The following is a 72,089-nucleotide window of genomic DNA, read 5'->3' as shown; positions in this document are numbered from 1 at the left end:
TTGCACAAACTGAAAGTGGTCAGTGTGACCAAAGCTCAAGGGGATTACAAGGGCTGAAGCTTGAGAAGTAAGAAAATTCCTCATCATGAAGAGCCTCTCAGATAAGGCTGAGGAAAACAGATTTTGTCCTGTGCATGGAAAGCACACGAAAATTCTGGACACCCTGTTGATAAAAGGATTAGGGCAGGAAGGTGGACGGCAATAAAGAGAAACCATTTCAGAGTCTGAAGCATGAATCTAGGAGAGAAAATGCACAGAACTGAGGACAGGGGCAAGGAATGAACAGGAGATGGAATCTACAGGGCTTTGTGCTGAGAGCAAGGGAGCGAGAAATTCAAGATCACCAGATAGGAGAGGTGCACTCCTGGGACTGGGAGGATGTGAGGAAAAGTGAATTAGGTGGGGGAGAAGACAAGTTAAGTTTGGGACATATCAGTGCCTGGGGAACACCCAAAAGGAGATGGCAAGTTGGACATTCAGCTCAGGAGGGGTGTGGCCTCAGGGTCCCTAATTCGCATGAGCCCCTTCCAAAGCCTTGGACATAATTTTCTATTATTGATTTTGTATTGTTTTTCCTTAAAGAGGGATCCCAAAATTGGACCTCTTGTATGGGATCATCTCTCTCTAGCTTGTGATTCTGACCTTAAAAGAGACAACATATCATTCCTATAACTTCATCTGATAGTCCCATCTGTCCCACACTGAGGAAAACAGTAGTTGGATGTACTGGTAGATGGCCATGTAGGTACCCTATTTTATGTGTGGATTGAGGGAATTAAGGGGATTTTAGGGATTATTTTGATTACATGTGCCTTTGTGGAATGCACAGACTTTAGAATGTGATCCAGCCTAAGACAGGCAACTTGTACAGGTAGATGAGCTCATCGAACAGCTCATCTGTTCCTGAGTAGTAACACAATGTGGCTCCAGAGAACAGATGAAAAGGAGAATTGTGGATGGCGGGCAGGGGGTGGGTTCTGCTCATCCACATAGGGCAAGAATTAGAAGGAGGAGTGTGGTGAGAGAAAGATTTGGGAGAAGAGAATCAAAGTGGAAGAGAATCTCTTCTGATGACATCAGTAGTCTATGTGAAGTAGAGATCAGACCGTTCACCAATGGAGAGGGAACTAGGGAGTGAGGGGTTTGAGAAGACTGGTCAACCTCTGAGTGGGAGATGCTACTGTGAAGAGCTACACACAAGGGTTTCCGGGCCTCAGCTGGTATTTGCTGCTTTAAACCATGAGGTTGTGTGCTTTTTCCCAGGGGTGATTAGTAGCTCGAGTAGAGAATGAGTCATGACCACAGGAGAGCTCAGGGTTGAGCCTCAGTGATGGGGCACAGCACTGCCAAGGGAAGAAGAGAGTTGAGGATTTGGGCAGGGCACTCACTAGACTACATGTGTATTTACTTCCTCCCTTCACCCCTAAGGTTCAGTGTGTACATGTTAGGAATCGTGGTTTCAAGTGACAGAAAACCCTGGCTCATATAGAAAATTTATAGGCACATGCATCTGAAAAGTCTCTGGGGACTTCTGACAAAATATGTTAGATTGACCAAACCTTATTTTTAAAAATTACAATAAAAGAATTAAAAACTAACCTATAGAGGGAAGCAGATGTGGCTCAACTGATAGAGCATCCATCTACCATATGGAGGGTCCAGGGTTTGATCCCCAGGGCCTCCTGACCCATGTGGTAAGCTGGCCACATGCAGTGCTGCCATGTGCATGGAGTGCCATGCCACACAAGGAATGTGCCCCACAAGGAGAGCCGCCCCACATGAAAAAACACAGCCTGTCCAGGAGGGACGCCACACACATGGAGAGTTGATGCAGCAAGATGACGCAACAAAAAAGAGATGCAGTTTCCCAATGCCACCAGATAATGGAAGCAGACATAGAGAGAAGACAATGGGAGGGAAGGGGAGAGAAATAAATAAAATCAATCTTAAAAAAAAAATTAACCTATAAAGAGGACAACCAGCAAGATGGCAGCAGAGTAAGGAGCTCCTAGAGTCAGCTTCTGCTACAGGGCAGCTAGTAAACACCCAGACCTATCTGAAGCACCTGTTTGGGGACTCCATGAGACCAAAAGAGCATCTGTAACATCCTCGAGGGAATGGAAGGAGGAGACTGCTCATCTGCCGAGAAAATTCATAGGCAGAGCACCCCATGCCCTGGAGGCTGGTGCCCATCCTCCACTGGAGGCACAAGCCACCTCAGGAGCTGTTCTGCAGTGGGAATTGGAAGCTCCACTCCCCAGAAACATGGGAGGAAGAGACAGTAGGGCACCAATTTCAGCTACTGATTAGTAAATTCAGCAGGTTACAGTATAACCCTAAGAACAGTTAAAGTATGAACCTGTCCAGGTCGGAAAGAGGCCGGTAGCCACCATTATACTCCACCCCCAGCATGAAGAAAAGCCGGGCTTACTGAAAATCACAGTGACAGTACCAGCTTCTTTCACCCAGATCAGCCTGCAGCCCTAGGCTAGGCTTCAGCCTCACCTCTGGCAGGCAGGAAGCTGGCGGGCCCTGCATCAGCCTATCCAGTTAACTGCGGGTACCTTTAGCTGGCACAAACTGAATAACTGGAAGTCTACCAGGGCAACTGTGGTCATCTTGGACCCACATTGCATAGATTGCTGCCCATACCTGCAGCTCCATCCCCACCCCAGGGAGGGGAGAAAGGGGTGTGACCCTTCATCAATTTCTCTGGGCAACTACTGTGTAGGCCTGCACGACTTGGATTATTCCACACAGCTGTGACTCTGTCCCTGCCCCTGGCAAAGGAGAAAGTTGGGAGAAGCTTTATCCATCCCTGGGGCAATGAGGGCAGCTTGAGCCTCCACATCTTAGAGCACCAACTATATCCTTGCCTCCTACTACACAACAACAAGGGAGAAAGGGCAGGAAGCCCTAAACTAAAGAGTAAAACTGCACCCAGAATAAATACTCTAGTAAGTCAGGTGCCAAGACACCAACAAAAAATTGCAATCCACACCAAGAAACAGGAAGCTATGGCCCAGTTAAAGGAACAAGATAAGACTCCAGATGACATAAAGGAGTTGAGACAACTAATCAGAGATGTTCAAACAAATCTCCTTAATAAATTCAATGAGATGGCTGAAGAGATTAAAGATATTAAGAAGACACTGGATGAGCACAAAGAAGAATTTGAAAGCATACATAGAAAAATAGCAGATCTTGTGGGAATTAAAGGCACAATAATTGAAATGAAAAATATACTGGAGGGAAGCAGCTGTGGCTCAATCAGTTGGGCTCCCGTCTACCATATGGGAGACCCTGGGTTCACATCCCGGGCCCTCCTTGTGAAGGCAGGCTCGCCCACATGTTACGGAGCACCACCCGGCCCGCAAGCGCCGCAGAGTGCCACCCAGCATGCAAATGCCACAGAGCGCCACTTAACCCACAAGCACTGCAGAGAGCTGACTCAGCAAGGTGATGCAACAAAAAGGGAGACAAGCAAAAACATAGAAGAGCACACAGCAAATGGACACAGAGAGCAGACAGCATGCAAAAAGCCACAAGGAGGGGGATAAAAAAAATATGTTGGAATCATATAGCAGATTTGAGGAAGCAGAAAAAAGGCTTGCTGAGCTTGAAGAAATGACCTCTGAAAGTGAACATACAAAAGAACAGATGAAGAAAGGAATGGAAAAAATTGAACAAGATCTCAGGGAAATAAATGACAGCAAGAGACATGCAAACATATATGTCATGGGTGTCCCAGAAGGAGAAAAAAAGGGAAAAGGGGCAGAAGGAATATTTGAATAAATAATGGTAGAAAATTTCCCAAACCTATTAAAGGACATAGATATTCATGTCCAAGAAGCACAATGTACTCCCATCCAAAAAAATCCAAATAGACCAACTCTGAGACACATACTAATCAGAACGTCAAATGCCAAAGACAGAGAGCATTCTGATAACAGCAAGAGAAAAGCAATGCAAAACATATAAGGGATACCCAATGAGATTAAATGCTGATTTCTCACCAGAAACCATGGAGGTAAGAAGACATTCAAGCATTCAGGATGCTGCAAAAGAAAAACTTCTAGCCAAGAATCTTATATCCGGCAAGATCTTCTTTCGAAAATGAGGGCTTGTTTAGAATATTCACAGATAAACAGAAACTGAGAGAATTCCTAACCAAGAGACTGGATTTTCAGGAAATACTAAAAGATGTGCTAGAGTCTGAAGAGAAAAGACCAGAGAGACAGGCCTGGAAAAGAGTCTAGAAATGAAGATTATATCAATAAAAGTAACTAAAAGTGTCAAAAGAGTGGTGAAAATAAAACATGACAGATAAAACCCAAATAGGAATAAACTTAACCAATGACATAAAGCACTTGTATTCAGAAAACTACAACTCACTGTTAAAAGAAATTTTAAAAAGGCCTAAATAGTTGGAAGACCATTCTATGCTCATGGATTGGAAGGATAAATATCACTAAGATGTTAATCCTACTCAAGTTGACATACAGACTCAATGCTTTCCTGATAAAAATTCCACCACCTTTTTTTTTAAAGATTTATTTCTTATTTATTTCTCTCCCCTACCCCCCACCCCGCCCCACTGTCTGCTCTCTGTGTCCATTCACTGTGTTCTTCTGTGTCCGCTTGCATTATCTGGTGGCACTGGGAAACTGCGTCTCTTTTTTGTTGCGACATCTTGCTGCATCAGCTCTCCGTGTGGGCAGCGCCACTCCTGGGCAGGCTGTGCTTTTTTCACGTGGGGCGGCTCTCCTTGCAGGGCACACTCCTTGCACATGGGGCACGCCTACATGGGGATGCCCCTGTGTGGCACAGCACTCCTTGCGCAGCAGCACTGCACATGGGCCAGTTTACCACACGGGTCAGGAGGCCCTGGGGATCAAACCCTGGACCCTCCATATCGTAGATGGATGCTCTATCAGTTGAGCCATGTCTGCTTCCCCCACCACCGTTTTTAAAATTAAATGAAAGGGAAGCGGATTTGGCTCAGTGGATCGAGTATCCACCTGCCATATGGGAGGTCCAGGGTTCAAACCCAGGGCCTCCTGACCCATGTGATGAAGCTGGCCCACATGCAGCACTGATGTACACAAGGAGTGCTCTGTCACACAGGGGTGTCTCCCGCATAGGGAGCCCCACACTCAAGGAGTGCACCCCACAAGGAGAGCTGCTCTGCATGAAAAAAAGTGTAGCCTGCCCAGGAGTGGCACTGCACACACGGAGAGCTGATGCAGCAAGATGATGCAACAACAACAAAAAAGAGATACAGATTCCCAGTGCCACTGATAAGAATAAAACAGCAGACACAGAAGAACACACAGTGAATGGACACAGAGAGCAGACAACTGGGGGAGGGAAAGGGAGAGAAATAAATAAAAAAATAAACCTTAAAAAAATTAAATGAAAAACACAACTATTAAATTTATTTGGAAGGGTTAGGGGTCCTGAATAGCCAGAAACATCTTAAGAAAAAGCAAAGTTGGAGGACTCCCATCTTCAGACTTTAAAAAATCATATTGCCTCACCACAGTGGTAAAAACACCATGCTACTGGCATAAAGACAGATACATAGACCAATAGAACCAAACTGATGGTTCAGAAACAGACCCTCACATCTATGTTTAAGTGATTTTTGACTAGCCTGTCAAACCCACCCAGCTTAGGCAGAACAGTCCATTCAACAAATGGTGCTGAGAAAACTGTATATCCATAACCTAAAGAAGGAAAGAGGACCCCTAGCTCACACCTTATCCAAAAATTAACTCAAAATGAATTAAAAACCTAAAAATAAAAGCAAGAACCATACAGCTTCTAGAAGAAAGTGTAGGAAAATATACCTGGTGGTAGGTGGTGAATTCTTAAAGGACCTTAGAGGAGGACTGAGATGGACTTCTGATGTTTAATGCATGTAGATGTTTTAATTAACTTCACTGTAAAAGTGTGGAAATGTAGAGAGTTGATGGTAACACATAGTGAGTAACAGCTGGTTTATAAATGGGGATGTGGCTGAAAAAGGTAGGTTAGGGGTGTAAATGCCAATTGACAGAATTCTAGAAAATAATCTAGAAATTGTATAGCACAGTAAACCCAGAGGTGGATGAGAATTGTGGTTGATGGTACAAATGCAAGAGTGTTTTTTGTTAGAGCAAATGTACATCACCATTGCAAGGTGGTGGGAATGTGGAGAAGCATGGGAAAATACAACTGGAGTGACCTATGGACTGTGGTTAGCAGTAATAATACAATATTCTTGCATCTATGCCAAAGATGTACTGTGTTGATAATGGGTCAGAATAGAAAATCTGTACCAAATATACACTATGGATGTGGTAATAATCAGATGATATTATCTCATAATCTGTAACAAATGTTCCACCACAGTGTGGTTTGTTGATAGAGGGGAGTTGTTTGGGAATTCTGCACATGTGCGTGATTGTTTTGTAAGTATAAAATTTCTGTCATAAAAATATATTTTAGAAATAATAATAGGATGGGTTGGGGGAAAAATACACCAAATGTAAGTTAAGGTCTATAATTAGTAGTAAGAGTTTGATCATATTTTTTTCATAATTTATAACAAATACCTCATGACAATGCAAGGTGTTTGTGGAGGGTGGATGTATGGGACCCTGCGTGATGTTGTGCATGTTTGCTTTGTAAGTCCACGACTTTTACTATACACTTATTGTTAATTATGTTCATATGTAAATGATATAAAAATAATAATAGTGTGAGTTGGGGGAAAAATACTTTGGTTAGTAGTAATATATTGATGATGCTCTTTAATCATTAGTTAAAAATGTTTTAACAGAAATACAAGGCATTGCTGGTAAAGTGAGGTATGAAAGCCCTGTATGATACTATAGGTTTGTTTTGTAAGTTCACAACTATTACTATATACTTATTATTTGTGTATGTTTATGTATGAGTGATATACTTCAATAAATTTTTTTAAAAAATTAACCTCTAGAGACAAAGAGAACTGGTGAGAAACAACAGCAGAAGAAAGACTTCAAGAAAGTTTTGGAAGAGAGAAAGCAGATGGAGGAGAGTCACTGATAGGGCAGAGCTGAGCCAGCTGAAAGGCGCGTCCCTGCAAGGGGGAGGGATAAAGCTGAGAAAGAGCCAGTGTGCCCAGCAGAATCCCCAAGAGGCTCAGTCCCAGAAGTCACCACGTACTGCAGAAGGTGGGTGTATGGTGTGGGGTTGGAAACAGCAAGAGATACACACTGGAGATGCAGCACCATTGTTCAAAATGTTTAATAACAACTGGGCCAGCAGAGGCACTGACCCATGAACACTGAAGCAGGGTCCTGCCTGCCGGCTGTGGCAAGGATCAACCCTTCATTGCTGGATAGAGAAGGCCAGGAGATCCTGGGGAAGAGACCAGGGCAGCTGGGGTAGGAAACATTTGGGAAGCCCTGGCAGTGGAAGTATTTCAATATTTTGACAACTGGTATGACTGTACTGGTGTATAGTGGCTCTGGTCAGCTCTCCTAATCTCTTCTCTCACTCAGTGCAGCCAGGCACCCCTCTCTTCAGCCCCACAGAAGAAAGTAGGTTTCTTCTTTGAAGGAATGAAATCAGAGAGGCTCAAGACTCAGTAAAGATGGCACAGCAGAGATGAGGGGTAATTCTGGGTTGAGAGAAGAGGGAGGAGATGAGAAGGTACATGGTAAAATATGAAGGGTAACTTCAGTTGCCTGCCCCAGTCCCGTTCCCAGAACTCGGGCTGCCAGGCAAATGCTCCCAGGGCAGGAGACTGGGGGGTTCTTCTCCAGAGAAATTGAAAAGCCCCGGAGAAAATGCCTCCATATGTTGACATTTGCCAGGACCCAGCAATGGCCCCTCTAATTGGCTGCTGCTCAGGTTCCGTAGGGTGACACCAGGTAGGGCCAGACTCACATCATCTCAACACCTAGTCACATAGAGGAGAGCGATCTGCTAGCTCTCCAGACCTGGGGCCACTGCAGCCAGGGCGACGAGAAGGGCTGATGGGCTTAGGGCTGCGTGCTAGGCCCCTCCTCTGGGTCTTACACAACTGTGTATCCTGAAAGTAGGGGATGTCTGTTCCTGCAAAGCCAAGTGGGGGTGGTGTTATCAGAGAGAGAGGGAAGGGACACAGGGAAGCAGAAATAAGTGTCACAGTTGTCTACTCCCATGAATCTGCTTTGCCAACAGCTGCTGACCCTGCCCGAGTCAGCCACAGGCATCCCTCTGACCCTCCTTTGCTTCTAGGTGGGCTCCCCTCCTGGCAAGACAAGGCCCTGAAAGCACACAGACTTATCTGCCACCTGCATTTCCCAGATTACGCCAAGTTATGAAGTTGGCATCCTGGGACACACCAGTTTTGTGTTAGTTTGGGGAACAGCCAATTTCCTGGGTGTCCAGTCACCCCTGATTCAGTAATACGCTACTGTTTGCAAAGTGCTTTCACATATAAGATTTCTATTTATCTTCTTTATAGATGAAAAAACTGAGACTCAGACAGGGCAAGTGATTTGTGCCAGCTCACATGACTAAAAGGCAGCAAAACAGGACACTTTTCATTATACCATGGATAGTATGGAAAATATTTGTCCATAGACCGTCTCAGCTTCAAATTACTGAGATGTACTCGCAGTGGACATTACCACATTGAGAGTTGACAGATGACCATCCAGTCAATACAGGCAATAGTTTAATTTTAGACTTTGATCAAACATAGAAATACTGCTCCTTATTCATGTCTCGGTTGAGTGTTTATATTCCGTTGTCCACATCGTGGGCCACCTAGTTCAGCACAGCTGGCCCTGGGTGTGGTGCCCCTCCTGCCATTTCCGCTGAGCCAAGAGACCCCAAGGCTGTCCGTGCTGGCCACCTGGCACGCTCAGATTATCCCCGTCCTGTCCTCCTCCAGGCCCCATCTCTGCAAGACACCCCTAGGGTGTGCCTCTGTTCCCTGTCTTCTGAGCATTTGGCTCTTGGCTTTCCCTGACAAGCTTTGGTTTGTTCTTGCCTCATGGTACCAGAAAACTTGGGTAGATTATAATGGGTCTTTAGGTAAATTAATTACTGTTTGTAAAGTGCCTGGAACAGTAACTGGCACATAGTAAATACAGTGTTTGCTATTATTGTTATCATCATCATCACCATTATCATTCATTCACTCATTTACTGTGATGACTTGGAGCTAAATACCCCAGAAAAACCTGTTCTTAAACTTAATCCATTACTGTGGGTGTGGACCCATTGTAAATAAGATCTCTCTAAGATGTTTAAGCCCAAATGACTCAGGTTGGGATTTTTTTTTTATTCAATTTTTTATTTTTATTTTTATTTATTTCTCTCCCCCCCACCCCAGTTGTCTGTTCTCTGTGTCCACTTGAGGCATGTTCTTCTTTGTCCGTTTCTGTTGTTGTCAGCGGCACGGAAATCTGTGTCTCTTTTTGTTGCATCATCTTGAGTCAGTTCTCCGTGTGAGGGGCACCACTCCTCAGCAGGCTGCACTTTCTTTCGCTCTGGGAGGCTTTCCTTACAGGGCGCACTCCTTGTGCATGGGCTCTCCTACGTGGGGGACACCCTGCGTGACAGGGCACTCCTTGTCCACATCAGCACTGCACATGGGCCAGCTCCACACGGGTCAGGGAGGCCCGGGGTTTGAACCACGGACCTCCCGTGTGGTAGACGGATGCCCTAACCACTGGGCCAAGTCCGCTTCCCTCAGGTTGGCCTTTAATCTGGATTACTGGAGTCCTTTATAAGCAGAGTGGAAGTTAGAAAGAAAAAAAGTCATAGAGGGAGTAGCCAGAAGCTGAAAGTCAATGGAACCCAGAAGAGAAAGGAGAAACCAGAAGAGGCCACCATGTGCACTGACATGTGACAGAAAAGCCAGGGACCAAGGATCACAGGCAGCAGCCCAGAACACCACCATCTCCTGGGAGAAAGAATTTTCTTTCTTTTTTTTTTTTAAAGATTTATTTTATATTTATTTCTCTCCCCTTCTCCCCCCCACCCCGCCCCTGCCCCGGTTGTCTGTTCTCTGTGTCTATTTACTGCATCTCCTTTGTCCGCTTCTGTTGTTGTCAGTGGCACAGGAATCTGTGTTTCTTTTTGTTGCGTCATCTTGTTGTCAGCTCTCCGTGTGGGCAGCACCATTCTTAGGCAGGATGCACTCTCTTTCGCGCTGGGCGGCTCTCCTTATGGGGTGCACTCCTTGCACATGGAGTTCCCCTACGTGGGGGACACCCCTGCATGGCAGGGCACTCCTTGCGTGCATCAGCACTGCGCATGGGCCAGCTCCACACAGTCAAGGAGGCCCAGGGTTTGAACCATGGACCTCCCATGTGGCAGACGGACGCCCTAACCACTGGGCCAAGTCCGCTTCCCAAGAATTTTCTTGATGATACCTTCAAGATGTTGGACTGGCCTCAAAACTGTGACCCAATAAATTGTCATTGTTTAAACCAACCCATTGTACAATATTTGTTTTTGGCAGCCAGGAAATGGAAACATCTGCTTAGCATAACAAATCCCAACCACTTAATCCAGGCTTCCCAATCCTCTTGATAGAAAGTCTTGAATCCACAGTTCAGCTCTGGCTGGGCTCTCCTGGGCTATCCCCCATGGCTCTCTCCTTGTGCTGTAACCACCTGGCCTTCCTTCCAGCCCACAAACATGCCAAGATCTCTTACCTCCAGACCTTAACCCACGCTGCTTTTGCCTTGGAAATGGTCCTCATTTCCCATCTCCATCACCCACCCACCCTCAAAAAACCCACCTCATCCTTCAATTCTCAGCTCGACTCCTTCCCCAGGGAGGCCTTCCCTGGGCCCATTCCCCACCTAACCCTATCAGGGTGAGGTTGGGTCTTTCTGCTACACTTTCCTACAGCATCCTTTGTAATTATTATATACAGACATGTAATTACTTGTTTGATGTCTGTCCTCCTCACTAGACTGTAAGCTTCATGAGATCAGGAACCACATTTGAAGGCCCATTGCTGTGTATATTCTCAATGCCTAACATGATATCTGGAAACATGTTTTCAATGTTCATCCATGTTGAAGCATATATATATACATACATATATATATCAGTACTTCTTCATTCCTTTTTACTACTGAATAATATTTCATTGATGAATATACCACATTTTGTTTATCCATTCATCTGTTGATGGACATTTGCTTTTGTTTCCACCTTTTGGCTATTGTGAATAGTGCTACTATAAACATTCGTGTACAAGTTTTTATTTTAACACCTGTTATCAATTTTCCTGGGTATATACCTGAATGGAACTGCTAAATAATATGCCAATTTTATGTTTAACTCATTGAGAAATGACCAGTTTTCCACAGCAGCTCATCATTTTACATTCCCATCAACAATGTAGGAGGGTTCCAATTTCTTTACAACCTTACTAACACCTGCTATTTTCCTTTTTTAAAAAAGTATAGCCATTCAACTGGGTAGTGCCTCCAATGGCTTCTCTGCCCTCTGCTTCCTCTTCACTCCCCAACTTTTCCTTGATTCGGTCCAAAGTGGTGGTGCCAGGGGTTTCAGCCCCCAAATCTCCATCAGGCCACTCTGAAGCCACCTTGCATAAACAGTTCCCATAAAAAACAGTATGTTGGTTGCCTAAATGCAGCTTCAGACAATCCCTTAGCAACTCCCCTTTGAACCAGACTGTTCCTCTGATCCCCCTCTGGGGTGAAAGTCTGTTGCAGCTACCCCCTGGCTGAGTAATCCAATTGGATTCAGCAAAACTTGACTGAGCCTTGGAGTCACACAGGCCCAGGTCCCCACCCTGGCTCTACCACCTAACCCCCATGAGACTTGGGGCCAGTCCTTCACTTCGCTGAACCCCCGTGTCCTCATCAGTCAAATGGAAACAGCAGCACCTCCTCGCCTGGCTGCTGCCTGGATTTGAGATAACGTACTCCAGGTGCCCACCCAGCACTTGGCTCCACTGCAAATGCCCAGTAAATACTTGTAGAAAGAGTGGGTATTGAATGAAACAAGTGCCAGAACTTTTCTAGAGGGGATGGTAGAATTGTATAGGGAGAAGCCAGTGCTGCCTGTGGATAGAGGTTTTGAAAGCCTTTAAGGAGTGGGAATTTCCGCACGGTCTGGAAAGAGAGGTGAGGTGTTTGGGGGTGGACTAAGGGGAGGAGACTCCAGGCAGAGGCCACAGCATGAACAAAGGCTGGGATGGGAGCCTGAAGCAGCCACGCCCATTTGGGCAAGCAACACGGTGCAGCTGGAGCAGGTGGTGTGGGAGGGGTGGCAGCCAGGAAGGAGCTGGATGGGAAGGGCCTTGCCGGGTCTTTTTTTAAGTGGTAGGGGACGTGGTTTGGCCCACAACACAACCAGATTCCTGTCAGCAAGGGCCATGTCAGGATAAATTAATACAGTAGCAACTGGACAACAAAAAACGAAATACCCTATGCTGGAACTCCATAGTTTGGGAGCTCCTGAGCTGACAGAGACCTACGCACCACGTGTGGAGAAGTGGTTTCCTACCAGCGAAGATGGGAGTCCGTCAGGGAAACAATGCCGAGGTTGGTTTAAAAGAATTGAGTTCTCTGAGTCCTCCCAAATTGGTGTGCTAATGACGCTGGGAAATCCAGGTCCCTTCTGGCCATAGAGGCTTGGCTGGCAAGCCAGGTCTCAGAGGAAAATCACAAGTACTGAAAAACAATCCCAGAGACTCCCCCTAATCAACATTTATTGTGTCTTCCCATGCGCAGGACCTTGCTTTTGACCTTGAGGACAGAGATGAATTGGACACAGTCAGCCCTTGTTCCCAGAGCAACTAACAGTGCAGCTGGGGAGACCCACAGGTCACCCAGCCAGGCTGGGACCCCAGTGAGAGCCAAAGACGGCCAGGGGGCAGCTGCAGTTGGGCAGGGGAGGCTGGGCAGGGCTCACACTCTTGGGAGGGAGGGCAGGCATGTGCCTCCAAGGAATGCCTCATGGATTGCTCCCCACGTCAGGGAGGCTGTCTTTCAAAAACTAAATTTGAAATTTTTCCATTAAGGAATATATGACAAATTCAGAAAAAAGGAAGGAAAAAATTACCCATAATTTCACCTCCATTGTTCATATGTTGGTGGATCTCTCTTAATTTTCTTTTCCCTGCATCGGCAAGGTTTTTAATGAAATAATTGTCCTCACCCTGTACATACAATTTTGTGCACTACTTTTTTCCCAGGAGCATTGTACCCTAACCAGTTTTCTCATAATTATCATCCTGAAAAGCCACATGATATCTGATCAGGTGGTTATATCAGAATCAACATGATCAAATTTCCCTGCTGCCCTGTAGGCAGGACGTCGGTGATCAGCGGGCACAGCCTGGCAGGCAGCCAGACCTTGGTTGTGTGACTGTGAACAAATTACTTAATCTCTGAGCCTCACTTTCCTTGTCTATAAAATAAAGATAATCATAACCACTTTGCCTGGCTTTTATGAGGATCAGAGCTAACACATGTAAAGCAACAAATAAAGCAAGTTAGGTTCCTGGAGATGAGTGGTATGTTTGTTGAATTATTGAATAAATGAATGAATAGCAAAGATCCATAGGAAATAAAGGTACAAAGGATAATTAACATGCCAGATGACAGATCTGATTCCACATAATTACCATGCTGGACTTAGGGGTCAAAAATCAATAGGCCAAAATGCCATTGGGATCCAGGGCAAGTCCCTAAATTTAGGGTCAGATAATTCTACGTGCAATAGAAGGGAAAAGATTTGACTAAACCATAATTTAGAACAACAGTTTTCACACTTTCTAGTGTCAATCTATTTTACATTCTTAATGATTGAGAACCTCAAAGAGCTTTTGTTTATGTGGGTTTTATATATAAGGTGTAGCAGTTTGATATATTAATGAATTTCAAAAAGAAATATTGGATTATGTTTGTAAACTGGTTTATACCTGGGTGTGATTAAATTATGATTAGGGCTTTGACTGGGCCACATCAGTAGACAAATGACATGGCAAAGGACAGAGCTGGAATTTTGAAGTTGGAGTTTTGATGTTGGAGTTTTGATGCTAGAGTCTGAGCTGGAGCCCAGAAAGTAAGCACACAGAGGAGTTTGGTTGTGAGAAGAGAGAAGCAAGCCCCGGGAGAGAGGAACCCTGAGCCTGGAGAGAAGCAAGCCCTGGTAAGAGAGGATCCCAGGAAGCCTGCACCCTGGCAGACATTGGCAGCCATTTTGCTCCAACACATGGCAGAAGACTTTGGTGAGGGAAGTAACTTATGCTTTACGGTCTAGTAACTGTAAACTTCTACCCCAAATAAATACCCTTAATAAAAACCAACTGATTTCTGGTATTTTGCCTCAGCACCCCTTTGGCTAACTAATACATATGGATACTTTTTGCATTAGAAATTAAAGCTGAGAACTTTAAAAATGCTTAATTCCTTTTTAAGAAACAATAATAAATTCATTGCAGATTAACATATTTCAATGAAAAAATATTTTTTCCCAAAAAATTTTCAGAAAAGGAGTGGCATCATTTTACGTTTTTAAGATAGCAGGTTCTGCATTTAATCTACTTTAATGTTATCTTAGTTGAAGTATATGAATAAAATCCAGCCTAACACATATATGTGGTTGGGAAACGGTGAAGTATTAAAAATAACTTTTTGGATAACTAGAGATATTCTTCTTGATACTACCACAAAACTCTCTAAGTGTTTCTTAAAAGTTAATTGCCACATGGAAACTCAACCCATATATTTTTTTACTCTGTTATATAAAATCCATAGATATGTGACAGAAATCTCAATTTTTGTCATTAGCAAAAATCCTGAGTTATTTTCCTTGAAGTGACAGGTTCACTTCATTTTCAAGAAAATGTCTGCCAAATAACTAAGTTTGTCTGTTGTTTTCAAGAAGAAATGGTGCTCCATGACAAAAGCAGGTAGTTGAGCTCACAAGTCAAGTGACCACGTCAGTGCTCTTCCTCCGGACAAATATAATGCTTGTGTGTGCAGCTGAGTCCTGATGTGTTCTTCCCACTTCAGCCCACAGAATATTTTAAAAATGTACTCAAGGGATGAGATTGAATAAAATTAGTAATGTTTACTGTTTCATCAGAGAGAGATTCATAAGTCCAGATGGTGTTGAAAAATATGATTACCCCTACCTTGATTCGTGCTGAGGCACCAGCAATTTTACCCACTATTGCCTTTGCACCATCAGTGCAAATGTCCAGAAAGTGGAGAAGACAAATGAAGTCTTAATAATATTTATTATGAAAAGAGTTTTGACTGTTAGGAACCCCCCGAAAGGATCTGGGGAACTCCCAGCGGTCTGTGAATCATGCTTTGGGAACTCCTGTTCTAGATATAATCTGAATCAAGTGGAATCCAAAACAAAACATCACCTCCCTGCTTCTTGATACTATGCTCTTATTAACTTGGCCTAAGATTGCATTCATTTTGTGAAGAGCCATGTATTAGTCAGCCAAAGGGGTGCTGATGCAAAATACCAGAAATTGGTTGGTTTTATAAGGAGTATTTATTTGGGGTAGGAGCTTACTGATACCAAGCCATAAAGCATAAGTTACTTCCCTCACCAGAGTCTATTTTCATGTGTTGGAACAAGAAGGCTGCTGACATCTGTGAGGGTTCAGGCTTCCTGGGATCCTCCCCTTCAGGGTCTTGCTATTCTATGGGTTCAGGGTTTCTCTCTTCCCAGGGCTTGCTTCTTCCTAGGCTCAGGGCTCCTCTCTTCCTGGGGCTGGCTTCTCTTTCCTCTGTGAGCTTGCTTCCCGGGGCTCCAGCTTAAGGCTTCAGCATCAAACTCCAACATTAAAACTTAAACATCAAAAACCCTCAACTCTGTCCTTTGCCTTGCCTTTTATCTGTGGGTGGGGATTCAATGCCCTCATGACATGGCCCAGTCAAAACCCTAATTATAATTTAATCACACCCAGGTACAGACCAGATTACAAACATAATCCAATATCTATTTTTGGAACTCATAACCATAGCAAACTTACACTCCACCCTCTAAATTCCAAAAAGACATTACAATATTCAAAAAAACCTTAAATCAGTAATAATACAAGTACTAAATCATATCACAGTCAATTTAAAGAAATACAGTTTGTCTTGGGGCAAAATCCCATCCGCTATAAAACTCTGAAACTTACAAAATAGTTTATCTGTTTCCAATACACAAATGGACAAAGGACAAACATTTTCATTACACTAAGGAGATAATGGGAGGGAAACATGAGTCATGGGTCCTCTACAGTTCAGTCAACATGTAGGGCATCCTCCATTTGATTTCAAAGTCTGAGAGTCATTCTTAAGATGATGGTTTCTTCTTGATGCCTTATGGGAACCTACCCTTTCCACGTGCTTGCCCAACGGCCATTTTCTTGGTCCCACCCTTATCAGGCATCTGAGTGTTAAGCAAGCTCCAGACCTCACCCTCAAAGAGTGTCAGGTGGTTGCCACACCTTACCCAATCTTTGGGTTAAGAGTCTTAACCCCCCTAGTACAGTGACATGAAGAAAACATTCTCCCTAACTTCTGGCATACAGGCTCAACCCTCTCAGAGCAACAAGTTGGCCACCTGGTCTTTCCTAATCCATGGGGGACAGGTGCACCCCTCTCAGACCTATGGGGTGCTGACCTTAACCACCCAAATCCTTGGGGAATGTGCTCCACCCGCTTTGTACCCTGGGGCAGCAAAACTCTCCCAGAACATTTGGGTGGGAACGTACACCCTCTTCAACTCCTGGTGGAAACTCACCCTCTCTAATCACATGGGCGGGGTTCCTCTATTTGCCCAAGATGATGTCTTAATTCCATATCTCAGCTTCCATGGTTTTCCTTTCAAAGCTGTTTCTCCTTCAATCTCTTCTTTCCATGTCCCTTCTAGTCCAAGCTGACAGTGGTTTTGTTCATACAGTTCTCTCAAAAACCTTATTGGTTTAGCATGCAAGAAGCAGGGGTCCAAGCCATCAGACAGTAAGACCATCCACAAGTCTTTCCGAAATAACTACATCTTCAATCCTGATTTGCAAGTTCCAAGTTTAGTTAAGTCCTCCAATGGGGCACTTCCATCAGGGAGCTTGATTTCCAGAGGCTTGGAATTTCCAGAATCAGTTTCTGTTTTCTTTGTGCCCAACAGTTCAGTCCTCAATATATCTCTCTCATCTAGCATTTTGCTATAAGCTGTAAGCAGAAGCCAAGCCGCACTGTCTGGGTTTACTTTGGAAATTTCTTCAGCTAAATGCTCAGGCTCACCATTTTAAAATCCTGCCTTCCATAAAATACCAGGAGTTAATCTTGCTAAGTTCTCTGCAACTTTAAAACATGAATTGCCTTTCCTCCAGTTTCCAATAATAGTTTCATAATTTACTTCTAAAGAATCATAAAAAAGTATCTTTAGCATCCATATTGCTGTCAACAGTCTCTTCAAAACACTCTAAGTCTTTTCTTCCAAGCATCTCACAATTCCTCCAAAAAATACCCCTTACCCATTTATAAAACTGTTCCAGAATTTTGGTAATTGCAAAAGCATTACCCCACTCTTGGTACCAAATCCTGTATTAGTCCGCCAAAGGATTGCTGATGCAAAATACCAGAAATTGGTTGGTTTTATAAAGGGTATTTATTTGGGGGTAGGAGCTTACAGATACCAGGCCATAAAGCATAAGTTACTTCCCTCACCAAAGTCTATTTTCAGGTGTTGGAGCAAGACGGCTGCTGATGTCTGCAAGGGTCAGGCATCCTGGGTTCCTCTCTTCCTGGGGCTGGCTTCTCTTTCCTCTGTGAGCTTACTTCCCAGGGCTCCAGATTAAGGCTACAGCATCAAAGTCCAACATTAAAACTCCAACATCAAAACCCCTCAACTCTGTCCTTTGGGGACTCAACACCCTAATGATGTGGCCCAATCAAAATCCTAATCATAACTTAATCACGCCCAGGTACAGACCAGATAACAAACATAATCGAATATCTGTTTTTGGAATTCATAACCATATCAAACTGCTACAAGTCATAACATCTGAATGTTTTGTATGCAACAGTTAACATGAAAAAGTCCTTGGAAGATGTGCCACCAGGGAGAGGCAAAGAACATCTTCATGAAAGAGGTAATGCCTAACTTAGTCTTGATAGAGAAAAGAGTGTTTTCCATGTGAATAAGGTGAGTAATGAGGAGCATTCCAGGCAAGAGCCAGTTGTTGCAGAAGCCTGCTTCTTCTATCAGGCCACACTGCCTGACTCTCTGGGACAAGATTTGGGGGCTACTCTGAATCTTCTACTGTGCATTTAAGAGCTATGACGCCAAGTGATCTAAGACCTCCCCATCTGCATGAACCGTGCAGGGTCCAGTTGGGGTAGGAGTCTGACGGCAGAGCAGGAAGGCAGCTGCTGAGAATGGGAGAGCCTCCCCTGGGCTTCACACAGGGCCCCTCCTCCTGACACTTTATCCTGCCTCCCTAACCTCGGTGCTTCCATCTGCACTTCCCAGGGGCATCACAGGGCTGGTAGAGAACACCCAACACATGGCCCATGATCTCTAAGCCAGAGCTTGAGCCAACTGGTCCCATTTGGTGGGTCCCTGACTGGCACATCAGAACTGGGCACCCACTCTGACACCTGGGTGAGTTGATGCAACTGGATCATAGATTTACCAGTGAACTGAAGGGGCCAGTCAAAGACAAGGGACACTGTCTCTCTCTATAGCACTCTCTCCCAAACTCTGGCCAGCCTTCACTCATACCAATCCTGTGGTGAAAGGCCTTTAGTATGAGCAACCCCACTCTTGTGATCAAGATACACCCCTGCCAACTGAGGGTGGGCCCCCTGATTTCAGCTGCTTCTGCCCTGGTGGGGCAAATCTGACCTCATCAAGTGTTGTCTAGAAGTGTTATCAGGACCTGGTATCCCCCCAGGAGAATGAACTCCTGCAGGGCAGCTTTATGTCTTACTCATCTCTAAGTCCTCAGCACCTAGTCTGACAGCACACTGTAGGGGAACAATCTGTGTTTGGGAAATAAATGTGCATATTATTTAACAAGAGAGTGGTGCTTTCACAAGCTGATACATTTACTTCAATATTTATTAGTCAGCTGAGTACATATAGTTGTATCTGAGTTGCCTTAAGTCTCGTAATCACAAAGACATAAACACAAGCTAGCTCACCCCTCTGGCTGTGTGACCTCGGGGAAGGAACACCCAAGTCCCAGTGTGACTTCTCTCTGTATCGTCTGACTGCTCCACTTGCTCTGGCTTTGGGAAGAGCTAAGACCTCTCCAATTCTTTGTCCTCTGCTAGCAAAGCATCCCAATGGCAGAACCACGGCCAGCGAGGACTCCTGCCAGGCCTCCCCACTGGGCCACATCTCCCTGGGGCCATATCTCCCTGGACCTTCTCTGTTGCTCTCCTCCCTTCCAAGACAGGAGCAAAGCAGGGAAAAGCCAGTCAAGACAGATCTCCAGTGCACAGAAGTCAGGACACGTCGGCATCTACCATAGCTACTTTGGCATTCTTCCTTGTTCTGTGCAGTTTCCATTTCACCACTTTTGGGACACTATTAAACTTCTCGAAGGTAAGAGCCATGGCTTCTACTTCCCTGAGCATGAAGAGAAGGTGATCTGAGAAGAGCGGTCACCTGGCAGATCCTGGGTGTGGTACCACACGGCTGGGAGGGCTCTGGGGTGTGAGCAGAGAGGGGACACCAGTCTTCTCTGCTTCTAGGGGTAGGGCAATAAATGAAAATCAGTCCTGACGTGACATGCACTGTGGCAGAGATGCAGAGTACAGTGGGAGCAGAGGCAGCTGCAGTATAGCGCGGCTCCAGAGGGAACTGGCACTACCATGTCCCACAGCCTGCGTTAGGCACTTGGACTTCATCTTATTTGTCCCTCACAACCACCACTGTAGAATCCCCATTTTGCCAGGAGGAATGTAACTTTGAAGGTAATACTTACCGTGGTAAAGCAGCTAAGCTAGAATTCCAATCCTGTTCTGTCTGGTTCTAAAACCCATGCTCTCTCCTCTGTACAGGTTACCATCTGAGGGGACCCCTGCTCCTAGTCTCAAAGCATTCTTTTTTTGTTGTTTTACTTTATTTCTCTCCCCCTCCTCACCCCCCACCCCCAGTTGTCTGCTCTCTGTGTCCATTCGCTGTGTGTTCTTCTGTGACCACTTCTATCCTTATCAGCGGCACTGGGAATCTGTCTCTTTTTGTTGTGTCATCTTGTTGTGTCAGCTCTTCATGTGTGTAGCACCATTCCTGGGCAGGCTGAACTTTCTTTCACACTGGATGGCTCTCCTTATGGGGCGCACTCCTTGCACGTTGGGCTCCCCTACACAGGGAACACCCGTGTGGCACGGCACTCCTTGCGTGCATCAGCACTGTGCGTGGGTCAACTCCACAGGGGTCAAGGAGGCCTGGGGTTTGAACCACGGACCTCCCATGCAATAGGCGGATGCCCTATCCATTGGGCCAAGTCCACTTCCCTCAAAGCATTCTTAAGAGATCTCCAGAATAAATTAATCACTTTCAGAGCAAAGTATAAAAAAAAAAAAATTCTTCCCAAATCTCATGTCATAAGCAGCTGAAAAAGCAAACATAAAGGATGCTGAAGACATGATCATGGTAAGAACCATTGAAGCAAATGTCAGCTTCTCCCTCCCCTGATTTCTTGCTCTCAAGTCAGGAAGGCCAATGGATTGTCCAAAGCTGATACCAGTGATTAGTTCCAGCAGAAACGGGGTCTCTTGACTTCAAATGTTTCTTTGGGCTCTGGAGTCTCAGTTTTGTTTTTTATACTGCAAGACAGAGAGAGCATTAGAAGTGGGTGAGGGAAGCCAGCAAGGAGGGAAGGCTATGGGGAAAGGAGGAGAACCGCAGAAATCCAGGCCTCACCCGTCCTCCTACAGTGGTGAAACCCTGTCAGCAGGCACTAGATGGACAGTTCGCTAGTCAGTGCCTGGACCCACTTTCTCCTTTAATGGAAAGGGGATTGGAGAGAGCAGATGTGGCTCAAGCAGTTGGGCACCCACCTCCCACATGAGAGGTACCAGGTTCAGTTTCCATTGCCTCCTAAAGAAGACAAATTGATACAAGCAGTGAGTGGATGTGGCTCAAGCAGTTGGGTACCCGCCTCCCACATGGGAGATCCCAGGTTCTGTTCCTGGTATCTCCTAAAAGAAGATGAGCAGACGATGAGCAGACACAATGAGCAGAGACAACGCACAGAGACAAGCTGACAACGAGCAGACAGATGAGGAAGCCATTTTGTGCAGGGGAGGAAGAAAGGGGATAGAAGGAGGAAGCTAAGATACTGGGGACATTAGAACTGAAAACTGTGGAGCACCCATTCTTCTCTTTAAGCTGAGAATTGTTCAAGGGAAAAAACAAAATCTCAGGTAGAGGAGGATCCTGAGAGGCCATTTAGTCCAATCATTGAGATTTAAAAAAAAAAAAAAGAACCCTAGACTCACATCTGGAAATTCTGATATGGGTCTTTGCATGCTCCAACTCTCTAGGTTGTTTTAATACCAAAGCTTAAGGACCAACAATCACTCCCTTCTTCCAGATAGGGGATACCTGAATGTTTCCTCAATAACCCTGCCTCAGTGGGGATAGCCCTAGAGACAGGGAGCTCACCACTTCCCAAGAGAGCTTGTCACTTCTGAAGCATCACAGCACTGCACTGGCACGTTTGCTTCCAGGAAGACTGTTCTCTCCTGCCTACTGCCCCATCTCAGTTCAGTCATCACTGTTAGGCAGAAATTTGCCTCTAGGGATTGAGGGTATCCCCTTACAGAAAATAAATGCAACCTCAAAGGGCATCTGACATCTTTTTGGCTTCTGGAAGAGGAGAGCAGCTGGCTCGGGACCATCTCAGCCCCAACCATTCTCAACTGTGGGCAAGGGGCGACCCCTGCTGGCCACGGAGATTACAGCCACCAGCCCCAGCTCGCAGATGGAAGTAGGCAACTAGGCACGCACTTTGTTCATGATCCAGTCGGCATCTTCAATGGCTCTTTTAATAATCTGCTGGATTCTCTCAGGGTTGTCTTCATCTGCATGGACCCGGAAACTCTGGAGGTTTAAGCATAAAGAAAGATAACTAGGTTCATGGGACCCGCAGCTATCAGAGCACCAGCTATGGGCCACTGCTGGTTGTTTTATGCTCAGCATCTCTCTTAACCCTGCTATGATCATCCTACTTAGAGACAAGGAAATAGGGGCTCAGAAATCCTAACTGGCCGCTAAGCAGCAGCGCTAGCACTGGAATTCCAGTCTACTGGACCGCAGAGCCCACCCTCCTGCCAGCCAGCAGGGCAGCTGTGAAAAGGAAGACCCGCCCCCCCAAACTGCCTCAGAACCAAGATGCACCCAAAGGTTACTAGGTAGTGGGGACCAAAGAGAAACTTAGGTCTCTGCTTAATTTGCTCCTCACAGGAAGCTGCCTTCCCCAGGGTGGGATCTCTGCATGGGCCTCACAACAGGGAGGAGATGGCTTCCTTCGGCTCAGTGCTGGAGAAGCAAAGGGGGACGGAAGGGGAGGAGGCAACGGGGAGGGTGGCTTGGGAGCAGAGGCTGCTGTTTGCCTTTTACCCAGATGTTCACCCTGGAGAAACAGCATGAGATTCAGGCTCCCTGGTGTAGCATTCAAGGCACTTCAAAAAGGACTGTGACATGGTGTGGTGTGTTGGTGAAGGGGTGTTGTGTGGGAATTCTACACATGTACATGACTGTTTTGTTAAGTTCACAACTTCTGTAATAAAAATATATTTTGAAAAAGTTTTTTTTTTTAAAGGACTGTGAAACCCCCTCCTCTCCCTGCAAGCCTTGCCTCCCTTTTCATTCCCAACACCACCACATCCAAAATGATGTCGTGTCCCGTACTAGACTTTCATTACCCATCAAGTCCTGGCAGCACTGGTGTGCTGGATGATGCACCTATGTTTCCTGGCCAGAAACTGGAGGGAGGACAGAGGACCCAACCTGATCCTACCAAAGGAGTATTTGCTAAGATTCCTGGAGCTTTAATCAGACTGTACCATACACACACATCCTCCCCTGCCCCCAGAGGACCCCCTTCCCAGGCCCAGGGAATCCTGCTCCCACCTGTCTGACAGCATGCTTGTAATGCTCTTGGATGCCCTTGGTGGGCAACTGCCGGCAACAGTGCAGCAGGTATCTGTACAGCTGCAGTGGCCTCTGGACCAGCTCTGCCCCTGGCAGTGGGGACATCCTGGAGATCCTCTGCCCCTGGAAAACACAGAGCATCACTCCTAAGGCATCAAACTGACATTCAGTCTTGGCCCCAGGTTCCAGTGTTCTAGGAAGCAGGCTTGATACAGCACGGAAGCCAGGGCCAAGACAGGGAGGCTGGGGGCCCACGGCAGACCCCCACGGATCAAGGGTGAGTGGGAGGAAGATGCACAACTCATCCCTGGTGACCTCTGGCTAGAGACCTACTTCAGTGGGTGAGGAACTATCTCTGACAGGAGGAGAAGAGGTGACCACTGAAAGACACTGCCTGACATCCTCTGAGAAACCAGTGGTGACTTCAGTGAGGACATCAGGCAACAGAGGGGAGGGTGCCCAGATGTCAAAGCCTCACTACTGAACGTGGTCCTGCGCCTGGGACAGCAGTACTCGGGAGCTGGTGAGAAATGCAGAATCTTAGCCTCTAGCCCAGAGAGACAGACAAAACCTGCATTTTAACAAAATCTCCAGGAGAGTCATGTGCACATTCAAGTTTAAGAAGCACAGGTCTAGAAGGTTCTGCATGAAGAGGAAGCAGCACAGATTTGTCATGGCACACCAGGGCCCAGATGCATGATTTCATTTTACTGTGTGTCATCAATAAGAATATTGTTTCCTGAGCCCTTGCACTGTTCTATTCACTTTATATGTGATTAATGCCTTTAATCCTCACAACCTCTAAGATCGGTACTATTACTGAGCCAGATTTACTCATAAGAAAACTGAGGCATAAAGAGGTCAAATAACTTGTCCAAGATCACACAGCAGGTTAAGGTAGGGCTGGGATTTGAACCTAGACAGTGTGGCTCCAGAGCCCACTTTTTAAAAATCAGCTTCACTGAGGTATGATTGACATACAATCAAATGCCACATATTTAAGTGCACGATTTGATAAATTTTGATATTAGTATACATCCACAAAACCACAATCAAGAGAGTGAACATATTCATCACTGTAACAGGTTTTTGTTTTTTTGAGGTACCAGGGGCTGGGAATTGAGCCTTGGACCTCATATGGAGGAAGCTGGCACTCAACCACTGAGTCAAATCAGTTCCCCTGAATTGGTTTCTTCACCTGTTTTGTTTGTTTTTCTTTTAGGGAGTACCGAGAACCAAACCTGGGACCTCCCATGTTGGTAAGAAGGAGCTCAACTGCTTAAGCCACATCCACTCCCCCTAAAAGTTTTCTTGAGCCCATGTGCAATCCCTCCCTCCTGGCCTCTCCCATCCCCAAACACTGATCTGCTTGCCATCATTTTATTCTTTTTTGTTTGTGTGTGTGTTTTTATTTTTTATTTCTTTTTTAAAGTTTTTTAAATTTGATTTTGGTTTTTTTGTTTTGTTTTGTTTTTGGCTTTCTGACATTTTCGATTAGTCTGCATTTTCTAGGTTTTATATAAATGGATTCATACAGCATGCACTCTTGTATGTCTGCCGAGCTCATATTTGCACCTCCATATTATACTGCCTCTCTCCAAAGAACCCACATTTCCAGTCTCACCTCTTTTGTTTTCAAAATAAACAGGAATATAGGATTTTTTAAAATGGTAGATTCTAGAATGCAAGAACTTGTGATGCTCTCAAGTGTCCTCCAGCCCACTCATCCCCATCTCTGAGTGCCTGCCTGGGCCTCTGCCATAGCATCTTGTCCTGTGTCCTACCTCCAGTCTGTCACTCCCAGTCTCTCCACCCTGGGGTTGGAACACACTTTTGAACCCATCTCTTGGGCCCTGCCTGCACTCAAGCACTTTACTTCTCCATGCCTCTGCCCTTCCCCATCTCCTCTAAGTCAGAACTCCCATTCATACTTCCATCTCCACTTGCTCTGGGAAGCCGTCCCTGACTGGCTGTCCCTGGGGACAGAGGGAATCACTCCATCCTCTGGGATGCAGTCACACTGACCGGGATTTATCTGCTGCTATCCCAAACCCCAGTGCAGCACCTGGCACCCCACAGGCTTCACAGGCTGTTTGCTGAATTGAACTGAATGGAATCTATTATCTCCTCTGTACAGATCGCCCTTCTATGAGAGAGGCTTCCTGTGTTCCAGTTGAAGGAGCTAAAAGACAGAGATTAAGTGGCTGGTCTTGGGAAGTAATATAAAAAAAGATAATCCCCCCAACCCCGAAACACACACACACAGAAAACCTGAATATTAAATTTCAGACATCCTTAAACTAAGAAAGGAGCCTTATTAAGCCGCTGCTTTCAGAGGTGCCTTCATCCCATTTCCAACATATTATCTTCCTGGCTAGCTAGCCAATTTTTCCTGGTTCTGTGGGCTCTGGTTCCCACTCTAGGGAGGACAGGCCTGCCTCTACCACCCACACTCCCTTCTGGTAACAGCCCTGGATAATGCTCCTGGGAGCCACTCCTGCTGGTATCTCAGTCCAGGGGGTGGAGCTTGCCCCAGGCCTGACCAATCAGAGCACTGCATCCACATGGGCACAGGGATTGGTCCAGAGACAGGCACTGGACAGAAGCTGGTCCAATGAAAGAACCCCAAAACTTTCACAGGCATGACTGGCAAAAGTCCACACTGAAAGAACTTAATATTTTCTCAGTGAAGCCATCTTATCTCCTCTTGAAGCCTGAGACTGAAGATAATATAGCAGAAAGCAGAGCTGAGAGAAACTAAGCCAAAAGACGATCCCCGTGAAGGCAGCCCCACCCCTAGACTTTTCAATGACCTGGGCCAATTAATTCCCTTTTGCTAAAGCAGCTTGGGTTTGTTGTTTTGTCACTTGTAACCAAGAGAATCCTAAATGATTTCGCATATTCTACTTCCATCATGGGCTCTGACGGTTCCAGCTCTAACGAGGAGTGTAAAGGAGGATGGGGTTCCTTAAGTTCCTCTTGCTACGAACCATCAACACCATTTAGCTCAAAAAAACAGGGGAGCCCCAAACAATGGCAGCCGAGACCTTCCAGGGCAACCACAGAGGACATATACCCCTGAAGCCCCCAACCTTGATAGGCAGACCCAGCTGGCAGACTTCCCCAAACTATATAAAGTGCTAATCAAATATTGTAAAATGCTAGTCGGGTAACAGATGGTTACCATCTGTAGTCTTCAAAATTAACATTTGGAAAAATCACAACTTTCATTACTTAAAAAAAAACAAGCAATACTTAGTAACCAATCTAGCAAGTATGGGTGTGAGAGTATTTTCAGCTCACTTATAATACTTAGTCACTCTCAGTAATAACTAGTAAAGCACACATGTGGGGGTCCACTTGGAGCTAAACTAAAAATGTTTTAATTTAATTTAAATGTGGATTTGCTATTATCTAAGGAGCAATGAACCCACAGCAGCATTATTAAAATGGGAATCAGACACTGTGGTCTTGGGGATACTAACTCCCTAAAGACATAAATTCTCTCTCTGAACGCCCACTCATATTTTGTCTCCTCTCCATTCCCACTGCACATCCTTGGTTTAGGTTCATCCTATCTGGCTTGGACAACTGCGACAGTCCTCTAGCTGGTCTCCTTATTTTATGACCTGTCTCCTTCCAATCTATTCTCCACACAAAAGCCAGAGTAATCCTTCCAAAACATAACTCTCAGTGTGTCACATCACATTCCTGCCCAGAAACTTTAATAACCACCCCTATTCTCCCCACCCTCATTTATGGCAACTTTTCCCAAAATGTGAGAGAAGTACCTGAAATTATATTAAGTAGCATATGCACGAACATCTTTTTATTCTAATGTTTTTGTATTTATTTTTAATGTGGTAATGAAAAAAAGGAATCCTGTGATTTCATAGTCGTCATTGTTTTAAGCAGTTTAAAGCATGAATGGGGTTGAAATTCAGATTTTAAAGTGTATTAAGCAAATAATCATGCAGTGGATATGTGGATGTGGCAAAAATCGTGGAAGTGGTACTGCAGTTTGCAAAGTGCTGGTCTACAGATTACAATCCAGATTCCTTTACATGGCTAATAAAGCCCCTCTAAATCTGGGCCCTGCCTACCACACCTTGTCTGCATCTCTCACCACTCACGCCCTTGTCCCACCAGCCTAACCCCTTAAGGGACACTCGTTGACAGCAGTGTTGAGGTCACCTGTTAGGGTATCCGTACTATGAGAGGAATGGCTGCCATATAATAAATGCTCATTATCTATTTGTTGAACGAATCTTCCTTCTTTTGCCAAGAATACTCCCATCTGTAGCATGCTTCTTCTCCTGACCCTTCAACTCTCAGCTCTGACGTCCAGCACCTCCTTCAGGAAGCACATCACTCCTCCCACTCTGCTGAATTGGAGGCCACAGTTATCTCAAAACAGCACGCATCACCCCGCATCACCCTAGCTCAGGCTGCATCTGGTACCTGGATTACTGAAGAGAATCCACCTACTTGTGGCCCCTTTCCAGCCATCTTCCACGTGGTGATCACAGTGCTAGAGTGAATTCCTGACAGAAAATCTTACAACTAGATATAAAATGATATTATGACTGAGGAATAATTATTAATTTTCTTACGTATAATAACGATGTTTTGGTTATGTAAGAGAATGTCCTTATGCTTGGGAGATGTGGGTTGAAGTATTTAGAAGTATCATCATGTCTGCAACTTACTTTCAAACAGTTCAGCAAAAGACAACATGGAGAAAAAATAGAGTGAGAAAGATAAAGCAAATATGGCAAAATATTAAAATTTGTGTTTAGATGGCAGGTATGAGGGTAGATATTATGCAATTATTTCAATTTTTATACATTTTGAAAATTTTCATAATAAAGTTATTTTAGAAAAATCCTCCCACAGCTTCCTGTCACCTATAATGTATAAAATTTTAAACATTTAGGCCATTAATTCCTAAAGGCACCTATCTGTTCAGACTCATCTCTCATCACTTCTCCACCTTCCAGACACATTGCCACATCCTTTAGTAATAATAATATTAATAACTGCTCACAATTGTGACCACAGCTGCCTTACCTAACACTTGCCATGTAATGGCACCATTCTAAACACTTCACCTGGATTCAATAATTGTTTTGTTTTGTTTTTTGGTAGGTACCAGGGACCAAACCCAGAACCTCCTGTACAGGAAACAGGCACCAATCAATTGAACCACATCCATTCCCTGGATTAAAAAAATTTTAATCCTCAAAATAATTTATGAGAGAGGTACCATTATGCTCTCCTTTTCCAGATAAAGAAACCGAGGCAGAAGGAGGGTAATTTGCTCCAAGTTGCAGAGCTATGCAATTTAAACCAGCAAATCTATCTCCAGAGCCCCTGCCCCATCTACCCCACCCCCACCATGGATATCTATTCATCCTACAGTGGACATTGTGCTTTTTTCTTACACCCCTCAGCCTATTCCATTTCCTTGTAAGGGATGACTTCTTCCCATTGGGTTAGTCTGGTGGGACTGTCATCAGTGGCTGCATCTCTCCCAGCATGAATGTTGCCCACCTCTAGAAACAGTTTCTTGAACAATGTTACAGAGAACCTGAAAGTGAGTCCATACATCCTGGCAGGAGTATGTCCTGATGAGCCTGAAGCCAGCTGGTCTTTCAGAAATGCCCAGACTCCTGCCCACGGCCAAACCTGTTCTCCCACCTTCTCCTTGATTCTCTGAGCTCCTGACATTCTCTCCATCAATTCCTCTTAGGTTAAGTCCTCCTATCCCTCCTCTACCTTCCCCCGCCCCCCCCCCCAACCCCCCCAGCAAAAACAACCTAGACTCTCTTCTTATCTGTTCACCCATGGCCTCTTGGACCTGCTTCTGTCAACAGGAATCACTGTGCTCTCAGCGTTGGCCTCTCCATCTCTCCACCAGACTCAACTCCTTGAAGGTAAGAACTGTTGTCAAATTCCTCCATTTCTGCTCCCCCAATGCCCAGCACGGCACCTGGCCCATAGTAGGCTCCTCCATAAAGGCTTGCTGATGAAATAACCTCAAAATCCAAAACCCACTGACCAATTCCCAAACTTGAGAAAACAGCAACTCTGCTTTCTCCTACCCTCAGGCCCTGGGGCTCCATGTTCCTGCCCACTAAAAACAATGATGTCTGCCCAGGGACATCCATGTCCCAGAGCCTCCTGGCTATCCACTCTGGTTGAAACAGCCTCCCTTTCCCATCCCACCTACTCCAAGCCTTTTCCTGACTCAGTCTCCCTCCAACTCACCTGCAGGAATGACTGATGCCTCCTCACTCAGCCTGGAGAGGCCATCAGACAAGAATAGCCACAAATCCCCTCTACCATGAAGTGCTTCCTTATCTGAAAGTTGATTGATATGCTAAATAAGCATGGTGCAAGGCGTTTTTACAGCCACCCTTTGGGGGGAAAAAATTACCCCCATTTTGCACATATGGAAATGGAGGCTGAAATTGGACTGCTGTGCCTATGAATACACACCTAGGGAACAGCAGAGCTGGGATTTGGACTCTGGCTCTAACTCCATCACTCCTCCCTGTGTTCTTAATGGAAAGGGGTCTTCTCCTTTTCCAAAGCTCTATTAGGCTCAGAGCCTCTACCCTGGATTACTGCAACACCCTTCTGGCAGTCTACAGGCCTCCACTATCCTCCTTTTCAAGCCTCCTCTGCACTGCAGTCAGGATGATTCTCTAAAAATGAAGATCTCAGTTCCCAGCCTCTTGCTTGAGATCCTTTAATGGCACCCACAGAACAAATTTTAGGGCCATCAGTGTGTGTTGTCATGGGGTATGTGTGTGAAAGGTTGTTTGAGGCCCTACACTCAAATACCAATCTCTTTATCTCATCTGCAACCAAAAGATCCAAATAAATAAGCTCCTCCTGGCTGCAGTGTCTCCTCTGCCACTGACCTATTACCAGCGCCTTTGTCACTTTGTCACTCTCACAGTGCCTGGTACATGGTGGTTACTCAGTAGAAAGGTGTCAAATATCCTTCTCCCCAACAACCTTCAGGCCACTTTCCTGTACATCAAAGACAGCATAGAAGACTGAAAATATATGGGCACCCAAATCAGGGCAAGACTGTTGAGAGGATTAAATAAGAGAGCACCCACGCCTGGGTCATGACAGAAGCTTACTAAATATAAGGGCCCTCTCCCCTGTCTGTTCTGGGCCCTGGAAAAGCAGTAAAAGAGAAAAGAATATGTTATGATGTCTTTGTAATACTTCTATCAAAAAAAAAAAAAGGTCAGCAGAGGAAGCCCCTGGTACAAAATGAGATGGGAGATTTGTGGATTTTATGGATTTGATTAGCTCTGTACATATCAAAGAGGAAAAAAATAAAAATACATCTTTTTTTTTTTTCCTTTCAGATCAAACTAAAGATCAGGTGCAGTTTGTTTAATTTTTTCCTGAATCAGAACTGAGGTCTACTTATTCATCTTGTAACCTTTAATGAACTAAAAAGTTACAAAAATACCTATGACTTGGCACACATAGTAGGCACTCAGCAAAAGGTACTGATTGAATGAATGGAAAAGGAGTCCAACGTAGGCAGTCTTTCAAAGCCAGACTACCCAAAAGCTGAAAGCAACTTTCTCCCACCCAGTGTAAAAGAAACCTCTTCTCCACATCGCTGGCAGGAAAGCACCCAGCTTTTCTCCCTCAGCCTGCTCTCCAGTGGCAGGAGCTCATGAACCTCCCAAGTCAGCGCACTTCATTCTCATTCAACTTAAGCTGTTGGAAAGTCCCTCTGGTTCTGAGCTAAAATTCTACTTACTGGTCTTAACTCTGCCATTTGGGACCACAGTCTTTCCTGACGTGCCCCAACGTTGGTCTTTCAGATTCAAAGTCAACTATCCCAGCTCCTCAGTGGTCTCTCTTCCAAGACAAACCATCCTGAAGATGCTCTCATCTCTCAGTGCTTCTCCATTCCACTCAACCTTCTCTGGAAGCACATCCCCATTATCCATCTCCCTCTTAAACACATTGTCCAACAAAAAAACAACAGTTTGGTTGTGCTCTGGCCAGATTCATAACCAGCAGCACTGTCACCTCTCTTGACCTGAAATTTAAGGAATGCAGCTCAGACTACATTCTCTGCTCTGGCCCTTGCATCACCCTGGCAGTCAGCTCAAAGGCACCTTTTTTCCGGGAACTATTCTTAAGGTTCCCCATGTCATCTTTTATTAATTTACTCCAGAGTCACCATCTGCCACAATCTCTGGGGTGCCTGATCCTGACTATTACCCAAATCAACTCAATTCAATACAACTAAATAGAAACAATCACATATCAGGTACAAATGGGATACAGAAAGAGAGACAGAGATTTATCCCAGCATACTGCAAGCTTCAGTCACCCATTCACCACCACTCAGAGCATCGGGCTTGGATATGGCTCTGGATTCAGCCCTGGGACCACAGGGACAAACAGCCTGATGCAGCCGTTCTGTAAAGCGGATGGCATGTCTTACTACCCATCATTCAAAGAATGATTAGGAGAAGCCTGGTGGTGAGAGCCTTATCTGTGCTATCTCATTTAATCACAGCAATCTCATGGAGGAGGTATCATCAGACCCTGTTTTACAGATGAGGAAACTGGGGCTCTGAGAGTTAAGTAACATGCAAGAGGCCACCGGGCTGGTATGTATTGGGTCGGGAAAAAGACGAGCCTAGGTCTGATTGACCCCAAATCCTCTGCCTTAACTGCTTAACATCATCTCCTATGTCAAGACCCGAGCCAGTCACAGAGCAGAGCCAAGGACACCACAGAGAACTTTCCCTAGGGTTTGTGCAGAACCAGACTCAAGCATCTCTAAAAGCACCTGACTGTACTATTTTCCAGTACTTACTTCTCAATCTTCTCCACCCAACCTTGCTCTTGTGCTTATCAAAAACCCAAGGACATCATCTACAGCTTTCCCCTACTACAGATGAAAAAAGAAAAATAGGAAGACTGAGGTCAAATACATAGATAAATAAATGGGGCAACTAAGGATATGCTAAAAAAAAAAAAAAAAAAAAAAAAAAAACTTAGGAAATCCAAAGAGAGAACAAAGGAAAAGAGAGAAATAAAGCCACAAAGAGACTTTCCTGGGAGCCAAGTGGTACCACTTGCACTGATACTGAGAAAAAGGGCCTACAGCCCTAGTTTGACCCCACTGTCCCTTTCCGTAATCTATGCCTGGACACAAAGCACCTAAAAATAAGTAGGAAAAGTCATATATTAAAAAAGAAAGAAAAGAATGGAACTGCAGAAAATAACCAGAAAGTATGGCCTATTAAGCACTGGTACAAGCTAAATTAAGCCTGCACAGGCCATTTTTAAAATACGCAATTACTCTTCTTGATAGGGAAAGTCACAAAATAGGAATGGAATGGTTTTGCTCCCTGCCCCATCCGGGACACCAGGGCTCCATCTTGCACATATACTTTCCCCCAAGCCAGGGAGAAACGTCAAGGCCCTCAAGTCACACCCTCTTCATCCCCATAGGCACCACCTTGGCTCCAAGCTTTCTAACAATGCCTCTAAAAATGCCTTGCTTGGACTATCAAATACCCCCTTGTCACCTCTCTCCACAATGCCACCTAAAAATACTTCCTTGTGGAGTGTTCTTTACCCACAGATCCAAGGTCTTTCATGAATCTCATCTTTTCTCATCTTCCCACCCTTCTCACATTTTAGCCATATAATGAACTTGTGATTAAGTTTATGGACTTTGGAATCAGACAGTCCAGGTTCAAATTCCAGCTCCTTCACTTGCCAGTTGAGGGACTCTGGGCAAGTTTCTTAACTTCCAACTCAAAGTCTGCTTCCCACCTGTTAATGGGAACTGCTGCCAGGATTAAACAATGCTCCCAGACCACATGGTCAGGTGCTGGCACATACTCTGGGGATTTGTTGTTGTGGTTAGTACCATTTCTAACACATGTCAGGCTCTTCAACATTTCCCTTTCCTCTACCTGGAATGCTTCAACCACCTCAAGAATTCCTCTTCACCCTTAAAGTGTCAGCTCTTATGTACCCTCCTTGAGGCAGAATTTCACCCCATGCAGGGCCATCAAACTCCACTGTGATCATTTATGTAACGATCTGGTAGAAGAACACAAAGCAGGGTTGGGAGATAAACGACCCTAGTTTAGGATCCTACCTCTGATATCGACTAGCTGTGTGATGCTGGACAACTCACCTTCTCTGCCTTCTGTTTCCTCCCCTATAACTTGGGGAACAGAATAAGTACCTCATTGGGGCTGGCAAAAACAAGCAAGCTAAATATGTAAAGTGCCTGGCACAGGGGCTAGCACATATTAGGCGCAAGAGCAACATCTTACCCTCTCCTACTTTACCCAGTCATCTGTATTCCTTGAGGACTGAAAGCTTCCAGAGGACAGAGACAGATTCTGCTGTATTAATCACCACATCACCTCTATGGCTAACACTAGAGCATAACTGACGCTCAATAAATGTTTGATCATCAAGTCCCATTTACCAGAGAGGAAACTAAAGGCAGGAGGAAAATGACTGTCCTGAATGAACAGAGCCAGCAGGTAGGAGAGCCAGGTCTTAGAACTCAGGACCTTAGGCTCTGAATCCTCTGCTCTTCCGACAACACCTGCTGCCTCGAAAGCATACCAGCCACCTCCCTGGTGAGCCCTAACAACTCACCAGTGAGTTGTTAGGGCCAATTGAAAGAGAACCTTGTGGGCTTTCCAAGTCAGACCAAAACCAGACGAAGCCAAGCAAACACGCTGGTCTCCTTAGAGGGGAGCAACTGGCTATCTGAACTGAATCCCTTTGATGTTAGACTACCTCAGCCCATGCCTCCCACACACAGCCAAACATTCTACCTGGCTTAAGGGCCAAAAAAAAAAAAGGAACTCAGATGTAGTGTACACTCACCACATGGCAAGCACTGTGCTGAGTACTTCATGGGGCTACTCTCCTTTTACAACATGAGGTTCAAGACCACACAGAACTAGGTGGGAAGTCACAGCCGAGCTTTATACACAGGTCTCCACCTTCAAAATGCAAACTCTTTCTATATGCACCCAGGGCTCCACCGAGAGCTCTAGTATATCCTTTTCCACTCATGCTACCCCTTCTCCTTTGGGCCTCCTCGCTGGTCCTCACACACCCACCAGTCGTCCCCCAGTACCCACATAGCTCACTTTCTCCATCTACCCAGGTCCCACTCAAGAGGCCTTCTCTGCCCATCCTACAGTCCCTTCTATTTTTCTTCACCACTTGACACACATTTAGTTATCTCTGTTTGCCTGGAATGTAAGCTCTGTGAAAACAGGGATTTTATTTTGTCCATGGCTACAGTACAGTGCCTGACATAAAATACTCACATGCCTGCACACGTGTGTGATGAAATATTTAATTAAGCCCCAACAGGGTGAGAGATGCTGGAGAAAAACAAACAAGACAGCCCTGACCCCACAGAACATACATGCTATCAGGTGAAGAAGATAATAAAAGCCAATTATTCAAATATAATGAAATACTACAAAATGGAATTCAGATCCCTCCCTGAGAGGACTTCTGGGGGGCCCTCTGTCAAGAGTCAGAGGTTTCTTGACAAAGTGACATTTAGTCTGGGGTCTGCAAGACTCATAGCACTTGGCTGGCTGAAGACAGGTGAAGGCCTAAAGGAGAAAGGGACCTCCAGGCCTGCAGTGTGGCAGGAGCCCAGGGAGAAAGGGAGGACAAGACCGAAGAGGATGCTGTGGCAGAAGGTAGAGTCAGATCCCAAAAGGCCTGGTAGGTCCTGGAAAGGGGTAAGATTAGTTCTGAGGTCCACCAACTGACAAATGGATAAACAAAATATGCTAGTGGTACATGCACACAATGGAATAGTATTTGGCAATAAAAAGAAATGAAGTACTGGTACATGTTATAACATTGATGAACCCTTAAAACACACTATGTGAAAGGACCACATACTGTATAATTCCTTTTGTATGAAATGTCCACAATGGGTAAATCTATACAGACAGAGAAATTAGTGGTTGCCCAGAGCTGGGGAAGATGGGAGGTTCCAAGATGATGCCAGCCAAAACGTAAGTTTTTTTTCTGGGTAATGAAAATGTCCTAAAACTGTGGTGAATACAACTCTGTGAATGCTAAAAGATATTAAATTGTACACTTTAAATGGGTGAATTGTATGGTATTTGAAATAAATCTACACAGAGGTGTTTTTTTAAAAACCGAATTAATCCTAAGGGCTAAGAGGTTTCTGCAGAAGCATAAATCAAAATGCTAAGGTTGCTCCAGGTAAGCGTGCTCACGGGTGCCTCGGACAGAGGGCCGCGGAGGGAACATGTCTCCTTTAAAAAGGGAGGTGGAGAGCAAACTGAGGCTGACCTCGAGGTGGGTGCCAGAAAAGAGCGTTCCACTCTTCGCTGGTCCTTCGCGGCTGCCCCGGCGAGGCCTGCGACCGCCCGGGGCGCGCCGGGGAGACGCGGTCGGTGCACCCGGCTCTCCAGGGGTAACAAGAGCCCAGGCGGAGGCAAAAGGAACGGCGCGTCCCACACGGAATCTTCTACAGGCCGTGCTGACCCTAACACTCCCGAGGGTTCCGCACCCCGGCCACCCGGGCGCCTCCACCCGCCGCCCTCGGCCTGCGCCACGCCGCTCACCCGCCTCCGCCGGGGAACGTCAAATCCGTTCTCAGCGGATGAGGCGGCAGCGAGTGCGCCTGCGCCTGCGCCTCCGAAGCTGACGCAGCACCGCCCCGCCCCCGCTTGTCGACTGTGCGCCCAGCGCCCTCTGCCGACCGCGGGCGGAATTCTGCGTCTGTTTCTCAGGGATGTTCCTGACCTGCCGGGTGCGCAGTCCCTGACCGGATCCCACCCAGTTAAAAAAGAAAACTGCACGGACAGATCCATCCCCCACCAGCATCTGGCGTTTTAACCTAAGGCCACAGAGAGCAACTTTTCCCTGACGGAGAGGGGTGTCCCCACCACTAGCCTTCTTTACCTTCAACATCCACTCTTCATTCTGGCAGTTGCTACAGGGGATATCAGCCCCGAAGGCAGGCTCTCCCCCATCTTCCTGAATATGGATTTCTGTTAAAAATTTAGGGGTATTCAAGATCCGTATAAAAGCTTTCTGGAGGACTTCCTAATCCACTCGTATTGATAACAGTATATTTGAATGGCAATCGGCGTTTTTTGTCATTCCATCAAATTGCAGTCCCATAACACCTGTCAAAAGAATAAATATGACAGTAATAGACATGCTTCCTTTCAGACCCATCTATAATTATAGTTGTGGAAAAGAATACAGAATTTAAACTCAGGGCTACTGCCAGGATCATTCTTTGAAAATAAAATAATGTTGTTTTATTAGATAGTCTCTGCCCACTCTCTAATGTTTAAAGCTAAACCACTCTTCTGAATTGATTTAAATACAAGTTTTATATCCTGAAAGAAATAAAGATGCGCCTTTATCTTAAGGCAAATTCCCTGTTCAATGATGCCACTGATCTTCTCTCAACTGATGTCTAAAAGGGAGTTGGATTGCTAGTGGATAATATTGCTTCTGTTTGCATCTCTCTTCTCTAGCTTTTTTTTTTTTTTAACTTATCTGTAATGAAAGGGCTGATTTCCTTACACAGATACTCCGTGTGTAGTTGATTTGGCAGGGCAACATTTTACTATTTTTTTTCTGTCTTTTTTTTTTTAAAGGAAAACATTGCTCCCTGGTAACACCTGGGTATCTATTTTTCTCCTTTTAAGATGAGAGTAGCAAATACATGTATTTTTAGGCTTCTCTGTCCTTTGTTTTTTTCCTAACTCCCTTTAGAGCTCTTGGCTTTTTCTTTCTTTCTCTTCACCTAACATGCTAGCCTCCTCCAAATCAGGTGTGTGTGTGGTGTGGGGAGGAGAGGCCCTCCCCTGAAATATTCAGGTAATTGCCTCAACTCTTCAATTTATTTTCAATATGTAGACTCGGATCAAGCATTTCTGAACATGAGATTGTACCCATAAATCAGCCCCTATTTACACACGCATAATTAGGGGCACGCCATTAGTGCCGATCCAATCAATAAATCATTAAGCTTTTAAAACCCTCATTAGGAACAATCTGCAGTAACATCATCCACTCCTGTTTCCAGCCTTGGAATCGTTTACTATTTTGAAGAAATTTCACAATCTGTTCTTTAGTCCCATCTTCCTATTGTTCCTGGATCACTTTGTTCCTGCATCAGAAACATCCTTCTAATACCTAGATCTCATAAAATATTCAAGATGCAAGCTGTTCACTTTACCTCAGCAAGCCTCCACCTTCAGAATCACTTGTGCCTCTTCAGTCTTTACAAACGCACAAGATTTTACCTTACTCAGAAATTCCTAATAAACATCCAAAAACAAGGGAAAAATAACCTTAAAGTAGGATAGATTTGGACAATAATTTCCAAATTTTTTTCAAGTCTCAATGGAAACCTAGATTTAAAAATCATTTAATTGTGATACTTTTGACAGCAACCTTAGGTTCTTACAGCTTCAGTAGTAAAGCTAAAGATTTTGTACCAGTCTAAATGGTCACTAAAATGACAATAGATAATCCAATGAACACCCAACCATTCTTACCATGTCATTTTCCTTTACCCATAAATTTTAGCAAACACCCTCATGTCAGAACATGTATGACATTTACAGATAAACAGAATTGAAAGACTTTTTATTTGAGAAATATGTCCCCTAAGAATTGGCTGTCCAGGTCGTGGTCTCACAGGGCAGTTTATCGAATTTCCTAAGAAATACATCATCACATTCTCTTGATTTCTGACATTACGCCATTTAACTTGACAACTGGAGGTTTGTAACCAATATTTGTGAGGAAAGATACAAGAAGTCCTGATGCTTCCAGTTTAAACCTGTTTTTAGATTTCAAAGAGAAATGATACATTTGCGTCCTCTGATTAAATCAGGTCATTGTCTCAAAGGATGACCATGTAAATAATTCAAATTAATTCATCAGTGTACAAAAGATTTAATAAGCATAATAAACACTTTGAAGAAAATACTTAGGGCCCTCAGTCTGCCCTTGCTCTCACTCCCCATTATCTCAGATTTCCCTGTGAAGGGAATGAGTGGTACCACATTGTTCTTTTCTATTCAAAATATGCAAAGTTGCTATTTACCAGTTTGCAATTTGCATGTCTCAAATCCTGCCACAACACAGGATGAGGGGCATGGAGTGACTGGTGAAGGTGCCAAAAGAGGACACCAGGGCAAAAATGAAAAACCCCAATGAACAGATCTTCTCCAGGGTGTTGCAAAACATAACCCTCATTGACTACTCAACGATTTGTTTTTAAGACAACAAAAATATTGGGTATAAAAGGTTATGTGGAATCTCAGACATCTTGTGTCTTTTTCTTTAATTGCTGGGTGGCAGAAGGGGATGAGCAAGGATTTCAAGGGTTTTGTATAAGAGAGAAAAGGGTACAATTGTGACTATTTACAACATAGGCTTGGCAAGTAATTTACAGCCTCGATTTTAGCTTTCCTGGACTTCTGTCTTGTGTTGCTGTCTGCAGCTCCATAAATCTCAACTTGTTGACTGGTATATGTCATTCTATATTTCTTGGTGTGTTCTGTAATAATATATTTACAATGAGACCACAGCAGTGACCAGCGAGCATGGCATCTCTGAATATGAATCTCCAGTTTTTCATCTCCTGACAATATGCTCAAGGTCTCATGATTTCAGGTTATAAATAACATGTGCACCCATACGAACGATTTTTTGTATACACTGCCTTCAGAATGGAATTTTTCCCCCATAAAAAGCAGAGATGCATGCTGGGTGTGATATGGCAATCCTAACAAAAGAGTAAATGTGCTTTGAAACATTTTTCTTCTTTGCATTTTGATGGCATTTAACTAAAGATCCACTTGAAAATTAACTTGTTCACCAAGTGTGGTTCTGTTTCGCTGGCTACACCTGCACAGAGTCTTAAGATGGCCACAGATAGGAATTAAATGCCAAAGTTAATAAAAATAGAGACTGTTAAGAAATAAGCAGCTCTATTAAGTTGGTTTGTTTGGAGGAAGAGAGAATTGAAGAGATGAAGAGAGCAAGAAAGGAGAGAGGAGAGAGGAAAAAAATGAAGGGGAGAAGAGAAGGAGAAAAAAGAGAAGGCAATTATCTGTTTGACACACTCTCAAAGAGAAAGGCCTGATAAAAGGCCACAAAAAAAGGGCAGCATCAATTAAAGGAAACCATTATTCAGCGTGGCCAGGAAATAGGTGTTCTGGTCAATCAAATAGCTAGTTAATAGTTACCTTCCACATCAGCAAACATTTGTTGAGACTCCTCTCTGTGCGAAACTCGGGGCAAATCCTCGAGTCTTTGCAGCGGCCTCTGAACTCCACGTCCCCATGCCCACTCTGCCGTACTACTCCACCCCGCAGCCTGGGATTCTTCTTTAGAGGTGGAGCTCATTTTGTCATTGTGCCTAATTCCTTACCACGTCCCACCAGACCCCGCAGGGTGTGGCCTCTCCGGCTTCCATCCATGTCCTCGCAAATGACCCCATTCCTTCCAACCTGCTCCTCCTTTAGATCCCGGCTCCCAGCTCTCTTCACCAACTTCTCCGACACCCACCCTCACCCCACACTAGGGCAGATTCCCCCATAGTAGCCTGTGCCTTTCTCCATGGCACACATCACCGTTTATAATCATAGGCTCAATAGTTCGAGTTCTCCCAGAAGACGACCCCGAGGCAAGGATTCAAGAGCAAGCAGCTTCTTTGGAAGGCGATCTTAGAAGACACTCAGAAGGAGAGTGGGGAAGTGAGACAGAGCAAGGAAGGCAGCGCGTCAAGAGAGCCTTGTCAAGCAGCTACCACCGTGAGCAACTGAACTTCATCCTTCTGGGGAACCAACATGGAACATCCAGCTCAGGGTTACCCCACCTGAGGCCCATGGGAGCTGGGACATTTATGCACCAATTCCTTCAGCTGCTTGAATGATGCTTTCAGGAGTGCTAACTCCCTGGCACTTCTGCCCTGCCATGCTCTCAGGTGAAGAGATGCGGATGCAGTTGGAAGCCAGGTGTCCTGAGATGGCAAGGCCCAAGGGGTTAAGGATAGGGCTCTGACCGTGTCTGCTGGTCACATATACATGTATACACACACACATGTCCTTGTATTACTATATCATTCCGACCCCCCCACTGGAGCCCATGGGAGCAGGGACCAAGTGACATTGCCTTACCCATGCCTGGGCCTCACTTCCTATGATCCACCATTAAAATCCCTCCCTTACCAAAGCCCTCAGCTCCCTGCCCTCTCTCGCCCTCTGTCACTCTCACTCTGGATAGACCTACCATCCTCCTTCTCTAACTCGCACTAGAGCAGATGAATGCTGAGGAATGTACACACCAGGGCTGATGGGGTTCACTTTCAATTTATGATCCAAACATCATATGCACACTGGGTGCTGCCTGGGAAGAGAATGACCCATTTCTCAGAATTCCCACAGCCCACAACTACCCTCACTCTCAGCAGATGACCTCACTGGAGGTAGACTCCAGCAGACAAGAACTTCCTCTTCTCACCCTTTCTCCTTCTTTCCCACTACCATGAGGAAAGTTCCTCTGCCTTTGAAAAACCGGTCCCTCTGCTGAGACTCTGGATTCCAGTCCCTCCTGCCTTCTTCAAATCCACACTCTGGCAGTTATCCACTTTCCCCTTGCTTGCCCTAAGCAACATACCAGCGTGGTCTAGAGGCTGTGCTGCTCACCAGGTGGCTCCTAGACCAGCAGCAGCAGCCTCACCTGGGAGCTTGTTCCACATGCAGAATCTCCCACCCCAGATCCGCAGAATCAAAATACACATTTTTAACAAGATCCCCACGTGGTTCCAGGGCATATTAGAGTTTGAGAAGCATAGGCCTAGGGGTTCCCATTAAAAATCAAAAAACAAACAAAACACCGCACATGCCTCTCTTTGCTCCATATCCCCCACCCAGTAGAGTTCTATTTCTCCCCTTGCCTTCATAATCAAATGTTCATCCATTCATTCAACAAATGTCTATAGGACACCTATACAGGCCCTCCATATCTAGCGCTACAAAGGACAAATGTGTTTCTTAGTGAGAAGGTGATTTATTGCAAGTGCACAAGCAAGGAACTGGGGAACTTTAGATTTAAACTGAGATCTAAATGACAAGAAGTCATCCTAAGAGTTGTCCTCACAGGCTGCCTCAGTTCCTCACTTACCATTTGCCCATACACCAGTGGATTTTCATCATTGCAGTGGACTCCTGTCTCCACTCCACTGAAACTCCTCTTAACAGGGTTTCCAAAGGCTTCCAGTGCCCCTAGAAGCAATGACTCCTTCTCTGTCCTCAACTCACTCGGCTTTGTAGCCACCTTTGAGTCATCTGACCACAGTCCCCTTCTTGAAACCTTGTAAAATTAAGTTAATTGCCTAATTAAACTTTTCCTTGCCATATATCATTCAATGTTAGCTATTGTTAAAAAATAAATAAATAAATAAATAAAAAGACTTTCGTGGATAACAGAGGGCAGGAAAGATACAGGGGAAAGAAAGAGATGAATGAGATCAATTTCATTCAAGTCTAAACATGCCTTTTTTTTTTTTAAGATTTATTTTTTACTTATTTCTCTCCCCTTCCCTGCCCTCCCCACCCCAGTGGTCTGCTCTCTGTGTCCATTCACTGTGTGTTCTTCTGTGTTTGCCTGTATTCTTGTCAGCAGCACCCAGAATCTGTGTTGTGTTTTGTTGCGTCACCGCGCTGCGGCAGCTCTCCATGTGTGCGGCGCTACTCCTGGGCAGGCTGTACTCTTTTCGCAGTGGGCGGCTCTCCTTACGGGGCGCACTCCTTGCACATGGGGTTCCCCTACGTGGGGACACCCCTGCGTGGCACAGCACTCCTTGCGCGCATCAGCACTGTGCATGGGCCAGCTCCACACCGGTCAAGGAGGCCCGGGGTTTGAACCGTGGACCTCCCATGTGGTAGGTGGACGCCCTATCCATTGGGCCAAATCCACTTCCCCAAACATGCCATTTTCTTACCAGATTTTATCTAGGTTCTTGACTGTGCTGCAGAAATGAATTTCAATACCCCTATGTACAACTGAACAGAGTCTAAGAGACAGATAAGGTAGATACAACCCCAGGTATTGGTTCTTTTGAGGGATAAAGAGACCCACGGGTTCTATGGTCATGGCAGAAGGGGTTCACTGCCATGACAGATGGCCCTTCTTTGGAGCTGGTGTTTCTGCGTGATGGAATTGGACTCAGAGGGGATCTCTTTTCACAAGACTTGCATGCTACTTTATTGGAATTGTAGTAGGTGCTGGGTTTAAGATATATGTAGGGGATTTGAATCTCTGGACTGATAATATGACACCCAGGCCCAGAGCCTCAACAGACTTCAGCTCCTACACTTTGATTTATTGGACTTACTCCACTCAGCTAACATGGAGTTGAAGAAGGTCAACCACCACAACATGGAGCCTAGAGTGTCTACAACTAGAAGCGGGAGGAGTGCATCCAGTACCCATGTGGAATCTAAGCCCTCACTTGACATAGGTGTGCAATGGACACAACCAATCCAATGTCCACAGAGAAAATGTGGAATGGGTGTGGGAACGGTAGCCATGGGGGCTGCTGGGTGTGGGGAACGGGAGGAAGAGATGAGATGTGGAGGCGTTTTCGGGACGTGGAGTTGTCCTGGATAGTGCTTCACGGACAATTACAGGACACTGTAGATCCCCCCAGGGCCCACTGGATGGAACGTGAGAGAGTCTGGGCTATGATGTGGACCATTGACTATGGGGTGCGGTGATGCTCAGAGATGAACTTACCAGGTGCAATGGATGTGTCATGATGATGGGAGAGAGTGTTGCTGTGGGGGGAGTGGGGGGCGGGGGTGGTGGGGTTGAATGGGACCTCATATATTTTTTTTAATGTAATTAAAAATAATAATAATAAATAAATAATCAAAAAAAAAAGAAATGAATTTCAAGAGCATGTTGGGTGAAGTAGGCTAGTAATTTATTCAGGTATGGAGGGGATAGAAATGGGAGAATATAACAGATCAGGGGTCCCAGGTAGAGAGGAAAGGGCTGAAAAGTGATAAAGCGGGCTGATTCAGACTACAGTTGCCCATTATAGATTATAAATGCCCAGGGTTTACTTGTGTGGCCATCATGGCCAGGGGAAAACGGCAAGAGCAGGGCACAGAAGGCAGGAACAGGCACACAGACTGGCAGCAGGTCATGGCAAAGGCAAGAGCTGGAGTCCAAAGGAAAGAGAGCATGTTCAGGCCTTGCGCCTGCTTTTTGAACTGTTAATTATTCCACCCATTTGCTAATGGCAGGGGAGGAGTTCCAGCTGTTTATTGTTTGATTGATTACCCCCCATCAGTCCCCTAGGAGGGTCCAGTGATAAAGTCCTTGGGGACTATGTGGGGCTTCTCCTGGCTTCCGGAGGAAATCTTGTTCTGAATGGCAGAATCTTGGGGAGGGTCTTCTAGCAGCCCTCTTGGGGGTATCGTCCACGTCCACATGGACTTCTTGCCAGGTTCCAGATCCATCTGTTGGTTCCCTATCTTACTAGCCAGCTTCAATTTCAAATTCAGAAAAGTAAATACATTTTATTCATGTTTGCAAAAAACCTTTTGTTATGTCAGGTATATCTGGAATTGAGCTAGATAAATTCAAAGAGCTGGTTCAATGTTCCTTCCAAACCTGCCCCCCTGATCCCTGCATTAACTCTGAGGTGGCTTCCCGCGGGGTGTTAGCCTAAACCTGGCCCTACCCACCACTCCCAATCCATCCTTTCTCCCTTGGAGGGCGGATTGGTGCAGAGAGGGTATGGGGGCTGGGGGTGGTGGGGAGGAAAATCACTGGATGGAAACTACAGAACCTTGCCCAGGAGATGAATGGAAGTTATTATTAGCTTGTGGATGTACAGAAAGACCTAATTCAGAACAGGGAAAGTGGTTTAGGAATATCAGTGAATAATGTATCAAGGTGTGGGTTTCTAAAAGTACAGGACAGTCTGCGTACCACATTTACCACACATGGATTCTCAAAACCATTGATCTAGGTATTTCTTTTCAATTACGAAATAGTGTTAGAGGCCTTAGGGAGTGGCACACTAAAGCCTGGTCCCGGGCGTACGCCGTGATGGAGCCCGACCGTGGACGTGTACGCCGTCATAGCCCCGTGATGTGTATCTTTGCAACTCTCTGCCCCTCTGGATCCAGCTTGATTACGGCGATATGGCCAAAGGGAGAGAAAACCTCAGAGACAGGGAGATGGTTGCAGCTTCCTGCCCAGCCTTCTCCAATAGCACAGGGCAGTAGTAAAATCAAAAGAAGAATCCTGTTTCCTGACACATGAAAAGTAGATGAAATTCAAATTTCAGTGCCCACAACTAAAGTTTTATTGAAACACAGCAAGGTCCAAGGTCCACTCATTTACGTATTGTCAATGGCTACTTTTGTGCTACAACAGGAGAGTTGAGTAGTTGTGACAGAAACTATATGGCCTGCAAAGCCTAAAATAATTATCAGTCCCTTTACAAAACCTGTTTGCTGACCCCTGGTCTAGAGAAAGCAGTGTGGATGTTTTAGCCGTGGATTCTGAGTTCAGCATGATCTAGCCCTGACCTACCTTTTCAGCCTTACCTGCAGGACTTTTCTTCACACTTCTCACATCACGGCCGTGGTAAAAATCTTCTTGGTCCCCATTTAAGTTTCAAGCTATCCCCCCTCTGTGTTTTCTTCCTGCTGTTTCCTTCCTCTGGAAACCACACCCAATACCCTCGATTTGCTTTCATGCCAATTCCCCCAACCCTCAAGCAGGCCTTCCCTCCTCTCCCAACTATAATTTATTTCTCCACCCTCTTTTTTGGCCACAATTCTTTCTGTACAGTCTCATGACACACCAGTTTCCTACTTTGCATTATAATTATTTATGCACATATTTTATCCCCTCTTTAGACTATAAACTCCTTGAAGAATGCACTGGCTCATTACAAAATTAGCATTCTGAGAACCCTTATTTGCATCACACATAAGATCTCTTGTCTTCAGCAAAAAGGAGTCTACTTCTGACACATATAATTGGCACTTATCACGCAAATCAATGATAATGAGGAACAAGGGCAAGATGGTTAATTAAAACCCACAGCAAATTCCTCCAAAATTCATTTTTGCCTTCCCTACTACTTCCCTAACATGCAGTGGATAATATTATATTCCCATCTCTTATTTTTAACTCTCCCCCTGACTTTTGCAGATGTGTAACTGTATTGGCCACTGTGCAGTTCACGGGAGCAAAAAGGCTACAAGTAAATAATCCACTGCCTTAGTTTGCCAGGGCAGCTATAACAAATACCACAAACTGGTTGGCATAAACACTGTTTGGGTGGCTAGAAATCCAACGTCATGGTATTGGCAGGGCTTGCTTTCTCCAAGTGTCTGTAGCATTCTGGCACTCCTCAGTCACATGGAGATCTCGCACTCCTGAACCTGTGCCTCTGGTTTCTGCTGACTCCTGCTAATGCATCCAATTTCCTCTGCTTATAAGGACTCCAGGCTTATGAATTAAGGCCCACCTGATTCAATTTGGCCTCATCTAAAAAGGATCTCTGAAGACCCTACTCACAAACGAGTCCACACCTTACCTAAAAGTAAAGTCTTCAAAGGTCCTGCTTACAAATGGGTTCATACCCACAGGGCCAGGGACTAGGGATTAGAATTTGAATGCCTCTTTAAGGGGGACATGATTCAATCCCCAACATCCACCAGCTGAAATCATCAGGGTTCAAGTAATGGAAAGATTTGGGGGCATTCTTTCCTGTGGGGCATGGCCCCTAAACTTTCTACCTCCAGGGCTCCACAAAGATTTTAATTTTTGTGTAGACCCTTTGGAACTTAGAGAGGGAACAATGGTTCTGATATTTAAGATAATAGGTGAATTTAAAGTAAAAATAAATAAAACAATCAAGTTTCCTGCATATTCTGTTTGACTAGGCAGACCAAATATTCTATGGCAAACATTAATTCAACAAGAAACGATAAGGAAATAAAATAAATATGAAGAGTACCCTTGCTTGCCAAAGCACCATATGCGTTTGGGATGATTCTCTGCACCCATGACTAGAGTACACAAATATTGTGTTAAACCTCTCCTCCTAATAGCCTCATTTCTCACATGCTCTTCAGAGGAAAAAAATGTGATGCTAATTTAAGATGACTTATCCTGCTCAGCACATAAATAAAAAATAGTTCAGAATCCAGAAGATGACAGAATTCCCCTTTCACATTTAATTAAGTACTTTTAATTGCCAATTCAATCAGCAGGCTGTATATTTTGGGCTTCGACAACAGGACAGACCCTAGTAAGATATGAAAGGGGAGATGTGGCATATAAAGTACAATTACTTTATCATATGTGAATGCAGAAATGTGATGTTAGGCATAGAATAAAGGCAACTATCCAAACCTCTGGAAAGGAATTAGCAGTGAATAGGGCAAATACTAGAGGGTCTGATCATGATTATAAAATGTCATTTAGAAAGATATTTACATTGTTAATTAAGCAATGAAGCTGATAACTGCTACTCTGTAAATTGTGCTAATTACCCCAGTGCCTTGGAAGACTTTCTAATCAGCCAGATCAATAGGCTCCTGGTTTATGCTAATAATGCAGTGTCATTCTCCCTCTGAAGGGCTTTGCTTACAGCAGTCTGAAGCCAGAACCGCTCCCGCCCACCGTCCTGTGCTGGAGGCAGCCAGAATTCATCTGTCTGCCCACATCACAAGGGTAAAACTGATGCCCACTCACCCAAGGCCCACGGCAAGGGACCCAGGCTCCCACAATGCACTGCAGTCCCATCAATTGTTCGGGAGAGGGGGCTGAGCGTCTGTGCCCCCAGAGATTTTTCTGTAGCCACAGCCACTTTTTTTTCTTCTGACAATTAGATGACATAGGGCTGAGGCCCAAGGGCAACGAAGGAAGACCTAGATTCAAGTCTTCTCTTTGCAGCTGCCTTGACAGTATACATTGGAGCGGGACCCACACAACTGTTCTGAGGACCACATATGCAGACCAAATAAGATCAGTGTGGTTCAGTGACCGGGTGGACTGGATTTTGAGCGTTTTTTGTTTATTTTTCATGATGTGAAATCATCATTAGCATGAACAGACTGGTCTTTTGAACCAGAAGAGACACAGTACTTGTCTCCCAACAACACATCAGCCTCTCTGGCGTCCCGGCATGATGATAAGAAGTCTGAAATCTGTAATAAAAGGCAACATATTGTGGACCACTATTGTGTATTCAGCTGGCTCTTGAGCACACACAAGGAACGGGGAGAGAGTGGGTAAAGGAGACCCAGAAATCATTCATTTACCTGGTTGCAACTTATAGTGTCTCTCTCTTCCCCAGCAGTCCTCCAACAAAAGGTAATCAGCTGGTAGCCAAGTGGCCTGGTTTGAAGATTACCTTATTTCCTTTTCTCTCTCATTCCCTGGTAGGTGTCCTAATGAAGAATCGAAATCCCACTTGGAGAGTAACAGGGTGAAAAGAGAGGATTAGCAAAGGGCTTGGGTAACCCATGGACTGAATAATGATGAGTTCTTTAAGCGGCATCCAAGGGAGGGCTTGGAGGTGGAAAGCCAAGGTCAGAGGCAGCACGATTAGGGTTGGAAACAGCTGAGATCCATCTCTCCACTTGAGAAACCGAACCCCCTCGGTGTGCCTCTGCAGGGGGGCTCGCGGAGCTTTCATCAGTAGCTCTGGGACCCTGAGCCCCAGCAGGCAGCACCTCTGAGTTCAAGATCAGCTCCTGTGCTGGGCTTTGGGATGGGGCCAATTTGTTGAGTTGTTTCAGTGCTTTGATGTGTAAACTAATCATCTGTCATTGTGCTCTAATTAAATCTAAGTGATTTGCTGTCACAGAGGCCAGGGCCCCTCCTGGATTGGGGAAGGGAGGGGCAGCGTCCCCTGAAAACAGCCCAGTCCCAGGAGAGCAGACAGTAAGGAAATGCCAGTCATGAATATGAAAAAAGCTGGAAACCCTGCTTTGGTCCAGGAGGCTGGAGAAAATGTGACAAACCAGCAATCAGGGCAGGTCTATGGGTGTCTGATTTCCTGGATGATGTCGCCCTCAGCATGAGTGTCTAGACATAACAAGCTCGGGTCAAACGGGTAACCATAAGGTGACCTTATTGTTTGCCATGGTAACAGATCTCGCAGGAGCTGGCTATCCCTGGCACCATCCAAATGTCACCCAGTGTCACAAGGTGAGTGGGTGATTTCCACCTCTAGACCCAAACCAGACGACCAAGGTGTGCAGAGAGGCAAGGTTCAGAAGTCTACAGAAAATAGTGATTCTTACAAGGATTTTTCTTTCCACACACTCTCACCCCTCGCCAGGTGTTTACATTCTAACTTCAAAGTGTTTAGTCTTCTGAGGGAGAGAGAGGGCCCTCTTTATGAAGAAGAGTCAGAGAAAAGGGGGAAAAGACGGGGGTGGTGCAGTTGACTTTGCAGCGCGTGTGTCCTGAAAGTAAAGTCACCTTGCCCCAGATCTGACTCCCTGGCTCAAGCGCATCACCAGAGGGCAGGCATGAAGATATTTGTGTCCTTTCTGGCATGAACACTGTGGGACCTCAGCGTGGCTACCGACGATTTATTTGTGCTGTTGCCTCAATGTAATCAATAAATTGCACTCAGATAAAAAAGTAAAGACATAATGAAAAAGCTCTTCTCTTCTTCACCCATGGTATTCATTCAGCAACTCTTGACTGAGCATCTTAGTATGGATGTGCTATAAGATCAAGGTTGTGCAAGGTACAGCCTGCCGTGCAAGAATTCAGACTCTCCAAGGAAAGGGAAGTTGGCAACATGATTTGACAATTGCAGGTAATTCAATAATAAATGTACTTTGGAAAGAAAACAAGAGGTTAAGCATGTACGGGGCTGTTTAGTCATCTAAAATAAGGCAGGATAGGGAAAGGAAGAGAAGAAAGGACATTCACACTGATTGACAATCTTTTGTATGCCAGGCACTGTGCTAGGTGTTAGCGCAAACGCTACTTCCTTGAGGATGCACAGCCACCCTTTTGGACAACATTGTTCCTGTTTTACAAATGAGAAGCTAAGACTAAAGTAGCCACGATAAATGCCATATGGAAATGTGGCAGACCCTGCGGCTTGTCCCCGCTCCCCCTAACTCCTGCTTCCACCATATCTGCTCTCTCCTTCTCTGGTAATAGAAACTTTAGCTGGATGTGGTTGCCCAGATGGAAACAAAGCAAAACAAAACAAACCTACTTTTCCCAGGCTCCCTTGTAGCTAGATCTGGCCAAGTGACTAGGTCCTGAAAACTGGATGTGAGTGATGTGTTCAACCTTGAAAAAGAAAGCAGCCTGTCTTCCCTGTCCCCCCTCCTCTTCCTGCTGGCTAGCACCCAGATAGGGGGTACGCCATCTTCCACCGCGTGGATGAAGGCGGCATACCAGGACGACAGAGCAGCTAACTGGAAGGGTCCTGGCGCCCAACGCCATGAAGGCACCGAATCAGCTAAGACTGCTTCTACTCTTAACTCTTCCATGGAAGCAATAAATAATCCTGTTTAAATCACTGATAGTTTGATTCATTGTTTCAGGTACCCTCTAGCCAATACAGAGTGGCCCAAACCAAATATTAGAAGAGTGCAGAGGAGAGGGAAATGATTATGAAAGTACTCAATTATTCAAACAATTTTTAAAATCAAGCACCTATTATGTGCACTATTCTGGGTTCTGGAGATGCAAAAATAAATGAAATATAGCCCCTGACCTGACGGGAAAAGCACATAAAATAATATAATATGGAAATGGTAATGATAGAAATAATCACAGAATGTCATGAATGGAAAAGGGCATCACTTTTAGCCTAAACAGTTCAAGCATTTAACCTGGACTGGAAAAACCAGTTGGATTTTAAAGGTGAAGATGGGAGGGGAAGGGGAGGGAAAACTATTAGCAGAGGTTGCCTCCTTGCCTGAATTGCATTAGACCCACCTTGAATTGTCCCCTCAGAGGTTCTCTCCTCTCTCCACCTCAATTCATTCTTGCATACACGGTTTAGGTCTTGCCTTCTCTGGGAGATTCTGCTGAGTTTCCCCCACTCTGATTCTGATTTCTCTGATGACACTTAAATTAACAGCGCTCTTGCAGCACTTAACCAGCAATGCAAGGCCACATGTGAAGTATGTTTGCATGGCTGTCTTTCCTCCCCAATTAAATTAAATGCCTCAAGGGCTGGAATAATGGTTTTTTGTTTTGTTTTGTTTTTCAATTTATTGAGGTTTATTGAAATTCACATAACATAATATCAAGCATTTTAAAGTGACCAATTCAGTGGCATTTAGTACATTCATGAAGATGTGCAACCACCATCTCTATCTAGTTCCAAACAACTGCCATCACTCCAAAATAAACCCCAATACCCATTAAACAATAACACTCTGTTTCCCCTTCCCCCCAACCCCTGGCAACCACCAATCTGAATCCTGTCTCTATGGACTTACCAGTTCTGAATATTTCATGTAAGTGGAATTGTATAATATGCCACCTCCTGTATTTGGCTTCTCTCACTTAGCATAATGTTTTCGAGGCCATCCATGTGATAGCATGTATCAGAACTTCATTCCACTTCAATGGCTGGATGACAGAAGTTCTTATGAAGTTCTGTACATCCTGCTCAGCACACGGCACAGAACCTGGAATTGGGAGCCCAGAGCAATGTAAAGAACTTGCACTTGGACTAAAGCCAACAAGGTTTCAACTCCCAACCTTTCTATTCACTGACTGTGTGTGACCTTGAGTAAGTTACTTACTTCTCTGAGAAGAATAGAACCTATCTGGAAGGATCCCTATAGCTATTAAATAAGAATGTGTGTGAAAGTACCTAGCAGAGTGCTGGCACCAATATCATTTCTTTTCCTTCTTTATATAAAATGTGTTGAAAAAAATCCTTAACCCTGACATGTTATATCATGTATTAGAAACTGCAAAGTACAGGCACTCTGCTCTTTCACACTGACCGCATACATAAGAGCTTAGATTTCCAGTAGACAGAGCCTAAAGTCATCTGATTTAAGCGTCAGTCATTGTTGGGACAAATCAGAGAATGTGTGTTGCACGTGTGAGAGGTGAATAGGGGGAGCTTGCTGGCAATTTCTGGACCTCATTTACAAAGTTGGCTATTTACTAAGCCTTTAGGACTTGCCAGATTAGGCCTACAAAGCAATGATTGGTGTCAGCAACCCAAGCTGGGACAATAGATCGTCCATGTCCAGGACGCCTCCTAACCACAGAGAAAGGAGATAAGGCAGAGTATTTGCAGTTCCCTGCCATGGAGCTCCATCCTCACTCCACCCTCAGGCACACACCACAGAAGCCTGCTCCTCCCCTGGTCTCCCCTAGGCCAACAGCCACCGCCACCCAGTTACCCAAGCCAGAAACCCAGGTGACAGCCTTGAGTCTCCCTTCCCCTCACTCCACGTCTGTCCTTCCGTAAGTCCTGTTGGTTCTCCCCGCAACTTATCTCCTGACTCCATCCTCTTTTCTCCATCCCAAACCAACCTTGTCCAAATCACCATCATCTGTAGCTTAGAGCTCCCTACTCCAGGGGTCTGGGGAGCAGCATCAGCATCAGCATCACCTGGGGGTTTATTAGAAATGCAGACTCCCAGGTCCCAGCCAGACCTACAGAATCAGAAACTGCATTTTAAGGGGGTCCCCAGGTGACAATTCAAGAAGCACTGAGAATACAGCAGGAGCCTCCTAGCTGCCTCTCGTCTCTTAATTCTACCTCGCTCTAACCCACTGGTCTGAGATCAGTTTACCTTCTGAGCTTGAGGATTCCACACCACCCAGATAGTGCAATTTTACTCCACCCTTCATCTGGCACAAGATTTGGGTTCTAATTTCTTACAGTCTTTTTTCCACAAGGTAAGGACAATCTGAGGTGTGAGAAGGTAGATTAGGCTGTTACACTGGGGGATGAGGCAGCCCTTTCAGGGTCCTGCATTTAGGAAGGGGTTTTGTTAGTTCATTTCCCTTTTCACGTGGGCCATGTCTCGTCACTGCGCCAGCACAGGGAGGAGAACCCAGCCCCCAGCCATTAGGTGCCGTCCCCCGCCCACCTACATCCTTCTGCCTCATAGAGCCTATGTGGGATTTTTTTGCTCTGTCCTTAACTTCCCTCTTAGTCTCTGGCCCCAAATCAAGTTGTTTTTTTGTTTTGTTTTGTTTTGTTTTTGCACAAAGTCAGACATATGGTTAATTTAGTTTTCATATTGAAGGCATTTCTAGGTGTCTACCATAGAGATGGGGAGAGAGTGAAGCAATGGGGCCCTCATGAGCCCAACGTCTCCTGTTACCTGCCATCTTTTTAAAACTGAGACAGGCTCCGACCACTCCCCAGCCTAAAATGGGTCAGTGGCTCCCATTGCCATGTAGGATAAAATCCAAAACCCTGGGTAGGGGACCTGGCCCCTGCCTCCACAGCTCCTCACCTGCGCCAAGTGCTTCCCAGTCTCTGGCCTCCCCCTGGAAGGCTCTGCCTGCCCCTCACATGGCTGGTTCCTTCTGCCTTTCAGGCTCCAGTTCAGATGTCCCCTCCTCGGAGAGGCCTCCCCTGACCACACCCAAGGACCCTCCCAAGTCCTCTCTATCCTTCACCCAGTAGAGTTCCCTTGTAGCTGCTCATCATAACCTATAATTACCTGTTTATTTACACGTTTCCTTGTTTCCTGCCCATTCTCATTTCAGAATGTAAACTCCATGAGGTCAAGGACCATGCAGCACCGCATAAGGACTCAATTTGACGAGTGACATTGAAAAAGTTCTGGTCTAGAACTGCACTTTGCAGTAAGGCAGCCACTAGCCACATGGGGCTATTTGAGCACTTGAGCTGTATAAGTGCAAAATACACACGGGATTTCAAGGACTTAGTAGGAAGAATAGAATGTAACTAATAAATTTTCTCATAAATGTTTATAGTGATTATGTGTTGAAATTATAGTGTTTTGGATATATTGGGTTAAATAAAATATACTATTAAAATTAATTTCACCTGCTTTTTGCTTTTTTACTAATGACTACCCGAGAATTTGAAATGACCTGTGTGGCTTACAATGTATTCCTATTAGACAGAGCCTGCCTAAAGAGTCAAGTCTAAAACAGGAATAATGACCAACCAGAGCCATTATCTGAACTCACATCTCACTTCGGCTTGCCTGGTAATATTGGGTGCCTTGGTGAAGCATTCATTCAGCATTCTGAGCTCATTCCTTTCTGTATTGAGGGATGGGCGATCTCACTGGAGAAAAACAAACGGCCGATCAGGCATTGTTCCTAATGCTATTCCTAAGTGCTGACGGCACCCCTGCTGGTTCCAACCTCAGGGGAAACAGTGGGGAATTGATTGACAGCCATTAAGAAAATGGAATTGAACATCTCAGATCAGACATCAAGGCAGAGTCTTTATCAAGCCAACATCAAACCCTGTCAGACTCTCCAGCGAGGAGGAAGGCTTGTCTCCAGGACACTCGCTGCTTGTCGTTATATAAGAATCTACAATTCTATTTCATATTCTAGGATTAGAAAGGCAAGAAGACATCATTGTGTACTGCTTGCCATTCATTAGCCATGTGAGAAAGTCCGTTAACCTCCAAGTCCTTCGGTTTTCTCACATGTAAAATGGTGATAATAACTAGACCTACTGTTTTCAGATTTTGTCCAGGTTCTTGAATATGCTGCAGAAATGAATTTCAAGAGCACGTAGGGTGAGCTAGGCCAGTAATTTATTCAGGCAGGGAGGGATGAGAAATGGGAGAAACTAACAGACCATGGGTCCCAGATGAAGAGGAAGGGGTTGAAAAGTGATAAAGTAGGTTGATTTATAGACTACAATTCCCATTACAGATTGTAAATGCCCAGGTTTTACTTGCGTGGCCATCGTGGCAGAGGAAAAATGGCGAGAGCCAGGTGCAGAGGGCAGGAACAGAGCTCCAAAGGTGAGAGCGGGAGAGTGAATTCAGGCCTTGCGCCTGCTTTTTGAGCCATTAATTATTTTGAACCTTTGCTAATGGCACGGGAGGGTTCCAACTGTTTGCTGTTTTGATTGATCACCCCACCCATCAGTCCCCAATCAGGGCCCAATGCTAAAGTCCTTGGGGAATGTCCGGGGCTTCTGCTGGCTTCCGGAGGAAATCTTGTTCTGTACGGCAGAATGTTGGAGAGCATCTTCCAGCAGCCATCTTGGAGAGCATCTTCCAGCAGCCATCTTGGAGGTTATTGATGTCCACATGGACTTCTTGCCAGGTTCCAGATCCATCTATTGATTCCCTATCTTACTAGTCTGCTTCACTACCTCATAGATTAGTTCCCAAGAGGAGTTCATCAAGCAATGCAGTTAGAACAGTGCCTAGTGCACACTAAGGGCACTTCATCTTCAATGAAAATTCGCCATTTTTATTATTATTGCTATTTATGTTAACATGGAAACTTTTACATAAAGAGCCTTGTCCTAAAGCCAAATATCTTACCTTAAAGCCAAAAGATCTGCTCCTTAGCACCCCACAAATCCCAAGAGCCATGCCTAGGTCCTTCTGATGGGCCCAACCTGAATTTTTTTATAAACATTGAACCTATGGAAGAGTCATTTACTGCTGAAATGGTCACTGATCATTTTGGCTGTCAAACATCCACTTCCTTTCTTAATAGTGCCCCCAAATTCCTTTTGGGAAGTAAATCTTCCCCCATTTTCTATGGATGGGTAATTCCTAGCACCTTTCCCTGTATATGCCCAGCTTCACTCCCTGTGTCCCCGCAGTACAGATGGAGCAGGGGCATGATGTCCGTCGGTTGACTCTTTTGAGCATTTGACCCAAGGAGGAAGGATCCAGGTCTAGGTCAGTCGTTGCAGCATGGTGTACTCGCCAGGTTGCCCTGAGGTGAACCCATTGCTGGGGCTCCCTCAGTCCAGCCCATGGAGGGCTCTTGTGCGGTGAGCTGCCCTGCCTCAGGGTAGTCTTCTCATTCTTTTGCATTTTTACATGACTTGGAGAAAGTCAATTTCTGTTGCTTGCTATGAAAGACCCTACTGGTAGAATCCTCATTCCTCTCTTTCCTTTCTCCCCAGTTCCCCTTCCCAGTCTTCTCTCCAAATGCTACCAGAAAATAGAGCCCACTAAATGGTTAGAGGAATTGCTCGTTTAAAGGTGCCTCCTTCAGAGTTTGAGAGGAAGAGAACATTTCCTGGCTCCGGAAGCAGCCTGAACTCACAATCCCCACAGCTGCAACTGAAATGTTATTATCAGAGAAACAGCACCCCATAGTGGAAAGTGAGCTTTAGGGTGAGATACACCTGGATTCAAGTCCTGCCGCTTACTTGTGCAATTATTTAATTTCTCAGGTTAACAGTTTCCTCATCTGTAAAGTGAGGATCACAATACTACTTTATATCTTTGAGGATTAAACAAGATAAATGCAAATAAAGTGACTGGCATATAGTAAGTATTCAGTGACGGTAGGCTCTGTTGTTAGAGGCAGGAAAGGATAATATCATTCATGCAATATTCTATTCAAACCTCTAGTCTAAACACTTTGCTTACATTAATTCAATTACTTCAATCCCTCAACAAACTAGGAGTTAGGTAATATCATTTAGAGGAGGAGCTGGAGGTCCAGAGAGGTTAAGTAATTTACCCAAGGTCACAGCTAGCACATGGTAAGCCAGGATGCATACAACTGCCCCTCTGAATCAATAAGCCCCCTAGAATGGTCTCCAGAGTATGTATATATAAACCAGGAGAGTGCTTCCCAAACACCAACTGCACTTAAAGCCCTCAGGGAGATCACACTCTGCCTTGTCGTTTTAAGGAAACCTCCACCCAATCCCACAAACATTGCCAGATTTAGCTGCCAACATGTTTTAGAAAAATATTTTAGGGTGGAATATCACACCCCCACCGCACTCCCCCTCCTCCACCACCCCCCAGCCATGATGATAAAAAGCCAACACCTCTCCATCTAAGAAAAATTGGCAGAGGTCCCCCCACACATAAAGAGCAGCTCCTTCTGCTCACTTCCATCAAGAGCATCGCACAACAAATGAACTTTCCAAACAAAGAAGTGTTGAGTCAGAAATAAAATCACTCATTAATTGTGTTTTTTCTGGAATAGATGACTATATAATATCCTAATCAAAAAGTTGGAATCACATTTGCATTTAGATAAAGGCTTATTAGAAAAGAAATGAGAATAAAAAGATTCTCTGAGCCCATGGAGCCTCTCCCCAGGCCAGTTGTTACTGATAAGGGCCGTCAGAAAGTCTGAAGTTGCCAAAGTGTAGTCAAGTCCAGAAGTCCAGGATTCCCCTTGTATCCCTAAGATCTCTCAAGGACCCCAAATTCCATTTCCAGTGTGGTCATTTAAGCATTGAAGCCGCTCCCCATACCAATTTGCAGTTAGCTAGAAACCTCTCTCACAGTAGGGAATTCTTTTTTTTTCCTTTTTCCTTTTCAAGAATGTGCTGGAAATGTAATATTCAGTGAAAATAGAGACCCATGATAAAGATGTTTAAAATCAAGGGGCGAGGAGTTTTTAACTGTGTGTGCTTTTATTTGCACAGAGGACAATTCCAAGGTTCCATGGGTGGGAACATAAATGCATAGGAAGAAGGCATTCCCAGATGCCACTCCCCTCTTGGAATAAGAAACATCTCCCACAAGAAAGCTCCCAGAACTAATAAGTGAATTCAGCAAAGTGGCAAGGAACAAGACCAACACCCAAAAGTCAGTAGTGTTTCTATACATGAGCAATGAACAATCGAAAGAAGAAATCAAGGAAAACATTCCCTTCACAATAGCAACTAAAAGAATCAAATATCTAGGAATAAATCTAACCAAGGATGTAAAGGACTTGTACACAGAAAACTACAAAACATTGCTAAAAGAAATCAAAGGACACCTAAATGAATGGAAGGACATTCTGTGTTCATCGATTGGAAGACTAAATATCTTTAAGATGTCAATCGTACCCAAAGCAATTTATAGATTCACTGCAATCCCAATAAAAGTTCCAACAACCTTCTTCGCAGGAAAGGAAAAGCCAATCATCAAATTTATATAGAAGGGTAAGGGGCTCTGAATAGCTAAAGCCATCCTGAAAAAGAAAAATGAAGTTGGAGGACTCACACTTCCTGATCGTAAAGCTTATCACAAAGCCACTGTAATCCAAGCAGCGTGATATTGACAGACATATAGAACAATGGAGTTAAATTGAGAGCTCAGAAATCAATCCTCACATTTATGGCCAGCTGATTTTTTAAAAATACTTTTTAAAATAAAAAAAAATACTTTAGATTACATAAATGTTACATAAAAAACACAGGGGAGCCCCATATGCATTGCTCCCTACCCCTCCCATATCGTCCCACATTAACAACATCCTTCATTAGTGTGGTACATTTGTTACAATTGATGAACATGTTTTGGAGCATTGCCAGTAAGGATGGATTGTACTTTGCATTACAGTTTATACTCTATCCCACACAATTTTGTAAGTATCTACAAAATATATAATGGCCTGTATCCACCATTGCAACATCATTCAGAGCAATTCCAATGTCCAAAAAATGCCCCCATATTACACCTGGTTTTCCCTCTCCCTCCCCTCAGAAACTCCAGAGACCACTGCCTTCATATCAATGATTAAAGTTCTTCCATTGCTAGAATAACAATAAGTCTAGTGGAATAACCATAAGTCTACTCTAGTCCATTGTTCATTCCCCAATCCTGAGGATTCTGGGATGGTGATGCCCTCTCTGCCTCTAATTGAGAGGGGGCTTAGACCCCATGGGGCTAATGGATGGGACTATCTTGCTTGCAGTCGCAGACTCTCTCTGTTCCTTGGAATGGGTGTTGTCCATCATCATCTCCTTGATAGTTGTCGTGGGTGAGTCCAATGAACTGGAGAATAAGTGCTGAAACTCTAAGGAGATTCAGTACCCAAATGGCACATGTACAGCCTGAAGATTTAAGTCTCTTGGGCATACACCTATCAAGTCTAGTACTAACTATAGGTTCAAATAGAAGGGGCAGAAGAGCCATGCATAGGGAAACCACAAATGAGTCCAACTCTGTCACACTGGGGAGCATAAATTCCAGAGTAGGGCCCTCTGGCAGGACATCAAACTCCTGAGCTGTCTGCCCTACTGTAGTGCCTGGATGTCTCCAGAGCCCTCAGAAGCCCCACTATTTGAGGCAATATTTACTGTGGCAGTCAAAGAGATCCTGCTGAGATGTGCATAAGTGTAACCTCTGGAATGACCTCCTGACTCACTTTGAAATCTCTTAGCCATAAAAACTCATTTGTATTCACCCTTTCCCCCTTTTGGTCAAGGTCTTTTTCCAGGTGCATTGCTAGTTGGTGCTTGGTAATAATCCCTCAGTGCCAGGGAGGCTCATCCCTGAGCCAACTGATTTTTTAAAAATCAATTTTATTGATACATAGTAATAAAGCATACAATTACTCCAAGGTATGCAATCAATGGTATTTGCTATAATCATATAGTTGTGCATTCATCACTTCAATTGTTATTAGAGCATTTTCATTATTTCAGTATTAATAATAATAAATAAATAGACAAAGAAACAAACAAGAAAATTCCTCTCCTCTCAATCTCTCTATGCTTCCCCCTCTGTGCATAGCTGCTATTTCTGGCTATTCTATCCAAAGTATGTAATCGAAGGCTTTTAGTATAATCACAATGCCAACTGATTTTTGACAAAGGAGTGAAGACCATTCAACTGGGAAAGAATTTTCTTTTCAACAAATGGTGCTGGGAAAACTGGATCCCCATTTGAAAAAAAAAAAAAAAGGAGGAGGAAGAGTACCCCTACCGCATATCATATACAAAAAATCAACTCAAAATAGATCAAAGGCCTAAATATAAGATCTAGAACAATCAAATTCCTAGAAGAAAATGTAGGAAAGCATCTCCAGGACTTGTGTTAGGCAAATGTTTCTTAGACTTTACACCATAAGCATGCACCAAAAGATAAAATGGGTAAATGGAACTTTACCAAAATTTAAAACTTTTATACCTCAAAGGACTTTGCCATGAAAGTAAAACGACAATGTACACAATGGAAGAAAATATTTGGAACCATACATCTGATAAGGGTTTAATATCCAGAATATATAAAGAATACCTTCAATTTAACAACGAAAAGACAAACAACCCAATAAAAATTGGGCAAAAGACTTGAAAAGACATATTTCCGAAGAAGGTATATGAATAGCCAAAATGCACATGAAAAGATGCTCAACATCATTAGCCATCAGAGAAATGCAACTCAAAACCACAATGAAATACCATTTCATACCCGTTAGAATGGCTGCTATTGGAAAGAAGGAAGAAAGGAAGGAAGGAAGGGAGGGAGGGAGGAAATAACAAGTGTTGGAGAGGATGCAGAGAAATAGGAACACGCATTCATTGCTGGTGGCGATGTAAAATGGTGCCACCGCTGTGAAAGACAGTTGGCAGTTCCTAGAAAGCTAATTCTAAATATAAAATCACCATGTGACCCAGCAATCTCACTTTTAGGAATAAATCCAAAAGAACTGAAGGCAGGGACTCAAACAGATATTTTCACACCAATGTTCATAGTGGCATTATTCACAATTGCCAAAAGATGAAAGCAACCCTCGTGTCAATCAGCCAATAAATGGATAAATAAAATGTGGTATATACTGTACAATGGAATATTACTCAGCCATAAAAAGGAATGAAGTTCTGAAACATGTGACATGGATGACCCTTGAAGACATTATGTTGAGTGAAATAAGTCAGACACAAAGAACAATATTGTATGATCTTACTAATTTGAAACAATTAGAATACACAAACTCACAGAGTCAGGAGCTAGAATAAAGGTTAGCAGGGGAGAGAATGGGGATAGGGAAAGGGAAGTTAAGGCTTAAAATGTATAGGGTTCCTATTTGGAATGACGGGAATGTTTTGTTAATGGATGGTGGTGATGGTAGCACAACACTGTGGACACAATTAACAGCATTGAAATATATATTCAAATTTGATGAAAAGGGGAAATGTTAGATTGCATATATGGTAATTTTATGCATATATGGCAACAGAATAATTTTTTTTTAAATCCATGGAACTACACTATACAAACAGTGAATCCTAAGTTGAACCATGAACTTTAGTTAATAGGACAAATCATAAAAATGTGCTATCATCAATTGTAACAGGTGATCCACACCAATGTAAAGTGTTGGTGGTGGACGGTGGATGGGAATCTTGTATTTTATGCATGCTTGATCTGTAGACCCACAACTCCTCTAATAAAGAAAAAAAAATAAAGAAAACGATATGTACAGAACAATCTACAAAACTGAACAAAAAAAGAAACATCTCCCACAGGCCATTGGCCCTGTTTGGGCAACACCGAGAAAGCTGAAAATCTTATCTTTGTAAAATTTCACATTTTCTCTTAATCTCCTCTTGTTCCTCCCTGATATTGGATTTGTTCTATCCTCCCCAGAAACTGGATTCTGGGGACCCCAGGTCTAGAGATTGGGATCATCTGGTTGGACAAATAACCCTCTGCAGGTCAATTCCAAATCCCCTCTTCCAAGCGGGAACATTCCATACTCCAGGCTAGCATGATTCCAGGTCCCGAGGATTAACCTGGTGGTGCTTGAATGAGACCTACTGGCTATGCCCTGGGGTTTGGCTGTCTCCTTTGTCTCTGTCTGTCAATGTCAGCATCGAATTAGAGAGAGAAATGATACAGGACAAGCCAAGGGCAGCCTTTCTGGGAGTCATGCCAGGCTGGCAAGACAAGGCGGACAGGGCACTGTGCCGGCAGGAGGTCACAAGTGGGTCAGAGGATAGAGACAGAAGAGGTGCTCTGAGTCCAGAGGACCCAGCCCAGGGCCGAGGTTGGGGAATTAAATTGGAGTCAGTGTCTGCAAACTGGGCAGGAAAGGTGAGGTCTGAGTGTGAGATACAGGCCGGCCACAGAGAGAAACAGAATCAAAATGTAATGGCATTTCCCAGGCCTGGGGCTGGGGTAAAAATGGGGGCATGTGAATAGTAACAGACCGCAAGGCCGCTGCAAAGACATCCGCATTCCTCTCCCACCATTTCCAGGAGTCCAGAGGGATCTCATGGGGTGGCCTCTCAAATAAGCGCTGTGGCAATCCAGGAGGCATTCGCCAGTGCAAGAGCCACTGCTTTCCCAGCAGCAGGCAGGTGCCTTCCCACCGCCTGCCCCCATGACCCCAGGCCGCTGCCTTTGGCCAGGGCCCCTGCTCTATGCAGCACTGTCAGCCACACCGGCTCGTCTGCATTCCCCGCCAGAGCGCTGTCTCTGATGGTAGGAGCCTGTTCTACCCACACAGCTGGATGTGCTGGAGAACGAACCCCCTGCCCCCGCCACCCCTGCAGCAGCTCCCAACAAATTACTGAGGGAGTGGGTGTCCTACAGACAAGATAACTTAAAGGTGCACGTTTTCCACTGGCCCCCAGAGTTTCCCAGGAAAATTAAGTGCCAGCTGCCCAGTGGTAACTTATTGACAATGCACCGTTGATTGGCTGCTTTTCTTTCCCTGTCTCACTTCCGTACATCTCTGCAGGTGTTTCCAGAGATCTGCTCCCTAATAAACTACTTGAACTGAAGTCATTGACTCAGGATGTGCTTCTGAATGAACCCAAACTAAGCCAGTCTTCCTCCCTCCTGCTGTTGATTCTTTACCCAGCAGCCTAAATGGCCTATGATGACATCAATCAGAGCAGATCGCTCCCTTGCTCAAAACTTTCCAATGGCTTCCAAACACATCTAGAACAAAAATGCAAGAGCCTTACTGGGGATGGCAAGGTCCTGTGCGATCTGTATGAGCTGCCTCTGCTCTCCCTCTCCCTTCACTCACTCTGCTCTAGCCACAAGGCCATTACCCTGTCCCTCAGACACCCTGAGTTCCTTCTGCCTTCAGTCGTGTGCATCTGCTGTTTCCCCAGCATGAAATCTCTGCACCCAGACCTCCATGTGGCTCACTCTTTGTCAGTGTCATTCAGGTGTCAGCCCCAAAATCGCTTCCTCTGAGAAGTCTTCCCTGACTTCAGTTTCAAGTAGTCCTGCCCGTCACCCCCATTCCCAATCACTCTCATGCTATGGTGACTGGTGACCGCCTTAAGCTCTCCTGAGCATTGTTTGTTTACTTGTGGCTTTTATGTCCTCCCTCTGACCCCAGGGCCTGGAACACTGCCTGCCACATGCTAGGCACTTGGTAAATGCTTGTGGAATGAGGACTGATGCAGGTGAGAGAAGGGGAGGAATTAAGACAATGGCAGCCGCAAGGGAGAGGAGAAGACAGATGGAAGAATTACTGAGGGAGAATCACTGGTACTAGGTGGCCGGGTAGGTATGTAATGTGAGGAAAAGGAAGGAGTCAGGTCGACCCTAAGCTCAGGAGCCTTCAGGGATGGTAGTGCCACTCACCGAGTTGGCGAGGAGATGGAAGGGCAGGCCTGGAGGGAAAGACGTGGGGTCTGTGTGGGCGTGGTTAGTGTGCAGAGCCCGCGGAAGGTCCACCAGAGGGTTAAAAAAGAGCATCAGAGAGGGGAGGAAACTTAATGTTTGCATCTGAGAAGAGTCAGCAACATGCACTTGAGACTGTGGAAGACAGCATTCAAGGACAGCGTTAGAGGAGGGGCTACAAATTTAAACGCCCTCAGGGCCAGGAAAATAATCTAGATGTGTGAAGTAGCTTAGATCAGAATCATAAAGCGGGTTCATTATTGCAGCGTGGCTGTCAAAAGACATTCAGTTAAAATGTTATTAAAGGGAGGAGATGTAGCTCAAGTGGTTGAGCACCTGCTTCCCATGTACGGGATCCTGGGTTCAATCCCTGGTACCTTGGGATGCGGATTTGGCTCAACTGATGGGGCATCCGCCCACCACATGGCAGGTCCAGGGTTCAAACCCAGGGCCTTCTGACCCGTGTGGTGAGCTGGCCCAGTGCAGTGCTGATGTGCACAAGGAGTGCCATGCCACACAGGGGATCCCCTGCGTAGGGGAGCCCCACGCGCAAGGACTGCGCTCCATAGGGAGAGCCACCCCATGCGAAAAAAAGTGCAGCCTGCACAGGAGTGGCACTGCATGCACGGAGAGCTGACACAAGATGATGCCACAAGGAAAGACACTGATTCCTGGTGCCACTGACAGGAATACAGGCAGACACAGAAGAACACACAGCAAGATGGACACAGAGAGCAGACAACTGGGGGGAGGAAGGGGAGAGAAATAATAAAAAATACGTCTTAAAAAAAATCCCTGGTACCTCATAACACAAAACACAACAAAAAACATTATTAAAGCACTGTGGGACCCAGCAAAACAGGCCTTGTGTGGACCACCAATGTGAGACCCTGAAAGGGGAATTAGAAATTGGGTTTCCCTGTGCCACCAGACCCAGAGAATACCAACATTTAAGGGACCAATAAATGTTGCCCCTTCCCTGCAAACAAAACAGAGAAGAAGCAATGAGAGAATGAGAAAAAGCCCTGAGAAAGTCATGCTGCAGAAGTCAAAGGAGGAGAGCGCTTGAAGAAAAAGTGGTGGACATTATGAAATGCTGCAGATGTGTCAAGCAGAGGAGCCCCCTTTTGGGTTTAGCCAGTGGGAACTCCCTGAAGACCTGGGCAAGAGAAACTTCAAGAGAAAGTGGGGCAGGGGCAGAAGCCGGGTGAAGTTAGAGAGAAAATTAATGCAAAATGAGGATGTGCAAACAGTAAGAGGATAGACCTTTCTTCCAGGAAGTCCATCAGTGAAGGAAAGAAGATAAGAGGACCCAGCAATTGCACTTTTGGACACTCAACAGAAATGAGTGCTTATGTGCATTAAGAAACAATGTTTACAGTAGCTTTATTCATAATAGTCAAAAGCTGAAAATGACCCAAATGACCATTGTCATGTATTCATTCAGTGGACTATGACACAGCAATTAAAAAATAAACTACTGCTATACACAACAATGAGGGTAATTTGTACAGGCATGATTTTGAGTAAAATAAACCAGACATAAAAGACTGCCTACCAATTTATTTTGTGATAAGGAGTTAAAGAACAGGCAAAACTAATCTGTGGTGATAGGTCAGAATAGTGCTTACCTTTATGGGGAGAAAATTACCTGGGAGAGGGCATAGGGAAGGAAATCAGCTAGGAAGATGGGAATATTCTGGGTGGCAGTTACACAGCTGAATACATACCTAAAAATCCATCAAGCTATACACCTAAGATTTGTGTATTTTGTTATGTGTAAAAAAGGAAGAAAAAGAAAAGAAATGAAAGAACAATAAAAGGAGGCAGAGACCAGGATGAGTTTGCTTTCAGAGCTAGTTCGGTTCCCACTTGAGACCTAACATCAGAGGTGATATGGAAGATTTGCAAATAAGAATAAGTTGGGAAGCGGACTTGGCCCAACGGATAGGGCGTCGCCTACCACACGAGAGGTCCAAGGTTCAAACCCAGGGCCTCCTGACCCATGTGGTGAGCTGGACCATGCACAGTGCTGATGCGTGCAAGGAGTGCCCTGCCACACAGGGGTGTCCCCCGCATAGGGGAGCCCCACGAGCAAGGAGTGTGCCCCATAAAGAGAGCCGCCCAGCATGAAAGAAAGTGCAGCCTGCCTAGGAGTGGCACTGCACACACAGAAAGCTGATGCAGCAAGAGGACACAACAAAAAGAGACACAGATTCCCAGGCTGCTGACAAGAATACAAGCAGACACAGAAGAACACACAGTAAATGGACACAGAGATCAGACAACTGGAGGGAACAGAGAAAGGGGAGAGAAATAAATAAAAAATATATCTTAAAAAAAAAAAGAATAAGTTGAAACTAAAAAAGAAAGGCTATCACAGATTAACTGTACATCTATTATTAATTAGCAAAAGGAAAATGGAAACTTTATAGTAGAGAAAAACTGGCAGACACAGCCATAACCAAGTGATCAAAGCTAATATCACCAATACTGGGACAAACGGACATCACCTACCCACTGATGTGGTGGGTGCCCTGAGGACATAATGTCACTTCAGTGGTGTTTTTGCCCCAAATGCATAGCCTGAATCTAACATGAGCAAACACCAGGCAAATCCAAATTTAGGGATATTCTACCACATACCTTTACTTTTCAAATATGTCAAGGTGAAAACACAAAGAAAGGCTGAGGAACTGTACCAGATTTGAAGAAATTAAAAAGACATGACAGGGAAACGGACTTTGGCCCAGTGGTTAGGGCGTCCGTCTACCACATGGGAGGTCCGCGGTTCAAACCCCGGGCCTCCTTGACCCCGTGTGGAGCTGGCCATGCGCAGCGCTGATGCGCGCAAGGAGTGCCGTGCCACGCAAGGGTGTCCCCGCGTGGGGGAGCCCCACGCGCAAGGAGTGTGCCCCGTAAGGAGAGCCGCCCAGCGTGAAAAGAAAAGAGCAGCCTGCCCAGGAATGGCGCCGCCCACACTTCCCGAGCCGCTGACAACAGAAGCGGACAAAGAAACAAGACGCAGCAAATAGACACCAAGAACAGACAACCAGGGGAGGGGGGGAAATTAAATAAATAAATAAATCTTTAAAAAAAAAAAAGACATGACAATTGAATACAGTGCATACCCCTGAAATGGATTATGAATCTGGAAATCTATACAGGATATTCATGTGATAAGAGATAAAGTTTGAATATGGACTGTGGATTATGTAATAGTCTTGTATCAATGTAAAATGTCTGATTTTGCTAACTGCCGTGGTTATCTGTTTGCTCTTAGGAAACACACTGAAGTATTTAGGGATAAAATGATGAGATGTCAGGGAGCAGATGTGCTCAAGCAGTTGAGCGCCTGCTTCCCACATGGGCAGTCCCAGGTTCGATCCCTGGTGCCTCCTAAAAACAAAAACAAACACAAACAAGGAAACAAAAATGAAAGAACCAACCCAGGGGAGCCAAGGTGCTCAGGGGTTGAGTGCCAGCGTCCCACATACGATACCAGATCCCGGGTTCAATCCCCAGCCCTGATAGTTACCTGGAAAAAAAAAAAAGGATATTTCTTCAACTTACTGTATAGTGGTGTAGCAATTTGATATTATTGATGAATTCCAAAAAGAAATATTGGATTATGTTAGTAAACTGATTTTTTCCTCTGGGCATATTAGATTATATTGGATTCATAGGTTTACTTGATTAAGTAATTATGTAAACCTCTTGTGCCAGTAGGGTGTTGAGTCTCCACCCTTTGGTGGGTGGGGACTCACAGATAAAAGGCATGGCAAAGGGCAGAGTTAAGGGCTTTTAATGTTGGAGTTTGATGCTGAAGCTGGAGCCCCAGGAAGAGAGACAGAGCCATTCTCCTGATAGTCTACAGCTGACCTTGTGGAGTGAGGCAAAGCCTAGAGAGCCTCATAGTCTACAGCTGACCTTGTGGAGAAAACAGAGGAGCTGAGCCCAGAGGAACCCAGGAAGCCTGAACCCTCGCAGACATCGGCAGCCAACCTGCTCCAACACGTGGACATAGACTTTGATGAGGAAAGTAATTTATGCTTAATGGCCTGGTACCTGTAAGCCCCTACCCCAAATAAATACCCTTTATAAAAACCAACCAATTTCTGGTAGTTTGCATCAGCACCCCTTTGGCTAATACAAATGGTTTAGAAAAAAAAATGCAGAGAGAGAAAGCAAATGGGTTGAAATGTAAAGAATTGGTGAATCTGAGTGAAGAAGATATGGGAATTCCCTGTACTATTTTTGCAACCTTTTTAAAGTTTGAAATTATGCCAAAATAAAAATCTATCAAAAAAAATACAAAAGAACACATGGCAAGTTAATAACCAAACAATAGTCTATCTATATAAATTTAAAACTTTTAAGAAAAAAATAAGGGGGAGGGAGCTTGAGGAGTCCACCTCTTTCTTTGTACTTATGCCACAGAAGTAGAGGGTCAGAAACCAGTTTCGTCAAAGGCTAAGGAAAGGGAACATCCTTCCTGCCCAGGGGAAGACGGCTTTCCTGGCTTGAACCAGGAAGTGAAGGAGGCACCCCTGTCCCAGCATATCTGGACAAATAAACAGAACACAGAGCTAAAGGATCATGGGAATAACAATCCTGAGAGTGACCCCAGCTTTGGAGACTTTCTAGTTAACCTAGTATGATATTATAGAATTCTCTTCAGTAATAACAGAAAAAACAAAACAAACAAAAGAGGAACTAGCTTGAAACTAAGCATTGTTCACCCTAAAGTGAGCAGTTAAAGACACAGCCTTGGAGTTTGTTCTGGGTTCAAACCCTGACTCCACCACTTAAGGGCTGGGTGGCCTTGGGCAAGTCCACTTGATCTCTATGGACCTCAGTTTACTCACGTGTAAATCAAGGCTTTCAATAGACTTTCCTTAAAGGGCTGTTGGGAGAAATAAATGAGATAATGAATGCCAAGTACGTAGCATGGTGCTTGGCATATAAAAGTGCTCAATAAATGGAAACAAAAGAATAAAAACAATAACAAAAAAGCCTAGGAGGGAAGCGGACTTGGCCCAGTGGTTAGGGCGTCCGCCTACCATATGGGAGGTCCGCGGTTCAAACCCCGGGCCTCCTTGACTCGTGTGGAACGGGCCCATGCTCAGTGCTGATGCGTGCAAGGAGTGCCATGCCACGCAGGGGTGTCCCTGTGTAGGGGAGCCCCACACGCAAGGAGTGTGCCCCGTAAGGAGAGCTGCCCAGTGCAAAAAAAGTGCAGCCTGCCCAGGAATGGCACTGCACACACGGAGAACTGACACAACAAGATGACACAACAAAAAAGAAACAGATTCCCATGCCGCTGACAACAACAGAAGCAGGCAAAGAAGATGCAGCAAAATAGACACAGAGAACAGACAACCGGGGTGGGGGGGGAGGGGAGAGAAATAAATAAATAAATAAATCTTTAAAAAAAAAATAGAACACACAGCAAATGGACACAGTGAACAGACAACTGGGGGGCGGGGGGAAGGGGAGAGAAAAAAAAAAAGCCTAGAAGTTAGATGTGTTCCAAAAATAGAGTCTGAGGAGTTTCTCAGGAATAACTTACTATAATATTTATTGAATATTTACTCCATGCCTGGCACATGGAGTGCTTGATCTCATTTAATTTTCACAACAATCCAATGCAATGAGTCTTATTCCCATCTTACAGATGAGGAAATGAGCTCTAGACTGGTTAAGCTGCTTGCCGAAAGTCATCCAGCTAGTAAGAGTTGAATCCACTGTAGAGATCTAAGGCAACCCAGCTTGGTTAAAAGGAAAAGACATGGAGGGACCAAATGAGCACAGCCAAGTGTCTGCCTTCGAGGATGTCCTTCAGCCAGTTACATGGATGGTCCCAACCCCCTGGAAGGGAATCAAGTGAATTCCAGGGTCGAGGGAGCTGCAACGACTTTTGGAGGAAGCCAGCAAAAGTTATTGCCTGAGAGACCCCAGCCTGAGTTCCAGAAGCTTAGACCACAACCAGAATGACTCAGAAATGGGTCTGGCTGTTGCAGGAAACAATACCCTTGGCATAGATAGAACAGCCTTCAACACTGGGCACTGGCAGCCTCAGCACAGACACTGGCGAGGCAGTGACAACCATGCATCTTCTGCTGGTATCAGCAGGAAACACCTGTTGACAAGCTGGAGCCTTCCAGCAGGAATATGAAGGTGGGGGCGAGGGTGGGACGGGAGGAGGGAAGGACCAGACGCAGGGACATTTATTAACACCACTGCCAAGGGACCCTCATCACAACTAATCAGAGGTTAGACCTCCCCTAGGGAGACGGAAGCAGAGCAAGAAGACTTTGTAAGAGGACTGAATTTCTTACCTAGGCTAAAGAGACTTGAGGATTTTAGCTCAGATCAGTTATAAAATGAACGAACCCAAGTACATGCTGGAGACAACCGATTCAGCTCTGACATTCTAGATCTGTGTCTCCATGTCTGTCCTCTCTGGACACCCAAGTTCTTATATAACCTCATGCAGGTTCTTTTAAAATTCTCCCATAAACTTTATACAAGACATTGTGGGGTCGTTAAAGACTTAATGAAATAACAGGAATATTAATTAGAAAAGCTCAAGAAAATGAGAAGGAAATGATGTCCTCTCGTCTGAGAAATGTGTCCAAATGCTGGAATTTTTTTTGAAGAAGCTCACGAGGACGAGCAGCCTCTTCCCTCCTGGCATGAAAGTCAGTGTTTCTTTCATTTCCACCACTCACCCAGAACTGCTCCTCATTATTGTCAAGCAAGATAGTCCGAACAAGTGAGATGAGCTCGCTGCTATCTTGAGGTTGTGTCTATACACTTGGTGGACGCATTCCAGAACAATTCCTTCATCACCCCTGCCAGACCAACCATAATCACCCTCTCATCACTTTAATAAGGGTGACTGGTACTTCCATGTCTTTTTTATCATGTTTTTATCATGTTTCTGTGGTCAATTTAATTGGATGCCTATAATTCTATTGTCTGATATAAGGCAGAATCTTAACTGAACATGTGGATATCCTATTCTGGCTTTGCCCATATAGAGCAGTCTTTGGTACCTAAAAATTTCATCTCGTGGACCTCATATCAGTCAGTGTTCTTAGTTGATTGGTACAAGATAGGTCCATCAGAGCACTTCTTTGAGATTTAAAAAAATTTTTTTAATTAATTTTTTAAAAATGTATTTATTCCCCTCGGGGATGGCTCCCTCGTCGGTCTGCTTGTTGTTAGCATTTGCTGTCAGCTCACTGTGTCTGCTTGCTGTGTCTGCTTGTCTTCTTTAGGAGGCACTGCGAACTGAACCCTGGACCTCCCATGTGGGAGGCAGGTGCTCAGCCGCTTGAGCCACATCCACCCTCACCCCCCACCCCCTGTTGAGAGGTTTTACCTTAGGTCAGAGAAAGCAGTTCTTAGACCCCCTCATACTATCTGAGGCCAGGAACCACTGATGGTCGTGTTTCTTGACTTGAGGAGAGACCTGGTCTGAGAGAAAGAAGTCATCATGGAAAAAGGAGAAGAAACAAAAGGCCTGGAGAGTCCTGCAACTGTGGTCTCTGGTTCAGTCAGTTTGGAGTTCCAGCCATATCTCTGTCTTTACCAGAGTCTCCCGCATGAACTCATTCATTCCCATTTTCACATAGCCAGTCAAGGGGGGTTTCCGTCATTTGAAACAAAGAGACCTGAGAAATATAGTCAAGAAGCTGCACCAAGGAGAACCAAAAAACTGTGATGTCTGGAAGAGGGTTTTAAAGAGGAATCAACAGTGTCAAAGGCAGTTGAGGTGTCATTCAGTAAAGGTTCTAAGAGTGTCTAATGGTTTGACTATTTAGGAGGTGATCGTCATGAAAGCGGTTTAGTAGGGTTGGGGCTGGAACTAAATTCCAATTAGTTTAAGTGTGAATCAGAAGTTAGGAAGAGAAAGCAGTGAGTAAGAGACTCTTCCAAAGAATTTGAAAGGGAGCTTGAAGGGTAGCTAGTGGGGGGGGGGGCCGAGGGAGGGCTCCAGGCTAAGGACAGTTTTATTAAAAAGGAAAAATATTGAGGATTTATTTATTTATGGCCTAAACAGAAGCAGTTGGAGATATGGGGGTATGTAGTGAAGAATTACCCTTAACCAGAGGCGCCTGACCTTTGCTTCAGTTACTGGGAGGTGCTCTCTAGGTCTCTAGGTCTAGGTCCTGCCTGAGAGTGTTTTTGTGATTTATGATAATGGTGTGATTTATGAAGGGGTTTTGAGCCACAAATATTAAGCCCCCATAAAAACTCTGACACCAAAGGCTAGGGTAACCTTCCTGGGCTAGCAATACTCCACATGTATTATCACTCCCTATGGCTGAGAAGAGGTAAAGCCATCCGTGACTCCATGTTTGGACCCCTCATGGTCACTGCACTATGTGTCTCTTCCCTTGGCTGATTTTAATCTGTATTCTTTCCATATAATGAACAAGAGTCATCAGTGTAACAGCTTTCATTCAGTTCTGTAAATCTTTTCTAGCAAATTATTGAAACTGAGGGTGGTTTGGGGAAGCCCCTGAGCATACAGTTGGTGTCAGAAGTGAGGGCAAGGAAGTGGATGTGGCTCAAGTGTTTGGGCTCCCGTCTACCAAATAGGAGGTCCAGAGTTCAGTTCCCAGGGCCTCATGGTGAAGGCAAGCTGGCCTGTTCAGCAAGCTGGCCCAAGTGGAGAGCTGGCGAAGCAAGATGACGCAACAAAAAGAGACACAGCAGAGACAATAAGAGATGTGGTAGACCAGGGAGCTGAGGTGGTGCAAGAGATTGAGTGCCTCTCTCCCACTCCAGAAGGTCCCAGGATGAGTTATTGGTGCTGCCTAAAGGGAAGACAAGCACACACAGAAGAACACACAGCAAATGGTCACAACAGACAATGGGGGGATGGGGAGGGACTAAATAAATAAATCTTTAAAAAAAAAAAGAAGTATAGGCAGTCTTGTAGGGACTATGATTTTTAACTAGATAGTTGAACTAACTCCTTGTAGGTAGTGGGGAGGAAGGTACAAAAATTGATGAGGCAAGATCTGAATTAGGATGGGAGGGGATGGAATTAAGGTAAAAAAAGGTGGGTGTTGAACAGGAGGAAAGATACCCGCTCATAGCCTGAGACTTAAGGAAAGGACGTAAGGCAAAGTTGGAGTCTTTTACCTTGGATGGCCTCAATTTTCTCAAAGAAGTGGTAGAATCACCAGGTGAGATGGAAGAGGGCAAGGGTAATGGAGGGTCTGAGGCAAGTAGTGAAACATTTTTCTTCGGTCAGCGAGGAGAAAACTGCTCTAGGACAGT

General features: G+C 44.9%; 1 protein-coding gene across 2 annotated transcripts; it reads right to left on the bottom strand.

The window, feature by feature from the left end:
* Window positions 1-15,243: 15,243 nt before the first annotated feature.
* LYRM9 (LYR motif containing 9) lies at window positions 15,244-35,900 on the bottom strand. 2 transcript variants are annotated; one of them, XM_071210478.1, is made up of 4 exons: window positions 35,805-35,900; window positions 23,122-23,265; window positions 21,997-22,089; window positions 15,244-20,810 (listed from the first exon to the last, which is right to left on the bottom strand). In XM_071210478.1, the coding sequence occupies exons 2-4, from the start codon at window positions 23,245-23,247 to the stop codon at window positions 20,793-20,795; spliced, it is 237 nt and encodes a 78-aa protein (XP_071066579.1). In that variant the 5' UTR covers window positions 23,248-23,265; window positions 35,805-35,900; the 3' UTR covers window positions 15,244-20,792. The 2 variants fall into 2 exon arrangements, with proteins under 2 accessions (XP_071066579.1, XP_071066580.1); XM_071210479.1 differs by having other exon boundaries at window positions 35,530-35,867.
* Window positions 35,901-72,089: the final 36,189 nt, after the last annotated feature.

Source organism: Dasypus novemcinctus, chromosome 21 (genome assembly GCF_030445035.2).
Source record: "Dasypus novemcinctus isolate mDasNov1 chromosome 21, mDasNov1.1.hap2, whole genome shotgun sequence".
NCBI classification, from domain to species: domain Eukaryota; kingdom Metazoa; phylum Chordata; class Mammalia; order Cingulata; family Dasypodidae; genus Dasypus; species Dasypus novemcinctus.
The sequence above is the reverse complement of the archived record's forward strand: the minus strand, read 5'-3'. Positions and strand labels throughout refer to the sequence as shown.

Coding starts and splice junctions, on each gene's coding strand:
- LYRM9 (XM_071210478.1), bottom strand. CDS start 23,247: ATGTCCCCACTGCCAGGGGCAGAGCTGGTCCAGAGGCCACTGCAGCTG. Junction 22,090..23,121: donor ACAAGCATGCTGTCAGACAG/GTGGGAGCAGGA, acceptor TTAAACCTCCAG/AGTTTCCGGGTCCATGCAGA.